At 41.4% G+C, this 60363-nt stretch overlaps 2 protein-coding genes across 4 annotated transcripts; both read left to right on the top strand.

Moving 5' to 3' along the window:
- Positions 1–6795: 6795 nt before the first annotated feature.
- NAP1L1 (nucleosome assembly protein 1 like 1) lies at positions 6796–34885 on the top strand. Of its 3 annotated transcripts, none has more exons than XM_014248906.2 (15): positions 6796–6906; positions 20969–21003; positions 21681–21769; positions 22872–22974; positions 23997–24138; positions 24596–24676; positions 24916–25041; positions 25542–25613; positions 26239–26378; positions 27305–27450; positions 27536–27555; positions 28489–28611; positions 29824–29856; positions 30275–30325; positions 32050–34885. In XM_014248906.2, the coding sequence occupies exons 2-15, from the start codon at positions 20987–20989 to the stop codon at positions 32083–32085; spliced, it is 1179 nt and encodes a 392-aa protein (XP_014104381.2). In that variant the 5' UTR covers positions 6796–6906; positions 20969–20986; the 3' UTR covers positions 32086–34885. The 3 variants fall into 3 exon arrangements, with proteins under 3 accessions (XP_014104381.2, XP_087911033.1, XP_005519433.2); XM_005519376.3 differs by having other exon boundaries at positions 6808–6906; positions 24913–25041; XM_088054907.1 differs by lacking the exon at positions 30275–30325 and having other exon boundaries at positions 24913–25041.
- Positions 34886–39705: 4820 nt separating this feature from the next.
- On the top strand, positions 39706–45840 carry PHLDA1 (pleckstrin homology like domain family A member 1). Its single transcript, XM_005519537.3, has 2 exons — positions 39706–40351; positions 40465–45840. The coding sequence occupies exon 1, from the start codon at positions 39885–39887 to the stop codon at positions 40344–40346; it is 462 nt and encodes a 153-aa protein (XP_005519594.3). The 5' UTR covers positions 39706–39884; the 3' UTR covers positions 40347–40351; positions 40465–45840.
- Positions 45841–60363: the final 14523 nt, after the last annotated feature.

A 60363-nucleotide genomic window follows, 5' to 3' on the forward strand; every position in this document is an offset into this window, starting at 1 on the left:
AGCCCCATGTCAAAGCTACAGAGGATGCAGCACAGGAGCAAAGAGAGAAAACAAGCCTTGCACAGAAGTTTTAAATATGCACCATTTCTTAGAAATTTACTTAATAAAGCTTGTTCATATCCCTACGTTGACATGCTTCAGGCAGCTTTGTCATGCAGCTGATCAGCCTTTGAATGGCATCTGCTGTGTTCTGAACTGTAATTTTGAGGCATCCCTTAATTTTTTTTGTTGACTGGAGAAGGTGCAGTTCTTTCCACTTGTATTCTGTACTGCAAGGGGTGCTAAGGCAAAAAAAAAAAAAAAAATAAAGGTTTGTTCATGTTGCTGAAGAAAACAACGATTTAGAAAAATGCACTGAGAAAAGCAAGCAGTGTCTGTCTGTACGCATTGAAGGTTCATCATCTTCTGAGAAATCAGCTACAAGAGGGGAAGGAAGTAGCTTTCCTGTGCCAGGTCATACTCTGACTAGAGCTGCTGAGAATTTTTATTTTAAAGGTCAAGGTCATAGATTAAATTTGTAAGTGTCAATTCATTGAAAATAATTTGCTTATCCAAAAAAATATTTCAACTTGAGGTGTGTATGGGACAAAAATGCTAAAATTGTCAAAGTTTTATTTTGCTATTTTTAAATTATGAAGTGTAAGATTTGGCTTTATTATGATTTTTAATTGCAAGTGTTGGACTTAAGGCTAATAAAGTGAAATAGTAATAATAAAGCTAACCAATTGAAGCTGATCTGAATGGAATGTTTCTAAATGCTCCATCTGTGAATTTTTTAGAGGGAATAAAGCAGGGAGAGAATTCTTCCTACAAGAACATGTTATTGTTTTTCCCCCTTCATTTGGGATACTATATTTTTTTTTCATATGGCTCCAAACCATTTCCTGCCTCACTGTGGGGCTGAGTACATATCCAGGGGTGCTACTGTGGGCACTTTAACAACAGAGAGTTCTAGCATGGCTAGTATACTCTCTTGCCATGAAAAAGCCAAACCAATCAAACCCAGCTTCAAACTGTTAAACCTGGGAAGGTCAAAGAACCAGAGCAGTTTAAGAGAATGGGCTTCCTCCTTTTATATGTGAGGTACTGGACACCCTTTAAGCAATATATTACTTCCATCTTTATGAGACCAAAGCAAACCCCTTGAGTATAACTATCCATTTTCATGGCATTTATTTTATCAGGTGAAGTGACCAATAATACTAGAAACAAGAACCCCTCCAGACATAGTTTTACTGTTAGTGTTAGATACATTAGTATTAGATACTGTCTTAGTGTCAGATACACTAGCACTACAAGAGATGCATCTTCTTTCCCTCTTATTGCTTAACTAATTTACATGCATTATAAAAAGTTTTTTTCTAATGTAGTGATATAATAATTCATCAGTTTACACATACAGCTTCTTTAAAAAGTCTATTCTACACTGATGTTTCAGTTAGGACTGTTGATTTTTTTCCCAATAAAATTATTTCACAGTAAGTATAGTATTTAAAAATAAACAAACCTGCAGTGAGTGCTAGCCCCTAGCAATGACCCTAAAAACGGCAAGTGTGCCATAAATGTGATTTTAACTTCTGTACTACCTCTGAAGTAATGGTACATAGATTTTTTTCATTGTTTTCAATACACCTGATTAATTTACTTTTTTTGCCCCAGCTCATAACTACACACCATATCTCTGTTTTCTCTATCTCTCCTCTAGGTCTTGGGTTTTAGGTTTTTTCTTTCTGTTAGTTTTCATTTATACCTTCTGTATCCATGTGCAATCCCTCTAATGTAAGGAAGAGTCATGATTTAGTCCCTGGACAATAAAATATATTGAAAAATTAAAGATATTTAAAGTTTACTGCATCAAATACAATGAGTATGAGTATATATCAAAAAGTATATGGTCTTATTTCAGCATTTCACTTTTTTTCAAGCCATGAATTTTTCTTTGTCTTTTATTACAGTATGTCAAAGGTTACACACACTGTATTTTTTAAATTTGCTGCTGCCCCTGTGTTCCCCCGAGGGAAAATTTGCACTCATTTCACAAGAGCAGAAGTGCAAACCAGAAACCTATGAGAGTTGTTCACTCAGCTCTGCAGGGGGATTTGCATGATTTGCCATGTGTTAGTTCAGCAGAACTTTCTACGCTGCCTGTGGCATTTTTCTAGACTATGACTTGCTTACTGGGATGATGTGTTTTCCTTTATAAAACAAGTAGCTCCTCAAAAAGTAAATAATACATGGAAAAACTAACCTGTGCTGTGTCATTCATTGTCTAGCTATGTAATCTGGAATAATCGTCCCGTATGAGTTGAAAGAATTGCTTTTAGCCACAAGAAAGCAATCTAGTCTTTTTAAAGGAATACTCTGTATTCTCTCTTTTCACTGTGTACTGATAAACCTCATAGTCCTGCACAGAGTTTCAATGTTGTTTGAAATTGTACCGAGGAAAAGGCATCTCTTTGTGACACTTGGAGTTTTTGCTCCATAAATAGTTCAGTGAGTGTTCTTATTTCTAGTGACTGATGATAACTTCCATGGCGATTGTAGCTCAGCCAGCTACCAGAGACACAAGTAGACAAGGAGTGCTCATATCACCCATTGCTGTAACTCAGTGTTCACATCTGCCAACAGATTTCAGGAGAGGGCAACCTTGGGCAGTTGGTCCTTTGGAAAACAATCAGGGCAAGCTGTTCTGAAATCAGCCATGATCAGAAGAGAATGTGTAATCAGAGCTGTTCATACATTGCAGGTTTGCAGTGCTGAGCAAAACACAAATCCTGTGAAACTGAGCCTTTGTTAGGTGCCAAACCTGTGCCTAGTAGTCTGAAGGGGTGTCTAGGTGTTCAGGTAATCACATCCAGGTTCATACTAAGGACCTTCTGCGTTCCTCTAGTAGTACAAAAGAGAATTAAGGCAGCTTTAAAGTTCAATGAATCACCTGCCACAGTGGAGTTCCTGATCCAAAGTAAGAATACTAAGTTTCATGACCAACACATTTTTCTTAGTAAGGCAGTGCTGCTTTAGCTTGGCTGTAGCCTGAATTCAGCACAAGAGCGCTGGATGCTGTGCATAGCAAGACTGAGCCTGGATCTCAGTGCCAAACTCATCTGTTGCAACAGGTTGTTACAGAAATACTGGTTTAGCCTCCTGCAACAGCACCAATGCTTGACCTTCTTCAGGGTCCTCCACATACAAACCCAGAACTGTGCTCCAACCCGGAGTGCCCTCCAGGCTTCTGGAGACAGCCTCTGCTTGAGCCCCCCTCCACAAGCAACAAGTGAGTCAGTGATGCAAGCTCTGGGGGCAGGATGCAAAAGGGAGCATTCCTGATAAGTGCTAGGCACTGAGGGGGAGGTCAAATTCCCTGGTATTACATAGCTCCATGTGTAAGACACTCAACTAGCATGTGAGGGACCTGATTCAAACTGTTCTGCTGATTTGGAGCAGCAATTCAACCTCAAGTCACTGTCCCCAGAAGATATATCCCAGCTTCTATGCCATAGGGAAGTTCTCCTAATGTCTCTTATCAAGGTTCTTTGTGCCAGGTGGGAGAAATGGGTTTGTCTCTGTGCACTCAGTGACCACACCCCAACATTCTTACACACGTTCTGAGTCTTTTAAAAAAGCTGCAGTATATAATATTAAAAAAAAATAAAAATAACATGTTTACAAGGAAAATGTATCTATGTCAATATCTAAGGTATTCTCAGGTGATTTCATTCCCATTATTCAAAAAATGATGTTAGTTTGACATTCTGTGCAATTCCAAGGCAGTGCTTCAACTATCCAGACAGACTGAAACTACAATTTACAGACCATGCTCATGGGAAACACACAAAAAGCAAGGAAAAATAGATCAGCCATTAAAACTCAGGTTTAACTAAAGTTTCTCTATATAATTTTCATGACTGTTCAAATGTCAGGATAAGCTGAACCAATTGACAGCAAAACAACTCAAACTATAAAGTTTGCATGTGTATACAATTCAGGTAAGAAGTTTGTCTTTTCCTCTTTCCACACATCTGTGATGGCAGGTGCCATGTGGAAGCAGGAGCTGTGTCTTTATATCCTGTCACTTGTCCCTTTCTAGCTGTTCACAGAAACTGCTTCTTATTGAAAAATGTTTCCATAACTGTTCTTCAAAAACTGCTAAAAAGCCTTTGGTTAAGGATTTTGGTTTTATTCTGTTTATGAGAAGGGGCTGACTTATTTGACTAATTCAAACCCCCAAAAGACATTTCTGAATTCTGGTTGAAAAGGCATTTCCCTCCAACCCAGAGGTACGATTCCAGCTTAGACATGCTTAGACCTGTGCCCAGTCTTTAACTGTGGCTGTTGATTACCTTATGCTCTCTACTCTGCCCTGCTGGCTGCTGCACGTCTCATTTCTTCTCTACCCCTTCGCAGGGGTCACTGGGTGTCACCTCAGGGTGAGGTGGCATGTCACAAGGTGGTAGATGTCAGAAAGACAAGCAAGGAGAGCCACTGCCTTGTGAATCACTTGTTTACAGTCGATTGCCACTTTAGCTGACTGAATAAAGGGAACGCCTGCAATGGCATGTAATTGTTGTTGCAATAATAGCAATCGACTGCTCATTTTTACCAAATGCCCTCTGTACCTCTCTGCCCTCTTCATATTCCCAAGCACCAGACACCTTAGATAAACAAGACATTAGTATCCAGTACAATTTTAAAAGGGTTTCAAGTAGGGGTACAGGTATTTGAATTTTAGAATCATGTGGCATGCATCTCCATCTCTGTTTCTCCCTAATTCCTATCACTTGGACTATGCTGCGCAACCCCTGTCCTGGATCCTTCTTTTTCCTCCTTACAGCTTTGTGGTTTCAAACAATTTAAAATGGCATGATATAAAGAAGCCCACTTTCAAAAATTCAGTGTGCTGGGGAATAGGAGGGCATCCTTAAGTTCTTTAAATTAACTTCTGTCTTGCAGATGGGGTTTATTTGCCACAAAGACATCGCTTTTGGGGGCCGAGGTTTTACTGCCAAACATTGTGTCTTAGGTAGCAATGTAAGATGTAAAAACATGTATTCTATTACCATCTGTTAAAACCAGGTGTGGCAGTGTTCTTTATCTCTTCCACAACCCATCCTCCCTCCAGGAGGATCTCTTCTGCTCATGGGCCATTGAGTCTCACAGCATGACTGATAAGATTACATCATCCCACTGGGAGATGTTCCACTCTGGGGAGGAGCCAACCATTCCTACCTGGATGGAATCTGAGACTTGGAACACCGCAGCTAGCCTTTTTCCACTGGATTCCCAGAGGAAAACCAGATCATTTCACATCACTACTGGACCTTCAGAGGAAAACTACACCCTTCTACAGGATTACTGTTTCAACAGAACCACGTCTGTCACTCCAGGAGGGCTTCAGCCACCATTTAATCAGAATGCTACCAACACCCTGACCAGCAGGGTGTCAGGTTGTTTTCTGACTCTGTCAGTGGTTTTTTGTACTACTGCACTTTATTTTAATTTTCTTATTAAGTTGTAGGTTTTTATTTATACATACTAGTAAAGAACTGCTATTCCTGCTCCCATATCTTTGCCTGAGAGCCCTTTAATTTCAAAATTATGATTTGGAGGGAGGGGGTTTACATTTTTCATTTCAAGGGAGGCTCCTGTCTTCCTTAGCAGACACTTGTCCTTTCAAATCAAGACACGCTGGAACAAAGCTGGTGTGGCACCATACAGAATAGAATCCTTTATAGTTTCCTTGTTCTTAATATAGAATGTGTTGCAGATACTTGGCAGATCCACCGCGTTTTCTTCTTCTTTTGCTTTCTGTTGTCATTTTCATTATTTAAATAGATACATTTAGGCTGCAGATTGCTTAGACAAGTAGATGGAAGAATTTGGTAAATTCCAAAGAATACACATTAAGTATTTGGCAATATAGCCTGAGCAAACAGCTCTTGTGCCATCACACCGTGCGTCTGACCATCCCACCTAATTATATTTGGGATCATTGGCTCATTCCAGCCAAGGGGAGCTAGAAGTCTCGAAGACATTTAAATTTCCTTAAGTTTAGTGTAGATCACAGATGTCTTCTCCAAGTGTGCTCCATGCTATTGCTCAAGACCATGAGCATGGGGGAGAAACCCTAGAAAGAAATCCGTTTTAGGAACGACTTTGTTTGAAGCTTAAAGTCAGGCATGACAGGCATTTGCAGGAAACCAAGTCTCTGGCAGGCAAATACGACAAGCCAAAATAGGAGGGTTGAAGCTGTTGCTGCCTCTGGCTGTTCACCCCAGCCAAAGCAGAAATTGTCGAAACTGCGATGAACCACCACGATGCTCAGCTTGGTCTTTCAAGGTAAGCTAGTACTGACTGTGGTTTTGTGGTACCTGTGGCCCGTGTGAATGGAGTTTACCTGCCCGAGTAACTTCTGTTTACGCTCAGGTGCCTTCAGAAACCCCCGAGTTCGGGCTTGAGGCAGCACCGAAGCAGTCGGGGTAGCATCACACCCTGGCTGGCTGCCGGGTCAGCCCTCGCGCCCTCCTGCCGGGGCAGCGCCCGGCGGCTTGGGGCTGACGGGGCGAGGGGCACGCTCCCCTGGGCGCGCGGGTACGGGAGCGGGCAGGGGTCCCGGGGGGGTGACACGGGCTCGAGTCCCGGGGGTGGCACGGGGGGCGGCCCCGCGCGCGCCTCCGCTCGGGCCCAACCGCCCTCGGCCAACGGCCGGCGCGCGCTCCCGGGGCGGGCGGGCGGCGCGAGGGCGCGCGCACGCGTTGCCAAGAGACGCGGGCGGCGGGGGAGGGGGGTTACGTGGTGACGTTAATTCTATATGAGCGCGAGCGGCGGGGGCGCGGGTCCTTTCACCGCCGGCCGCGCGGCGCCTCCGCCTCGCTGCTCCTGAGTCACCGCCGCCCGCGGGCCGCGCAGGTACTGCCGGAGCGCGGCCGCAGCCGCCGCCGCCCCGGGCCGCGGGTGTGGGGGGCACGGGGGGCGGGCGAGGGGGCGGCGGCCCCCCGCTCCTTCGCGGGGAGGCGGTGGATGCCGGCCCGGCCTAGCGGGGCCCCGCGGCTGGCGGGACGCGGGGGGCCGGCGGTGCCCGTGCCACACCGAGTACCCCCACCCCCGCGCGGCCCGTGGGGCGGCGGCGCCGCTGCTCGCCCCCGGGCCCGCAGCGGGCAGCGCTGCTCGCCGCCTCCCGAGCGTCCCTCCGCCGCGCCCCGCGGAGCGCCCGGGCCGCGCTAGGCCGGGGCCCGTGGCGTGGCCGGCGCTGGGGGGAGGCGGGTGGGCCCCGCAACACGTGGGCGCCCGAGCGGGGCCGCGCCCGGCGCGGCCGGGGAGCGGGAGGGCAGCGGGGCCGGAGAGCGGCGCGGGGAGGAGCGGGTGAGTGTCCGGCCGGGCGCGGGGAGGGCGCGGGAGGGGCTCGGTGCCGGTCCGGCGCGGGGGCCCGCGCCGTGTGTGCGCACATGGGGAGCGGCGGATGGTAGCGCGCCGTGGCCTTGTGCCGCCTCCCGCGCCTTGTTCCCGCTCCCGTGCGGAGCCGCGGCGCGGGTGTGTTGTGCTGTGCTGCTGGCAGGGGGACCCAGAGATTCGGGCAGGAGACGGGCAGCTCCCGCGCCCTGCCTTAGGGTAAAGTGGTGTCCGGGAGTTCAACATGTCGCTTCTCCGGGTGCCTGTTAGTTGGTATCACCCAAATTAGTGGCCCCAAGGAAGGCTGAGAAACTACCTGGAAGATTTTGTAACTACAAGTGGAAGTATTACCTTTTGTTCAGCATTTAGCTAGATCTGTATACGTGTAAAGCATACTCTGTTCCGTATTGAATGTTTAGGGGTCTTATACTGCCAATACTTGTGAGGCTTTCAATATTGAATAAAAAACCTACCTCATTTGCTTGCAGAAAAAAACACAAACCTTTTTTCAAGCAACTGGTATAGTAATGCTACAGCAGCACCTTCCACAGTTTATCTCCAAGCTCAATGCAATTAGGTATATGTTTGATGCCCTGTTGAGATACACTTAACATTTCATTTTGTAACTCATTTGTGGAGGGTAAGAGAAGTGGGCACGGTGTCTGAAAGATATGACGAATACTCTTCTCTGCTCGGCCCCTCTTGGGATTTTAACATCTGCTGGTAGATGCTACATTAATCAGGCAGGAGATAGTGCCTGATAATTTTAATTACAGTCATAACATGAAACTTGAGAGAATACTTAAGGCCTAAGGCTGTGAACTGCTGAAGGTGGTTTTTGACAAAAACGTTAGTAGCATTTTAGCAGCCTTCCTGCTGTGCCCATTTTACAATGGTACTCTTTAAAGAATGAGAGAGGCACTGTACTTTGAAGCAGGCTGAGTGGTTTCCAGAAATTATATTAATCCCTAGTAGGACTATAGCATTTAAAATATACATACATGTAAATTTAAGTGACTTGCATGCTTCTGTACCAGACAAAAGTTGAGGCCTCTCAGGCTTTGGGTGCCTGACACACTGATTAAGTGCTTAGAACAGACCACTGACACCTGAGCTTGTGTGTGTGTCCCCCACTTAGTCCTGTGAGAGTGATACATATTAGCAGTCTTACTGCCCTCCACTTTTTCTGTGCTTTGTGACAAATCTTGGATATAATGAACTCTTGGTTTCTGAGGACAGAGTATTGTAGAATGTTGGTCCTGTGCACAGATAGTAGATAGGTGTTTTTCAGACTCCTGGTCTTTCTCTGACTTTGACAAGACTAGGAGGTGAGTGTTGGAAGCATGCAGAAGTACCGTGCTGCATCTGCGCTGCCAGCCCAGTGTTGCAAGAAGTGTTGAAAGTGCCAGATCTGCTGCAGCCCTGTTTACATATACACAGTAATGCTCCCACCATCATTGTGCATCATCTAGCCCCTGCTTCACTCAGAAACTAGTCCTGGAATCAGGTGGGGGACTTGTTATGGTGACATGCTTACTGAACACTCTGGAAAGGGGTGGTGTGGTTTTTTGCTTAGCTTTGAGCATGTGTGCACAAGCGAAACTGAAACCAAGGCGCTGTGGGTATGGTGTTATGAACCTTTGTTAACAGAGTTTTCACAGCCCTGAGTGAGACCTGGATCTTCCAGGCTGAGGCCATGACCTCTAATACAGAACTCTACATCCATGTGGAAACTTTGGCTTACCCTGTACATTTGATAAAAACCTGTTTAGTCACTAGACTCCTAAAAGTTAAAGCTCTTGTAAGACAAAGAACTCGACTCATCATGGCAGAAATTGTACTTCTTCAGGGAGTAAAATAGCTTGAGGATATTAATTTCAATAGTGAAAAATCTTAGGGGGGAATAAGTCAAGAATATTCTGTTTTGAATTTTGGTTCAATCCTTTAGTGAAAGCCAGTTTATTCCAGTAGAATAACAGGTATAATGAGCATGTCTCTGGTATCTTCACCTTTTTCCGAATGTAGTTGTAATGCAGTTCATCTTCAGGTTGCTGTGCAACACCTGCAAACATGGCATATCTCTAACTAAGGGTCTGACTCTAAAGGAAACTGCAGGAATTGGATAGGTTACAGAGGATGGAGATGCAGGTGTTCTTTCAATGCCTGTTTATTTTTCTGCATCTGTATATACATTCAGTGGAACTTCAGCTCTGTGATTTTCCATGAGCTGGAGTGCTTTGGTATTTGTGGGGTACTAATAGCCATTTAGACAGAAGACAGAACTTTGCAGACAGAAACAAGACTTCTAATGCTGGTTTTATTTTAGTACAGCTGAAGGAAGGGTCTTCACAACTGGTCTGGGAAACTGCATTCCATCGAGCTTCTCCTTAGAGAAGCGGGTACTAAATGATGGAGTGGAACTTCATAGTATGTGTTTAATCCGAGGAAGGGTTCTGATGATGGGTTTAATGCTTATAGGTCAGTTTTCATTTGTAAATAATGTAGTGTTCAAAAGTGATTATAATTAAAGCTAATTCAATCTATCTGTTTCTCACTCAGCTCAGAGGTTAGTGCATTTTCTCATCACCCAACGTTGTTAATCTGGAGAGCAGGTCTGGTGTCATAATGTATTTGTCTAGAAAACCAGACATGCCCGGAAGGCATCACAGAAGTTGCTTGGGGATTCATTTGATGACCTTCTGAAAAATTAAGCTATTTAGAAGCAACGTGTGAGGGCTTTGAGGGCTTCCTACACTAAATGATTCTGTTATTTTCTGAATCAGCAAAGTAAATGCAGGCGGAAAAATCCTAATTAGTGATGTGGCCTTGTGTATTTAGTCATAACTTTTGACCTTAAGTTTACCAGGACCATATATTGCAGATTAAAACTAAAGTTGCATTAAAAAAAAAAAGTTTGCTAATTTACCTTTGATACTCTAGAATTGCTTAAAGATATAAATAATGTAAGATATGAAGGAACTTGTGTTTTCCCAAAAGATTAATCTTTTAAATGAACTACTTCTCAAAGGTTAAACTTCACATCTTTCCTAGATGGAAAGCTGTTTAGATTTTAGTACAGGAATATAGAGATGCATTTGGGGGCTGTGTGCTTAAATGTACATCTGCACAGACATGATTTGCAACGGTGATATCTCAATTTAAATCTTAACTTGCCATAATGAATAGGCAGTTTGCTCATCAACTGTTTCACCTGGTCTTTGAGAACTATAGAACAAAGTACTACCAGTTTCTTCTTGGTAGGTTTTTATGTTCAAAAGGTGAAAGCAAGTTTTAGATACAAAAATTGTGTGGTTTTGGATATACCTGTAGCTTTTAACGTAATGACAATTTTACATTTATTCTTTAAAAAACCATCACTACCACCACCCAAATATCAAACAATGAAGAAACCTTCACCCGAAACACGAGAGATACTAGAATGAGCCAAGTATTGGAGATTCTTGTTAAGATACTTAACTAAGAAGGTGCCTGAAATCTGGAATGAACAAACCCCTAGACTTCTAAGACCCAGGTTTGAAACGTAAGTGCTTGTTATCTTTTCTGACCATCTGCACTATGGTTGGTTCAATCCACTAGTTTATTTAGGTATTGTTTATTATGCAGTGTTTCAAAGTAAGCGGAAGCAGTTCTTTCAGATTTCTTGTGGGATGACTTGCCCATGAGGGAAAGTTTTGGTTTAGTTCAGGCCCTAATTAAAAACCTGACATTTTGAAAAGTCGAGTTGAGGAACACAGGGAGGGTACATGGAAAAAAAATAGTTCCTATTGAAACCAAGTTTGAATCAGTTCTTTTAATGTATGTATTTTTTTGTCATTTCTTGTTGCTGTCCTGTCAAATATTATTAATATAAAATGTGAACTGCTTCTGTTCAGGTATTCATGTTGCTGGGTCCTTAGCTGAGCTAGTTCCTCTCTTCAGTGTTGAGCAGTGAATACAGTATTTTCATTAAGGATACATTGCTGAAGTGCACATGATCATATTTTGTATTGTGTGTTTTAGTCACCATACATTTCAGATCTTGTCACTTCTGCATGTTGAGTAGAAGTCTTCGGTGGGCTGCATGCCATTATATATGTCTTTACATAGCAGGTTTTTGACCCTTTGAATTCTAAAGTAGTTGGAATTGCATCTTTTTATTTGTTACTTTAGAATTCAATACTATTTATTTTACCTCACTTGGGTCAGCCTTTTATGCAGTTGTTAATTTGTGATACTACTGTTTTGGAAATTACTCATCTTTGAATGTTTAAGTGTAAGCTGGTATGGTGCTTTATGCTGTTTATTGTGTGTGCAAGGTGGCTTTTTCAAAACATGCTTGCTATGTTGTAACTGGTGAGATCTTCATGACACAGCCTATTAATTCTTTTACCACCATCTTCAGTGTTTTGGAGGTATCACTACTGGTGCCAAAGGCAACCAGGAGTGAAATTTACACGAGAGTATTTCTGAAGACAACTTTGTAAACAGTGCTCAAGTTCGATGGTTCAAGTTCTCTGTAGCCCTACTATATGTTTGCAATTGCTTTTTAAATGGCACCTGTATTTATTTGAAGGTGACTGGCTGAAACCATAACCATGGGCATTTTTCTGTTGGGTCTTTAGTGGCAGTTGTAACATCTCATCCCAACAGCCTCCAAAATGTGTTAAAGTTGTGGTTGTATTGTATTTTTGTAGTGCACACTAACTTTTTAGTTGAAAACTGGGTGTTTTAAAGTTGGTAGTTCAGTAGTGGCCTGATTTCCATGGAAAAAATACTGATCAGAAGCTAACAAAGAAGTTGCTAAATACATTTTAGGAATTTCAGTGGCTTCTTGGTTAGTAAATGAATTTAAAATTGCATTCCAGATGTTCTAGCAAAAAGCGCACTTCTGAAACCTGTACTTATTTTTCAGTGTTTTTAAACTTTCTTTTCACGTAAGCATGCTTAGAAGTTTTTGAAGTCAAATTGGATAAAAACTTGAATGCTTCAGCCTGTGAGTTTTGCAGATAGCAATGTAATTGCCAGTACAGTTGTGTTTGATTATGTGGTGATCTTGGCAGCCAATTAATGCTCTTTCCCACTGTTTGATGTTGTGGCATGCACAAGTTGTTTTTTGGATTTTTTTAAGCTGTTATGAGTGTACCCTGCTACCTGAAGAACTTTGTTAAAACACAATTATTTTTTTATTACTTTGCCACTTTTTAACAAACTCAGTACTTGTACCAACATGAACTGCGTTGAGAAAGACTGTCTTTGGGAAATTTCAATTCAATTGCTTTATACATAAAGACTTAGATTTCAACCCTCTAGGATGGCTGCTGTTCTTCCCGTTATCCATGATGGAAAGTAAAAGCATTAAAAGCTATACTGAATAGCTTGTTTTAAAAAAAAAATAAAAAAAAAACCTTGTTATTTTTTTCCAGGTTTGGTTTTAAACTTGTTACTTTTCTAATAATGAAAGATTGTTCTATGTAGAAGTTGTTAGGTTTTCTGATACAGAATCTTGGCATTCAGAACAAAGGCAACATTGCGTGCTAATTACTCTATTTTTAGAACATGATCAGGGAGCTCAGGTCAGTAGCATAGACAAGCATGCAGATATAATTTTGTCATGATTTTAATTTGTGATTTTGTAGTTGATCTCCTTGGTATGGAGGCTTTTTTCTGCTGAAAGAGTAAACAGAGACTATCCAAAATGGAGTAAAAATACTACAAAGAGAAGAGTTCAATATTTGTTGATTGAATATTCATTTCCTGATTGAAAAATTAGTTTAGAGGAGAGCTTAGAATGGGTTTTCACATGAACGAAAACAAATACTGCAGTTACTAATAGCTGAGTAATAATACTACTTATATATATTATCCCTCTGATTTGTTTTGCAGAATTAGACTTTTCCCCATCAACTGGCATTCTCATACAAGTGTAGAGCACTTTTAAGTTGAAATGTGGAAAATGTTTTCATGCTGTAACATGTATACTTGTATTGTTCAGAGGTCTACAAGCACTCGTGAAATAGTTGCATTGGCAAATGGCTGAAATTGATGCTTTTACCTCAGGAGTTATTAGGGAATGCAAAAATACCACTTGAAGGGGAGAGAGCAGTTTCAATTGTATTGTGTTACTTGGTGTTCAGCATTATCATGTTTTAGTGTTCTTTTGTTCTCTGCAGCCAGATTCTGAATTTTGCTGTATTACTGTAAGCAAGATGTAGCAGTACAGTTTCACAGTAACTTCAAACTTGCTTTTTACCCTTTTCCCGAGTTGTTCTGAAAGGTACTAGCGTGTGACAGGCTGTCTCTTGACCCTGCTGTTACTATTGTAACTGAAGATTTAACACTGTACAAAGAAATGCTTTGAACATTTTTTAACTTTGCTGTCATTTAGACATTGATGAAAGGAAGGGGGTATGAGGTTATGCATAGCTAAGGAAGAACTACAATAAGATTTTCCAACAGGGTTTACTTTTTCTGATTTGAAGATCATTCAGAAGAGAAACTGGGTATTCCCTTTATGAAAGGAATGTATCTCACGTGGTGATATGAATGCTTCCCATCTTGGATATATAAGCTCATGTATGTAGCTAGAAGTTCTGAGTGTGTTTCGTGAAACGCTGCTTCTTGTCTGAATTTCTTGCCCTTTTCTGCTTTGTCAGTTCACCTTACTTCAGCTTCTGCTAAAGGTTCCCATATATTGCCATGCCAGTTAGCATTTCTGCTGTTAACTGTGCATGTCTTTTGCCCGAGGTGGATGAGTTAGTGCTAGCAAAGTAAGTTGTGTCAAAATGAAGGGATTTGAGTTACTGCAAGGGTCCAGTGTCACTTTTCTGTTACTGTATTGAGACACCCGGATTCCTTGCTTCCACTGACCATTAGCTCCTTAATCTCTTTATGCAGAACTTAATAGCTTTTATATTAGTATTGTGTTCTTTATTATATCATACTCATGTTTTCTGTGCATGTATTTGGGCAGACAGTTTTAATTATCTATTCTAGATTTGAAAATTTAAATAAATGTTGTCAATTTTTGTTCCTACATTAACAGTTAGAAATCTTTTGTTAACAGAATAGCTTTGAGGCACTAATCAAGGAATTTTCTCTGGAGAGTTCAGTGGTGATAATGTCTTTCATCACATAGATGTGGTATCTTGATGTTCTAGGACTGCACTACTCTGCTCATTTGATTGAGATGGAGGTTTTGTTTTTTGGACCTTCAGCTTTGCTAAGAAGGCCTATTTTTTTCCCTAAGATGAATGATATAATCTGTTTAACATGTTTAGCTGTTGTGTTAATCATGGAAACATAGAATTGTTTAGGTTGAAAAGGCCGCCTCTAAGATTGAGTCCAGCTGTTAGCTCAGCACTGCTGTGTTCACTGCTTAACTGGGTCCCCAAGTGCCACATCAACACATCTTTTGAGTTCTTCCAGGGGTGGTGATTGCAGCACTTCCCTAGGCTACTTGTTTCAATGCTTGGAAACCTTTTCAGTGAAGAAAGTTTTCCTCATACGCAATCTGAACATGCCCTGGCATAACTTGAGGCCATTTCCTCTCATCCTGATGCTTGTTAACCTGGGAGAAGAGACCACTCCCTCCGCAACTAAAGTCTCTTTTTGGGTTGTGGTAGGGAGTGATGAGGTCTCCCCTCAGGATGATAACAGATACAATATCCCCTTGTTTGATGACCAGTTTTCATGCTAGTGGTAATGGATGCATGAATTTGGTCTCACAAGTAAAAAGGAAACACTCTGTCTTCTGCTTTTTTTCCCCCTTTTAAAATGATATTTTAACCAATACATTATTCAATTGCTTCTTTTTGAAGAAGAGCTAAATGTTCTCCTAATTCCTACAGAACTGTATGATCTTTTCTCTCATAACAATTTTCCTACCCAGTGATTGCTACCATAGCTTCTGCTAACACATTTGGAATGAGTGATGCATTTTTTGGGTTGTAGTACCAAGGCATTTGAAGTGTGAAACTATATACCATGTACTATGCACTTTTTAAACAGTTCACTCAGTTCTCACAGAATTGTTTAGGTTGGAAAAGACCTTTAAGATCACTATGCAGAGCATCTGAGCTCTTTAAAGTTACAAACTTCTGTTAGAGGTTTTGAGCAAACTACCTCAGACAATTACTTGGAACATCTGCAGTAAAGAGTGTTTTCTAATGGATCTCTACACTATTTTAATTTTTGTTTTCTGTATTTAATGATTGTGTAAGGAGAATTCTTAAGTTGTTCTTAAATTCTAGGCAAGAACATTGCAGTGAATGTATCGCTCTTGAGTTTCCCAGTCTTTAGTGAGAGTTGAACTTGTATGATGTCATTTGTCTGACACCTTTGGTTTCTGCACACATTGCAAATAGTTTACCAGACTTAATCCTGATGATGTTTTAAATACAACTAGCTGTCTGCCAGGCAGACCTGTCTTTCCTTCACTGACATCTGACTTAGTCCACCACTTAGTTTGTTACCTTATGTTGTAGCTTCTGAGTCCCACATAGGGCTCATTTGTTTTAAGTATTTTCTGTTAATGTATTGCTTTCGGTTGCTCAAGGCTTGCCAGGGATAGGAAGAGCCTGATATGCTATTCTGTGGACAAGTTGACTTGTATTTGTAGTGCACTCAATTACTGACTTCTGAGGAAATCAGTTTGGACAAAAGAATAGTTTCTTTTAAAAATGTGACATAATAAGCCTTGGCTGTAGTTTGGGTCTGATAGACTTAAAAAAAATATTTGTGACTCCTAAACAACTTGAAAAATTTCTTTTAATTTGTAGAGGTAATTGTGTGATCAATTTGTCTAGAGAAGGAGCAGAGGTGTTTCCTGAAGGGGAGGGTATGGGTACTCTTTGTGGCATGGTATGCTCGGAGATGCTGAACATCTGAGATGTGTTGTCAGCTTGCCAGCCTTGGGGCTTGTGCAGAAATGCCGTTGTTTTGCTGGAGGAACTGTGTCTCAGGAATGTTTCGCTGCCTCAGCTGTCTTGTAGTTCACCTCGCTGTGACCTGTCTTCCTGAGGGTGAGCGGATGTCCGGGTAATCTAATAGCAGTGTGCTTACTTGGGACATGGAAAGCTGATCTGAAAAAGAAAAGGCTTCTCACTAAAGCCTGCATCCTAGCTGTAACATGGCTGGTGCCTCTGTGCAAATTCAGACTAGTTTCTGGGTGGATAAAGGAAAGATCAGGAAGTGCTGAACATTTAAGAATGTATTTCTATCTTCACTTATGCAAAATCACTTAGTGAGGAAATGATAACCCTTGAAAACTGAAAGCTCACTAATGACTAACTTGAGGATGAACACATGAGTGTTCTGCATGTATCAAACTCTGTTTCTTGGGAAACATGACAGTTTAACAAGACCAAGTGTCCTTTAAGCCTAATGAAAATAGCAAAATGTCACGACTTTGATAAGTTTTAAATTTTAGTGGATTTTTGCTAATTTTTAGTAATTCTGCTGGATTCAAAACTGAGGGTAAGCTGGTGCCTGGATTAAGTCTTCTAACCTTCCCATTTTGATAGAGAACATGCTTTCTTGTGATGGCAGGCAGGCTTAAGGTACGTCTATGAAAGAGGTTTTAAATTTGAACCTTTAGGAAACTTGCAGTATAGCTTGCTTTTCTGTATTTTTCCTTTTTTTTTTTTTTTGTAGCACGAACTTCCTACACATTCTCTTTCAAGCCTTGAAAAGATAACTGTTGCTTTTCTTCTGCATATTTTTACAATGAGCAGCAAAACATTTTAAGTGAAGCCTGTGGGCACCTACAGCCATGGTCACCTGTATTTGACCATAATGCAGTCTACTGCATTCAAACAGTTAGTGGCTGTAGCAGTTCAAGTAATAGGGAAAAAAAATATTTTACTAGTAAGGTTTTTTGCATGCTGGTTTTATACAGGGATGTCAACTACCCTTTATTTGTTCTCATAAACCTCTTCATGCAGTCAGGAGGCCCAGATTCCAAGCAGTATGTTAGTCCAAAACAATCACCTAGACAGTGAGGCCTGAAGTAATACACCAGATGTATCCACGTTTGTTATAATCCTGCATTGATAACTGTTGAACTGGTATCTCCCTGGCATTACTTCAGGGAGTGACGCTAGTGATTTTGTTGCTCACATGCCAAGATGCAGCTGCTGTTGATGAACCTAAATGCACCTATGAGTGAGAACTGGGAAGGACAGCTGTGTCTTATGGAAGGTGGAGTGATATGAGTTTTATATTTGAATATTTAGTGTTGGGGAGATACTGCAGTGATGTATTCTAATGGTATTTATTGATTGTAGTATATAGCGTATTTGAAACTCTGAAGACTAGACCAGGACCTTGAGCTGGGCATTGAGCAGAGATAGTGGAGGTTGTTTGCCCTTAAGTAATGCATTTTCTCAGTGCTTTTCTGCAGTGTTTTTGTTTCTGTTTGGGTTTTTTTTTTTTTGCCAGTAGAGCTGTGTTTGCAGAGAAGCTTATGGTTATTTAAGTAAATGACAGTAAACAAAATGTGATGCAACTACATCTTTTTCATGCTAGTGGGTTGCACAGATTAGCTTAAATGTCTGCCAGCATAGTTTTCTTGGCAGTGCCTTGTAGTCTCCTTACTCAAGAACAGTTGTCTAGAGCTGGCAGATAATTGTCGTGACAGACACTAGTATCTTCTCAGTTTGCAGAAGAACTCTTCCAACTGTGTATATTCTGATACTGAGTTGTGTAAAAAGGTGGAGGGAAGATTAAAGGATGGGACATGAAAAAGGCTGCTGCAAGGAGAAGAGGAAAAAAAATACACTAGAGGGATGCTCTGAACTTGACAGCTGCTTTATACAGTCTATTTTAATTAAAAAAAAAAAAAAATCCTTGAAGAATGTTATTCAAAGTCTTTGAGTAAACTGGGCCATAATTTGAAAACATACAGTGCTTGCATGGATTGTTTAAGAGCCAGAAAACAGAGGGAGATAACTGCCCGTTGCAGTGAGGAGAGAGAGGCAGACCCTGGAGTCCCACGGGGTGCTGCAGTGAGATGAATGCCTTTAGCATGGTCAGAAGTGATCTTGGAAAGAGGATGAACAGCGAAAGAATGGATGAAAGTTCGAGATGACAAGTAGTTATTCAGAGGTGAAAACAAGGGCCCAGTGAGGAATTCAGTAACACAAGACTGCTGGTGAAACTTCTGCTACACAGTTGAATCGTGTAGAAAAATCTTAGATCTGATCTCTGAGCTGAATATTGCATCTCAGAAGCTTGAGTGATATCGTCAGCTTGCCTGCATGGTCTTGGGGAAAACGAGGACTAGCTTCTGAAATAAATAATTGTTATGACATTGTCAAATACCTGCGCTACTGAGCCAGTGTTTTTTCTGAATGTAATAGTAAGGCAGAAGTGTTTCTGAGGGAATTCTTACTGTATCATTGCTTTTTTTCTGAGGCATTGGAAATGTTGGAGATGGGCTGGATGCTTCTTAAAAGTTTTTAGGCATAATTTGTTTATAGCCAATCTTATCTTCATTTAGGAAAAAAGTGTTTAAATGAGCTGTGGAGGTTGGTCTCTTTCAGAAAACCTCTAAGGTGTTTCAGCTGCTGTTTCATCTAGCCCACTGACTTGGAGAGACCACAGGGTTTGTGCTGTCACTGGTCACACTTTGTTGAAAGAACTACCTTTTGTTTTATGGAAATTGAAGCTTTTTTTGATAGGGAGAACAGAGAAAGGAAATGCTGGTCTCTAAAAGAAGCATCACTGTGTTGTATATGCAGAAAAATTATGAAAGGCGGGTGAGCTGTGCATCTTGTGTTCTTTTGCACAGCAATGCTATCAGTCTCCTTGAAATGGTCCTGCATTAAAAAAAAGTTAAGAGGAAGTGTGTAAGGAAAAAGTTACCTATTTTTCATGGATACAGTGTTGTGTACATCAAAAATAATGCTGTTACATTGCTCAAGTAAAACAGGGACCTCTGGGAGTTGTAATTGTAGCATGCTTTCAGTTTCTGTAGGTCTTCAGTCCATGCTATCTTTGAGAATGGTATTCAAAGGAGAGTCTTTGGAATTGTTATAGGGAATTGTTACACGTGTAAAACTGAAATTACGAGACATGCAAATACAATCTGAATGAGTTAAGGATATTGCTGCAATTCTTCTTACTGAATTGTTAGATGTTCTTTGGTTTATAGCACTGCTGTCTTCTAGTTATTAGCAAATACTGTATTATTTTTCTGAAACAGACGGACAAGTACTTGGTTCTCAGGTTTTTCTAAGTATTAGGGAATTGAATCTTATTGATTATGTCCTAGATCTTAATTTAGCACCATAAAATTGTGGTCCTAAGTGAGGACATCAGATACTTCCTTTCCATGTAATTGTTGGGAAGTAGTTATGATACCAGAAAAAATATATTTAGATTATATTGACATAAAATGTAGGTGTTTAGTTTTGAAGTTTAGATTCTAACATGTTTCTTCATATTGACTGTTAATATCCTGATCTTACTGGGATTGTGTTTTTGTGCTACACTTTGGACAGATCAAATGCAGTTTTCACTTCTTCTGGAAAACATTCATCCAACACTTTGCTAAAATTACTATTGAAGGCATTGCATTGTAAGGAGTTGAAATTCCTGAAGGAAACTCGAATTTGTTCAGCTTACAGGACAGCAGGTAGAATGGAGACTCTAAAGCATTGGTTTCCTTGCTTTCTTGGCCAACAGATTATTCCTGGTAGTTGGAGCTTGCTGAATTACTGGCATATGGTAGTAACGGGACAGTGTTTTCTTGTGCATGGTATTGTCTTAGACTCCAAGTTTTCTAAAACATCTTTTTTTTAGACTAGACTCCCAAATACTGTTTTGCTGGTAGAAAATGTTACTCATTTTATAATATGTTTGAGAACATAGGTTCTCCATGGTATGCAGGATTTGCAGTAGTCCCAATATTAAATGTTTCTAGTTACTGTGTATGGAATATGTTTATGATTATACTGAGAGATTTAAGAAATTTATGACCATTCAGGACATGAGAATTATTCATGTTAAATGGCCTGGAACCAATGATTTTGTAAAATGTTGTAATATTGTGGATATTCTGAGGAACTACTTGGATTAGTTTTGCAAAGTTGGGATTGAAAGTAAAGCCACAAAAAGGCCTCTTCATTCTTAAACTGATTTAGCTGTAAGTATGCTCTGTCTGCAGTCATATGCTGGAAATGAATAAGCAGTTACCTGCACCCTTTTTGCTTCAGTTTTTCTCAGGTTATATTCCAATTTTATATTTAGGACTAATTTTCAGTCAGTGATATTGGTACAGTCCTAAAATCCAAAACTCAACATGGCGTTTTGCTGTTACTTGGGACTTTTAATTTACTTGAGTAGATCTAGAGGTTCTCAACAAGAACAAAGTTTTTCAGTATTTCTGTATGTTTTAGACTGAGAGCTCAAAATGTTCAAGGGAGATGTGCCACTCTTCAGACTGTAATATGTATTTATCTTGCTTCATAAAGTTGACATGGTTTGTGTTTCTTTTAGTGTTATGGCATGTGACCATAAAGTTTGTAACTGAAATCTAGTGCTGCATTTCTTATGTGTTTTGTTTGGTTTTTTTTCCCTCTAGTGTTTGAAATCTAGCAGAATGGCTGACATAGACAAGTAAGTAACATTTGTACCTTAATGAGGCTCTTAAGTGTGTCCTGTGCTGTACTTGACGTGGCTGGGCTCTTCAGTTACTGGATAGGCAGGGTCTAGATACTGACCTTGAGCACTGTGGCAAGGCCTGAGGTTTATAGCATGTGGAAGAAAAACTTACGTTGCTCATGATAAATGGGTTTGTGATCTTGATTATAAGTAAATATAAAAGTGGAAGAAGGCACAAGTCAACTTCCTATGTTAGTTGGAATTCTGGAGGGGAAAAACAGATGATACTGCCCATTTCTATTGTTTTCACTGTAGGGTTTTTTCTATACTTTGAGTGCTCTTATTTTGCAGCATTTGAAGTGTAGTTTAGGTGATCCTTCCCACAGTTTTTAAGGCCTGCACATCTTAAGGAAGATATGTGGGGCAGAAGGAGGCTTTGACTGGTTGGTAAGAACAGGAGATAAAGGAATTCTTTCTACAAAAGGAAACTTTGTAATTCTGTGAGTTTGCTAATTCTTTAAACTGTTCTGGGATTGTCAAAAGTGAAACTTCTGTGAAGACAAATTTGTCTTTGTTTGGCTTTTAAGACTTGTTTGTCATAGATCAAAAGATGCAACATAATCTCTAGCTTAAGCTAAGCTCGTATATTATAAAATTAACTTATTTATGCTGTTATTGAATATTTCTAATAGCAAAGAACAGTCTGAACTTGATCAGCAGGATATGGAAGATGTTGAAGAAGTAGAAGAAGAAGAAACTGGTGAAGATGCCAACAGCAAAGGTAATGTTGAAACCAAGAGTTTCTAAACCTCTAAGCATATGTACTTTCTAGTTAGTCTGTTAAAAATATTTTACTGCAAAAAATAATAGGAAATGAGAAAACAATTTAAGGTGTACAGTTGTATTTAAGTTCTGAAGCAAGGACTTTTTTTTCAAATCGTGTGATTTTTATTAGTTGTCTGTACTTACTCATTTTAGGTATGGTTAATGCCAGGTTCAGGCAGTGCTGATCACTTGTATAATTGGAAAAGATGAGATTATTGTGGATATGTGACTGGACTATTTCAAAACTGGAAACAGTTAAAAACTTGACAAATGTAAAGCTTTGGGTATAAAAATTATTGTGCATATACATGTGTGTGTATCTCTTCTTAATTAGTTGTTTAGTAATTTGCTGATCAACTGACACAACAAATCATGCTTAGTCTTACCACTCTTGAAGTTAATAAATGCTTTTTTATTCCCCCCTCCACAAAAAACACAAGTACATATCAAAATACTTGTTTTGTCAGTGCTGAACGGTCTTAATCATGCTTTTTATTTCAAGTGTGGGGCACAGATGGAATCCAAAGAGCAATTAGCAAAAAGAGAAATAACTAATAATCTCTGCAATAAAATTACTTGGACTGCTAATAGTGCCACATTACATGTTTTCTTGAACGGAAGAATTACAGTAAAATAGAACATTTTGCTCAAGATGTTATGCTTTGCTAATCTGTTGGAAGAAGTATTTTCAAAACTGGATTGCAGAGTTTTGGGGAGCACATTCATTAGCTGAAGTAATTAAATGGCATGCAGTAACTAAATGGTATGCATTTAAGTGTCCCACAAGAACGTAGAGATGAATAATTTGTATTTTCAGTCATTTTCCGTCTATTATAGGTGAGAGTGAGAGGGGAAATTATACTGTAGGAATCCTGGAGGGAAATTGGATTTCATAAATCAGAAACAAATTTTGGTAGTAGGGAAACTTGACACAGTTGTAAACAGTTCTTCTGCATCTGTCATTCTTGCTTATCTAATTTTTTTATGCACAATTCTTTCTTACAAGATTGGTCCAAAAGATGCACTTTGTGCTTACATAACTTTCTTTATTAACTTAGCTCGGCAGTTGACTGTGCAGATGATGCAGAATCCTCAGATCCTTGCAGCCCTTCAGGAAAGACTTGATGGTCTGGTAGGAACATCTGCAGGATATATAGAAAGGTACAGCATTTGTTTAGCTTTAGCAGAGTGTTAAAATGGTTCTTTTGCTTTCTGAATGGTGTTGTCTATGGTATTAGTGGTCATAAACCACTGTGCTGCTCAGATAGCAGAAAAACTAATATAGTCTGTCTGTAGTGCATCTCAAAATGGAAGAGATGTTGTTTAGGTTTCATGAAGAAAAGAATGCTAATATTTACAGTGGTTGATGTTTTCCTCTGCAGTTACAGAATGGCACACTTCATAGGATACTTTTCTGCTCCTTGGAATCTCTTTTGTAGCTTTGCCTTGTCATGAAACATCAGTTATTTAAACTATAGCCAGCTACTTGAAGGCCTGATGCCTCTAATACAGTCTCTTTATTCTGTTCGTAGCAGTACTTCATGTGGTTTTATCATGTATCAAAATTTGCTATAGATTCTTGCCAAAATTTTCCTTAGTTGATCTTCATTTATGAGGCATGTGGTAATTGCTTTCCTTTTACACATTTGTAGTACAGCGGCTCATTTAGCAAACCAGTTCTGGCTTACTTGGGGTCAGACAGTGTGTTTGAAAGTGTTACCAGCTGCTGTCCTCAGTGAAACAAAGCAGCAAATTTTGAAGATTATATTTCTTAACAAAGAATAACTCAATTGTCTTGAACTTCTTCATAAAGCCAAGCAAACTAACGGTGAGATCGCTCTTAATTGTATTCAGTACTATGATTTTACTTTGTTACTCATTGATAATGTAGAACTTGTTTTTAGTATGAAGATTTATTGCATGTTTCTCTCATGATTTACCCAGGTGTTTGGAATACTCTAGTTCTAACTGTGGTTGAGCCTCAGTTTAAGAGATTGTGCTAAGGATTTCAATCTTGTTGATGAAGTTGGTTGCAGCTTTTATTTAAACTTTCTGAAGCTTAAAATAGAGTGTAAAATGTGTTGCAGTACAAGTTGGTTAACTTGCAAAGGGTCTGTTTAAGGAGAGATCAATATGTGTTTAAAATGCAGTGTTAGTAACAGTTCTGTCACTGAATTTTTCAGCTTGCCTAAAGTTGTTAAAAGACGTGTGAATGCTCTCAAGAACCTTCAAGTTCAGTGTGCACAGATAGAAGCAAAGTTCTATGAGGAAGTACATGAGCTGGAAAGAAAGTATGCTGCTCTCTATCAGCCCTTATTTGACAAGGTAATGCTACTCTGATTTGTACCTTAAAGCTTCATCTAAAATACAAGGGAATATAAAAAACAGAAAACTTAACTCATGCTCTGAATTACTTTGGTCTCATATGTGCTCCTTCAATTCGATTGATACAATTTTGCCATCCAAGTGAATGTCAACTAAGATTTAGAGCGAAAAGTTGAGTCTGTTCCATAGTTACCAAAATGCCTTCAGTATATCAGACTTCATTTTAATTGAGCAGATGTCAGGTGATACTGTAACTTTTTTGGGACTTTGGTGTTTATTTTAGTGTGTTGAAAACCTCCTAACTGCTGAATCTATGCTCTAGAGCCAGCAGAAAAGGTTTTGATAAGTAGTTAATGTATTACTAGTTGTGTAATTTAGGGTTAGGAATTTATTGTTTAGGGCGTTGCTGATTGCAATGACTAGGAAATTTGAAAATATTTTTGGTTTAATCTTCCAGCGAAGTGAAATCATCAATGCCATTTATGAACCCACAGAGGAAGAATGTGAATGGAAAGCAGATGCTGATGAAGAAATTTCAGTAAGTATCTTAATTGGTTCTCTTCAATATCACAAGCTTGTTTAGAATGAAACAAGATTCAATAAGCTGAAGTTTAAAAAAAAAAGGTTTGTAATTACTGTTAATAATGATGCTAATTATTAATGATTGCTTAAAGCATCCACATGACACTTAATCATACTGGTATCAGCAAAGAATTGATGAACCTTCTGGGCACTCTTAAAATGAAGGAACCCAAATATTTTTATTTTCTCAAGGAGGAGATGAAAGAGAAAGCTAAGCTCGAGGAAGAAAAAAAAGATGAAGAAAAAGAAGACCCTAAAGGAATCCCTGAGTTTTGGCTGACAGTGTTCAAGAATGTGGACTTGCTCAGTGATATGGTTCAGGTAGGTGATGGTCTAGCCTTGTTTAAAGTTGCATTGGTAATTAATCCAAGTGTCTTTGAGAAAGCAGTGGAAACACTACAATACTTGATATGTCTGTTGGGGAGCAATAATGGAACTGTTACTTGGATGTTGTCTAGTAACTTTTCGAGTGAGAGTAGAGAGCACTGAAATACCTCCCGGCTGTTGTATTTTCTGAACCTATTCTACAATATTAGTAAATTTGCCACACTTATAAAGTGTGTGTGAAAAGTGTATTAGACATTACTAAGAACTGAATGTGGTGTTCGTGTGGGTTTTGGTTGTGTACTGTATTGGGGGCTCTGTACACAGCCATTGTTGCCATCTGCTGGTCATCATGTTCATGGAAATATTTCAGTGTTGTAACAGGGTTTTTTTCTAAGGAAAACTTGTTCTAAACATGACTTTTTATCTCTGCGAGGCCTTAAATCTGTGTATAATTGAATGTTATGAAAATTAAATACATTGTGTTTTCTCTACAGGAACATGATGAACCTATTCTGAAATACTTAAAAGATATAAAAGTGACATTTTCAGAAGTTGGACAGCCTATGGTTAGTTTGACTTATTTATTAATAAGATTACTGTTGTGTTATCTTAAGAATTATTTGAGTTTTAGCAACGTGGTTTGTGATAGCTAGTTTTCTTGTGGAAATCATGAGAAAATACACAGCTGCTGCTTCTGAAAAAGCAGTGCAAGGCCTAGTGCTAGTCTTGCACCACCCTGTGAATGAATGTTTACTAAATTTAACCTTCAATTTCTGATGAGATTTGCCTTAATATCTGATCAGTTAAGTCTCACCATTGCATTTTGATACCTTTGGGTACCCTTTGTGTTACTGCTGTAATTTCAGATATTTCCCTGGCAGAAATCAGACAGTTTTCTAAGTTCTCATATTTCTAAATGTAGAAATTCTCCCTATACATTAGTACCAGGAAAGCTGTGTGCTGGGAGACATGTCATTGTTGCAAGCAGTATAATAACTAGAAAGTGCAAGATCAGGTAAATGAAAAGATTTGAAGATTTATTGTACAACTTGGGTAGCAAATTCTAGAGTAAGTTATGGATGTATTGGAGAAAGATGTATTCTGTTGCATGTGTATTGTTGGGATTTAGGTGTTAATAAGTGAAAGGTGTTTGTGAATAACTAAAATTACTGTTCTGCAATTCTTTTTAAGAGTTTCACATTAGAATTTCATTTCGAACCAAATGACTACTTCACAAATGAAGTGTTGACAAAGACGTATAGAATGAGGTCAGAGCCAGATGATTCTGATCCCTTTTCCTTTGATGGACCAGAAATCATGGGTTGTACAGGGTAAGTGATAATAGATAGCTTTAAGGGGATATAAGTTTTTTCCTTATTGTCCAGTCACTTAACATATTTTGCAAAATCCTGGAACATATAGTTTTAAGTGCTTGTGTACCTTTGATTAAACTGTTTTGTCTTCCCCAGTTTGGACTGATTTGAAAATCATGAATCTTGGCAAAGTTTGGTGTGAGATGCCACTGCTCCTGTAAAAATGATTTCACTCCTAATCCTTATTTTCTCTTTTAGCTAAGGCAGCCCCCTCTTGTCCCAAAGCAACTAATTCCATTTCTTTGAGTCTGTAATAGAATCTAATCAGAAACTTCTACAAATGCAGTTAGTTTCGCTGATGGGACTTGTTCATTTATGTGTCGCTAGAATGATTTGACTGTTAGAGAAGCTGTAGGCATGATCCTGCTCTGTAAGCAGGATAGAATTAAAAAAAACCCCAAAAAACAAATGAGGCGCAAGAAGACAAAACCCTCCAAACTCAGAATCAGCCAAAAGCGATATTCTTGCTTGATGCATTGTTTTAAGGACTTGCTGGTTATGATAGATGTGGTGAACTTTGGCATATTATTAATATGCCCAAATACGACATTACTTTATAATGGATGGGTGGCTCAAAAAATGGTGCAATACTAGTTGTTGGTAGAAAACTAGGCAGTACTTGGTAGCTAATGAAAATTAGCATTTTAGAGATTGAGTTGAGAAGGAAAAACTTCTGGATGGAAATAACCTGAAAATAAACCTGTTATTCTTGTTCTTAACCTATAAACTAATGAAAAGATAGCACTGAATAAATACCATCTTTCTTCCCTGTGTCTCTTGCAGTTGTGATAGTCTCAGTAGGTACTTGCAACAAGGGGAATGGTTTTAAGGTGCAGGTGGTTGTAGGTTTTTTTAGTGTTATTTGTTTATTGTTGACTCTTTAGTTGCCAAATAGACTGGAAAAAAGGAAAGAATGTTACTTTGAAAACCATTAAGAAGAAGCAAAAACATAAGGGCCGTGGAACAGTCAGGACGGTGATGAAAACTGTTTCCAATGACTCATTCTTCAACTTTTTTAGTCCTCCTGAAGGTAAGCTGAGCACTAGTTTAATTGTATTAATCTTCAATATAAAATATATCTCACTCACTTGTTTCTTCTGTTCTTTTTTCTACAGTTCCTGAAAGTGGAGACCTGGTAAGTTGGCTTATTTTAAAAATTGAGTGTTTATGGAATTTTAGAGTTTTTTAAATAGCCTCAGCTTTGACTGCTCCTGTCATTAACTGAGAATACTTACGAAGACTAGTGTGTATTAGTTTTCTTTTTTAGGAGTGTTTGAGTTGGATGGTAGCATTTAGTATAGTCAGTTTTAACAGTTTATGCTTCCTGAAAGCTACCTTGTGAATTCTTAACAGTTGTAGAAATGTAGTGATCTACATTATTAGTCTAAGTCCCTCCCTTCAGGAGAATCTTTCTTTCTTGAAGTGATTTAACCTTTCTTTGAATGATTTTATCTACTGGCTGAGTATATCCAGTTTGTGGTTTATTCTCTTAAAAATTTCTCAAGCTAACTCTCAAAGAAAGTAATGAAACAAGAATAGAAAACTGCAAGAGCCTGCTTTTCTTTGTGGTCACAATGATAATAAGCCATATTTTTCTAAGGAGAAAAACTACCAAAAATACTTTACAGTAGGGAATATATTATGCAGTTTGAGTGAGAAATATGAAACTAAAGCTTCCAGAAGCATGCTGTAATCAGAAGTAGTTTGTAAAATCTTTCATGTGATAGGCTTACCTGGCTATTGTTCAGTTCTTTAAGAGTATTGTGCATACGAACTGAAAGTCTGTGGGAAATATTAAATAATCTTTATACTTGGAAAAGAAGAAATTCCAGAATTGTATATAATTAGGTTTACTGAAGCAGCAGCTCCTCACTGTATAATGTAGGTGGGTTGTTGAAATTGTCAAACTTGGCCCCTCAGTTTCAGTTCTGTAAAGCAGCTCCTGGAATGAAGAAAATCAATAATGGGATTCGTGTAAATCTGGCTACATCAAAATCCATGTAGCTTGTGTGTATATGCCAAAAGTAGTTACCACCTTACAGTTTAGGAAATATATTGTTTTATGCAGGATGATGATTCCGAGGCAATCCTTGCTGCAGACTTTGAAATAGGTCATTTCTTGCGTGAACGTATAGTCCCCCGGTCAGTATTGTACTTCACTGGAGAAGCTATTGAAGATGATGATGATGACGTAAGTAAAATGTTTTTTCAGAGCACTAAGTCTTGAAATAATGCTGTTTAAAGACCTTGGGTAATTTCTTAAATTGTTATCTTTAGAATGGGATGTACCAGCATTAGTTGCAACAGAGCTTTCTAGATTGTTCAGGAAAGAGCAACATAAAAATCATATTTGAAGTAGTGACTTCAGAGTTTAGTGGCAAAAGCAGTGGTAGAAACTGATCATCTAGAGGATGTCATAGTAGTATTTTGTGTATAAGGCATTCCTAGAGAAGTATACCCAATACTTTGTGGAACTGTAATGAGCTGCCAGAGAACAAATAAGACTGTTTATCTGTCTGCTCAGCCTGTTCTTTGTGCTTAGGGTGATATTGGGCTGTGAAGTTTTAGGCGATTCAAGCTACATGCTTTCAAGAGTACTCTCTTACTAAAAAAGCTAGATAAGCACATTCAAAGCATGCCAAAATAATCAAAGGAAGTTCTGCAGAAGCTTACGTGTTTTAAAACAGCTAAGCTTGAAATTGACAAACCATGAAGCCTCAGAACTTTATACAAGTGTAAAACATTTTTCTTTTGCTGCCTCTGCTCAAACAAGGACTGTTTGACTGTTAAGATGGCTTAGATACATCCTGTCTTTAAAAGAATTTTTAGAATCTAAACTGTTGGCCCTTGTTGCAAAGGCTTGGCCGGGGCTGTGGAGAAGGGAGGTACTGACAGGACGGGTTGCCTTGGGCTCCAATGCTGTCCCCTGCCGTGCCCAAGTGGTACCGCAGTGTAATCAGCTCGTCCCGCGGGGGCTGTGTGGAACAGGCACCGTCTGCTCTGCCACAGCTCACCAGGGGGAGTTGAACATTGCTTGTGCTGATGCAAAAACTCTTTTTAAATCTGACAGACACAGGAGCTTCTGGGTTGAAACTGAAAGAGAGTAGGTTTAGATTAGGTATCAGGAAGAATTTCCTTACTGTGAGGGTTGTTAGACACTGGAACAGGTGGTGGATGTCCCATCCCTGAAGATGCTCAAGGCCAGGTTGGAGAATCTGAGCAACCTGGTCTAGTGGAAGGTTTCCCTTCCCATGGCAGGGTGGTTGAAGCTAGATGACCCTCAAGGGCCATTCCAGCCCAAACCATACTATGATTCTCTTAAGATGGCAATATGGTGTAGTCTCTGATATCTATTTGAGCTATAAATGGCTACATTTATTTATTTATTTATTTTCTCTTCTAGTATGATGAAGAAGGTGAAGAGGCAGATGATGAGGTAAGATGACAGATGCCCTTGATTCAAATAGTTTCCCTGTTGTAGTTTATCTGGAATAGGAGTTCTTTCAGGTTTTGAGTGCTCTGGACACTAAGTTTAAGAATTACTGCAGAAATAAGATTGAACATTGTTTTTTGGATCTCTGGTGAATAATTAACAAAACAACAAAACAAACAACCAGCAAGACAACAACAACAAAAAACCCAAACCAAGCTAAGACAACCCTTAAGGTATCTTAAAAATTAAGCTGCCATTGATGTCAAAAGATATGCTTTATGGAGGATAAACTAGTACAATATGTATAACATAAAGTGGTAATTAATGTATTTCTGAGTACAATTTAATCTTAATTTTCCTGAAGATGGCTCAGGAAGCTGAATGTGGATAAGCTAGAGAAATATTAAGTGTTTTCTTTCAGGAGGGAGAAGAAGAAGCAGATGAAGAAAATGATCCTGATTATGACCCAAAAGTAAGGAATTAAAATAAATGTTTAAATTTTGTGTATGTGTACAGACATTTAAAGTTTCATGTATGTTGAATCTTGATTTTAGTTTAAGTATTAAGCCAATAGTTCCTATGGGTGAGCATGTTTTGTTTTGGGGCTGTTTCAGGCCTGATTCTGACAGACTAGAATTGGTAGAGAAACTTTAACAAAATTCTTTCTCCAGGAGTCATTTTGTAAAAGTAACTTTTGGCTTTGAGCCCTGAGGTTAGTCAGGCTTGGTTTTCTATAAACTTGTCTTGCACCAAATTGCTGCCTAATGATGAAAATTGCAGAATGGTTGTAAGGACATGGAGAGAACTGTGTCATCCAGCTTCAGTTTTTGGGAACCAGCTACAAAAGCTGGCTCTAGCACAGCAGAATACAAAACAGGTTCTTTCATGCTAGGTAAATGGCAAGTCTTTCATTGTTTGAGGCAGCAGAAGTCAAGGTTCAGGAATGCATCTACAGCCAAGTCCTGAAATATGAACAGCCAAGAGCAACTGGGAGCTTTCTTATTCCGTGGGAAGTGAAAATCACTAATCAGGCTGGAAAAACAATTGTGAGCCACTCAATTAATAGTTTTTTAATAGCTGAGGGAAAGGTACATCTGGCCACCTGAAAACATTTGATGTGGTAGGTGAAAGTTGCAGTCATGAAGTCTGTGAAGTGCTTCAAAATGCCTGCTGTTAAAAGGGCTTGTAATTTCAAATGAGTGTTTTTCAGTACAAATGGTTTGAGCTATTATCAAAATAACTGTTAAGAAAATTACATAATCTTAGCATAGTACATAGGCTGAGTACAAAGTTGTAGTCAAAATATACAGTCTTGGTGATGTTTGATCTGCTATATTTTATTCAAAATGCTTCCTAGCCAAGAAAGTTTTGGAATCCAGATAAAACAGCTGCAAGCTGGACTTACTTCCACCATTTCAGATAGCTTTTCTCAGCGAAACAGAACTGCAAAGGGGCAAGACTCTGCTCAGTTTCACAGAGCTGCTCAAAAGCTACTGATAATAGTGGTACTACAGTGTTGGAAGCTGATCTCAGGCTGTAAGTCAGCTGAGTGTATTAAAGCACTGTGGTCCTAGAATAGCTGTCCAGACCAAGGAAGATAGTGGAGTAAAACCTGCAACTGAACTCTGCCCCTTCAAAAACTTCCTTGAATTCCCATATTACTGTGACATATTACTAGCTGTCTGTTTCAAGAACAGAAGAAATTTCCCATGTTAAAATGTTTTAACAACTGGAATTTATTGCAAAAGTTGCTTCCAGAGCATTAGGAACTGTGATTTGGCATTTCATTGCTTTGCTCTGCAGTGTCTTCTGGCCTAAGGCCATGGTCTTGTAACTGTTTGTAGTAAGTTTCTTTTGTCTCAAACTGTGAAGAAGGTCTGCATGCTGCTTCTGAGCTGTTTGTTACTGCACATCACTATTCTCCTTTCTCCAGTTACAGTGTCTTTTAGAGTACTTCACCACACATAGTTCTGAACAGGTTTTTGTTCTGGATTGTATCCTGATGTGCTAACAAAGCCAAAGTAAACATAGTGTGGATTTTGCTGCGTCCAAAGACAGTAGTGTTACTAATGCTAGACAATTATTGCAAGGGAGAAGAACTTGGATATTGCAGCTTGAGAAAGCATGCTTAGCAATATTGATAGTTCTTTCAAAATACTGATTTCTGTAAACCGGTATTTCCTTTTTTCTCAACAGAAGGATCAAAACCCAGCAGAATGCAAGCAGCAGTGAAGCAGTGTGTCTGTGGCCTTGAGGATTACCTGCACTGTAATAGCCTAAACACAACTATTAGTTACTTACAGCCTTATGTTTTGTATCTTGGTAGAATTAAGTAACCAATTTGTTAAAAAAAGAAATCAAACACTTAAGAACCAGTTTAAAATGTAGGTTCAATCTACCTAGCATTTTAACAGTATAATTTTCTGCCAATATGTAGAATGCAGTAAATGCCCTAAAGCATGAATGTTAATTCATTGCTACATAGTTTGGTTCTTGTGAAGTCTTTGTCATGTAGCTATTAGACTGCAGCTGTGAAGATGATCAGAACTGTTAACTGAGACCAATATTTGTTTAGAGAAAACTCTCTCCTGAAGAACCAACCAAAGTATTTTTTCAGCCCAGTAGTCTGAACGGGTTTAAGTCTGCTTGCACTAGCTGTGCCTTCATTACTTTGTTATAGAAATGGCAGTGACTTGTACTAACTAGGAGATGATGCATTTTGAATTTGACTACTTGAGAAGACTAGTATAACTTGTTTAATTTCCCAACGAGACCACATTAAACATTCATAACTGTCAGCTTGTTTATGCTATGGGTTTTGTATTTTATGTGACATAGTGATCTACAAAAGAAACCTAGTCATCATATTAAGGTTATTGTTTACCACAGGGGTGTGAATAAAACCTAGTATTTTCAGAAGCTAGTCTTGTTTTATTACTTGTGTATCTGCATGTGTAAACTGGTAATGCATATCTTACATGCTGCAGTTCATGTTTTACTAGAAACAAAAACTGATAATTACTGAAAAGTAAATTATATAGGATTTGAAAAACACAAACACAATAGTTTGGAAAGTTTGATCCATAGTTTGCACTTGCAGTGTGATACTTGTGAATCTGAGCTCAGTGTTTCAGTGATTGGTCCACACTGCCATTTTAGAGAAGACAAGTTCTTAGAAGTGGGGCTAGATCTGATAAAGGACTTCGGTATTGCTGTGCCTGACTCTAAGGCATTGCCTATTAGTATGAAATCTGGAGCAAAGTGCCTTGGATTTTCAGTCTGTGTAGATGGAGCTAGGTGGTCCTGAACAAAACATGCCCTGCAGCTGAAGGGGGTGCTGGAAACACATGGCTCTATTCTAGCTTGTCCTCATTGTATCAAGCATCTACGAGGAAACAAACCCAAAGAAATTCTGCTTTCTTCACCTAATGTTCTGTTCACTGTGCTTGTTGTTTGCACATTCTGGTTCATACTTTGTCCATATTGGATATTTTTGTCAGTTGAAAAACTAGTCATGGGCTATAGAAGATCTTTCTCGTCTTGTTCTGACCTTGCTTCTAGCCTAGCAATGGAGGTGCTTGATGAGATGTGGATTTATACATACTGAGCTGAAAAGAGGCTGTGAACTGATGTATTCTGAGTTTTTCCAGTCAGTAGCATGCTACTTTACTTTGTGCTGTCTTGTCCTTCACATAACTATATATATATATATATATTCTGATCTTCTAAGCAAGTAGATAGCGTTTTTCAGGGATGGAAGGGTCCTTGTAGTGTTGGAAAGAAATGTCCAGCTAACCATGGATCTATTTCTGCAGTAGCTACTTTTTTTTTTGTGCCACTTACACACTTAGGCATAAAGGTTTGAAAAGAGCAGGGCAAGCAGAAGGCAATGACCACATGAGGATAGGGCTGTGGAAGAGTTTCTGTAGCATGTCTCTTGCCTGGAGGGTAAGTAATACAGAATGAAGCTTATCCCAAGTGCCCTTTTAAATCCTCAGCCCCCCTCAAGAAGATGTGGGTCTAGTGTCCTCTGACTAACCTGTTTTAGTTTTGTTATTGATTTTTCTTTTCACTTCCTTGAAGACTTAAAAAATACCACACTGCTTCATTTCAGAATCCATGTAAGGCTTCATCTGTCTCCTCTCCAGGTACCTGTGAATCTGGGAGACTGAGCTCGTTATCTATAGCTGTATATAAAGCAGGACCATTGAAGCTGTGATTGCGTGTGGTTTTTAGGTAACAGATCATAGCATAGAAAAAGCAGTTATAAAAGGTTGACAACCATTAGTGTTAACTAATGTTTAAAGTAGATGTGCGCTATGTGTTAAAGTAGATGTGGTTGTGTTTTTGTGGTATCAAAATATGCTTATTCTTTGAGGCACTGACCCTGCCAGGTGTTTGAGTTTCACATGGTCTCTTCTCTAAGCATCTCCCAGGATTAAGTTTAAACTTGAGGACATACAGAGACCAAACTGTTATGGTATGTTCTGAGCTTGAGAAGTCATTAAGATGGGGCTTTGGGGTTCATACTTCTGGACATGGGAAGTCTCTGAAGTCCTTACTTAGATCTAGCCCATTTTTGCTAACAGCATCTGGTAATGATGTTTTAAAAAGAAAATGAACTGTTAAAAAGTTGTAAGTTTTGAAACTCACTGCTTAACAAATTTGGCTTGCTCTTTCATTACTTTCTTGTTTAACACTTTCACAACATAAAATTAGATACAATATTTGAAAAGTGGAGTTGTTAGATGTTAAAGCACACCTGCAGCCTGCAAGATCCAGGGTCATGAATACATACTATTGACAGATTTTGGTAAGCTTCTTTCCAGATTGATATGCTAGTTCTAAATCAGCAGTTCTTGTGCTCTCCAGACTGCAGCAAAAAGAAGAATATAAACGAGGTGCCAGTTCTTATGGCATTGGTTAAATTAAAACTGTTCTGGTGCTTACTGTAGTTTTGTTATTAATGACACTCTTGTTTAGCAGTTCTGAAAGGCAGTATGTAGCAGGAACATTAAACTTTAAACATTGATTGGAGTGTTGTGACTCATTCTTTTCACTTTTCATTTATACCAGGTGTAGAGAATCTCATTTAGTATTTGAGGAGGGTAACTTGTTAGCAGGCTGGGAAAATGTGTCACTGAAACTTGCTGTCTTTGGCAGCAGTTGCAGAAATGCACTATAATTTAACACCTGTGTAAAAGGTGTCTTCTGTCCAGTTTTGTTTGCCGTATTGAAGGGAGAATTATTTTGGGGGGAAAAGTGGAAGGTTGGTGAGGAAAGAGAAGCATTAAATGAGACTCCGGATGACAGGGAAGGGTATTCAGGGCTTATGCTTGATTGAGAGGGAGGCTTCTTTGCAATTCTTTCATAATTGCTTTTAGCAATCTAGGATAGCTTAGCACTGAAGGGTTTGCCTGTTTGATATAACTTTGTTCATGTTAAAAAAAATATATATAAATTACAGCATCCTGGAACAAAGGAGCCCACCTTTTAGCTTAGCATTCTAAAGTTTTACTTTTTGGAGAAGAGTGATGTCAGGGGCAGTTAGAAGTATTACCTTGGATTATTTAAACACTAAACACAGCAACACTGCTTACCAGCGTCTCTTAGCTTCATAAGCTTAGATTATGTTCTGGGTTCTTGAAATTGATGTTTCTGAAACTAATAGCAGATACAGTAATTCTGACATGTTTTGCCAGCAGAATATAGAAAGATGCAGAAAATTAATGTGTTCATCTTTGTCTTCAAGCTGGTACTCAAAACTTTCCCTGTGTTTCAGCACCTATTTTTGTCAGTCCAATTTGGAAATTGATAGGAAACTTAATGTGCAGATGAATGATTAAACTTTCTGCTAAAGGTTTCCTATTTCCAAAGGTGTCTATGCAGCAGTTTATCAAATGCCTTCTGTTGGGCAGAGAGGATTTTGCTGTGACATTCTCAGCAGCTTAAGGAAGCAAAATGCTACACCAGTCTGTACAAAAGGGACAGCCTGATAATGAGAACATGAACAGCCTTGATGGTCTGCTAGGTTGGGTCTAGAGCCACATGGATGTTGGAGTAGGTATACTCACCTGTACAGTGCTTTCTCCTTTTTTCCTGTACAGATGTGGTCTTCTCAAGACTTGTACAGGTCAGAGAAATTGCAACCACATCTCCACTTTTAATTTCTCAACAGCTACTCAGTAACCTGTTTGAAGTTCCCCACAAAACTTCAAGAGGATGTTGAAATAATTTATGTTTAATTGCTAATGCTTGCCTAAATTGAGCATAAATTATCTACTGAAAATAATAAAGTCTTCTATACACTAGCAAGAGGAGCTAGAAATTTGTCCACATGGCGTTTGTCTCATTGTTCTTAAAATCCTCTTGTCAGACCTTTGCTCAGGCCTGGTAGTCTTCCACGTGTGGCCTGTGTCTCAGCTTTTGTAGGAAAATCAGTGAGTAAAGCAGACAAGACAGGGTGCACCAAGCACTGATAAGCTATGCCATGTTTGTCTGTGCCTGGTGTATACCAGGGATGGGCACACAAGGCTTGAGGGGCTGTGGCAGAGGGGCTCTCATGTTTGCAGGTGTCTGACTAAAGGCTGAATTGAATCGACAGCACAAGTGGCTCTGCAGCTGCAGGAGGGATGAGTCCTGAACTTGCTGTTCTGAGCTTTGCTTCTGTATGCTCAAGTGTTGGCAAGTAATTGCTCAGATTCACATTTTCCCTCTAGTGGAGAAACTGTTCTGAACTCATAGCATGTTTTATTTAGTGCAGTGTCAAGTCTGAGAAGCTTAAAAGCTCTTTTCCAGCCTAGTTTTTCTCTACATGTGCTTCAGTTGGAATACTTTTGGAAAACTACTGCCTTGGAAGTGAAAACTACCTTTTGGAAAAAGCCAGGCTGGGGAAGCTGCTATAACAATAGCTGGTGAATTGCCCACAGTTTCTTTATTTGGTACTGCCACGGGTTTTAGGGAGTGCTGAGGCCTGGGGCAGTATGGTTGTTAGTTACGGTAAATGTTTCATTTATGCTTCATTCACTGAGGGATATATACATGTATCTGTGAGATGGAGCTCCTGAAAAGTCCATGTGACCCGAGGTCACATTTTCAGACTGTAGTATTTCAGGTTTGACAGTAGGAGGCATCTTCACATCAGCTATTTCTGGAGGAAAGGCTGCAGAAGCTGCCTAAGTATTTCCTGAAACTTCAATAACGGTAGCAGATGTGAAGAATTTAATAGAAATGGTTTAAATATATATTTCAAGAAAAGTACAGTAAAATCTCAGTGGGATGTTGTAGGATGCCTAACTGTTGAATATGGTTTTTCAAAATAGTAATGTAAGCAACATTTACAGAAGTTCAGTTTTGACTTGCATCTGGGAAAACAAAGTTTGTTATCCTTTTCTGGCAAATTCTGCACAATATTTTGTTCTTTTATCATGGAACTGTCAGTATTTCATCTTGCACTAGTCTTGTAGCTTTTGACTGATCTGTTTTTTGGTCAACCAGTGTTTTAAAATGGCTGTTAATATTTGTTGGCTTTATAGAGTACAATTTAAGTGGATGTTTTGCATGTTTGCTTCTGACCACATGCTTAGGTGAATTTCACCAGGAATAAAGAATGCTGTGAGTCTGTATATTAGCAGAGTATGTCCATCAGTGTTTGGAGTTGGATTAAAAATCTGATATTCAATGCTTTGTCATGGAAGGGTGAAGTAGAATAAATTTAGTCTCTCTCCTGTATGTTTGATGAAAATATTTGGCCTTCCACACTAGTCTCCATTTTTTCATTTGATTAATTGCAGTTTACTGTCAGTACTGAGAACAAGAGAAGTTCTCATTAAATTATATAGATACAAGTTGTATGTTAATGTCCTTAAGTGTTACAGTGCTTGTTGTGGGGTGGGGTGAGAGTTTTTTGAATGCTGTTAAGTGTAACATGGCACACTCAAACCTAATGTGAGTTTCCACACTACTGATGAGTGCATTTACCTGGAATCAAATGGCTGTTTGCTTACAGCCGTGGAGCAGCAACCAAAACTGAACAGGTGAATTGCTAGAAATTGGTCTTCTGTAGGTTTCGTCTACTGTCCTATGCCCTACATAAACTCGGTATTTTATTAAGCTGCCACATATAGGTGAATGCATTTTAACCAGTTTGCTTTAGTAGGAAAGAATTGTGTCACATGAGCAGAGACCTTATCAGGAGCAAAGAAATAAGTGCAGAACACAGGTGAAAAGGACGGAATTCTCTTATATTGCTCAAGCTGTTTTTGAGACATCTTGTATTTGCACAATCAGCTGGAGATGCAGATAATTCTGTGAAGAAATTTAGGTTCAAGTGGCAGTGAACTGCTGGTGGAGGCAATTGGTGAATGGTGTTCAGATCTTTTGAAAATCAGTGTGTGCCTCTTAAAATAGGCATAAGATGGTTGTGAGAATGACCTGTATCTTACAGCATATCTATTCAGCTCTAAGGAGAGGGACTATTCTTTATAGAAATGGATGTTTTAAGATACTGATTTTCTTTTTCATCTAATTTATAGCTAGTCAAGTTGCCTTTGTTTACTGGGTGTTTTCCAATTACCTCAGGAAGGGTAAACCAGCTAAATTTTAATTGCTTTTATTGCCTTAAATAGTTTATCCCTCAACAATTTATCAAAATTAACTTTGAACCTCAAAAGGAAAATACTATAAAAGGAAATCCTTTTTAAAATGTTATCAGAGATAAACTGCATTGAAGCTATCATTACTGTTGATTTTTTTCCTCTAATCTGTTACAACACATCACATGCTGCAGCATGAGCTGCGTCCTAGCTGCCAAGACTGATGTGAGGAGGCCATGATAAACGTATGTTTAAAACAGTGCTCTCAGACATAGTATGAAACCTCTAGCATTCAGTTTACATTGGCTTTGTTGGCTAAATTCAGCTGTGTGGGATTTTGATTTACATGTAATACACCAGGGGATTAAGAATTAAATAGTTTCATATTAGCTTAGGTCACTTTACTTCTCTACTCAAATGTATTCAAAAGCTAACCTCGGGGGAGAATCCAAACAATAAGCAAATGTGTGGCAGCAAAGCAGAATGATAAAAACGCTCCTAGCTGCTTGCCAGTTTGGTTTTGTTTGGTTTTTTTCTGTTTTTTTTCTTTTCCCTAATCTGCTTTTGCAATTTCCATGTACTAAGGTTCTACTGTTTCCTTAGGGGAGTGGTACCGGATGTCTTTCTTTAGACATTACTCAAACTGCTGCAGAAAGTAAAGGTTTATTTTATATATACAGTCGAAGTTGCTTCTCCCCAGGCCAGCATAGGGATCAAGCTCTAGTAACAGGTTCTTTCAAGCTTTCTTTTGTTTAGTGGAGCGATGATCTCTTAAATATCAGGTTTCCTTTGAAAACCGGCACCGTTTTACTGGGCATGAATCAAAACCACGCAGAAGACAGCCCCTTACCGCTCTTGCCCAAGGAGGCAGGCTGAGGAAATACATTTCGACTAAATAGTGCGGGAACACCCCGAGGAAGGCAAAGGAGCGCTGTCGGGCATTTGCCGTGTCCTGGTAGTATCTCCGTTAACAGCCTAGCGCCGGATAACTCCGGCGGGGTGCCCTTCCCTCCACAGCCCTGGGCGAGGGGCGGGGAGCCGGGCCGGGCCCGCTGCCGCCGGGGAGCGCAGCCCCCGCCCCGCCCGGCTGCCGGCCCCGCCGCGCCTCCCGGCTCCGCTGCTCTCGGCGCTGGGCTTCCCCGCGGCCCGCGGGCGGGAGGAGCCGCTGTTTCCGCTGGGTGTCACTCTGGGCTGGGAGAGGCGCGTTCAAAAGCGGAGGGGAGGGAAAAGCCCGCCGACAACCCGGGCCGCCCGCACCGGCAGCGCCCGCCGCTCGCCACGCCGCGGTACGGGCGGCAGCCGCTCCGCTTCCTGCGGGCCGGGGCGCTCCCGGCCCTCCGCCTCGGAGCCGGAGCCCGGCGGAGAGTGTTCGGCTGGTGCCGCCTGCGCCCCGAGCCCAGCCCCTGCGGGCGGAGGCCGTCTAACCCTGCCAGAAGGATGCTGGAGAGCGGCTGCAAGGCGGTGAAGGAGGGCATGCTGGAGAAGAGGAGCGACGGGCTGCTGCAGCTCTGGAAGAAGAAGCGCTGTATCCTCACCGAGGAGGGGCTGCTCCTCATCCCCCCCAAGCACCCCCCGCAGCAGCAGCAGCAGCAGCAGCAGCCGGCTCCGCCGGCCGAGCCGACGGCCAAGATCAAGGAGCTTCACTTCTCCAACATGAAGACGGTGGACTGCGTGGAGCGGAAGGGCAAGTACGTGTACTTCACGGTGGTGATGGCCGAGGGGAAAGAGATCGACTTTCGGTGCGCCCAGGAGCAGGGCTGGAACGCGGCGATCACGCTGCAGATGGTGCAGTACAAGAACCGCCAGGCCATCCTGGCCGTGCGCTCCACCCGGCAGAAGCAGCAGCACCTGGCGGCTCCCCACGGGCCGCGCCTCCGCGGCGCCTCCAACTCCGCCTAGCGCAGGTACGGAGCCGGCACCGCGCCCGCAGCACCGGCACCCGCGGGGCTGCCGGCCCCGGCCGCCGCCGCTGCCCCTGACGGGCTGCCTGCCCTCTGTGCTCTCTGTCTCACTGCAGGTTGCGTTCACGGAGCGCTTCGGAGAAGAGGGACAGAGCGCGTTCGTGGCGGACCTGCTCCTGGGGCTCAGAAACTGGGCAACCGCCGGAGGTGCAGGTAGAGCGGAGAGAAGCGGCTCAATAGCCTGAACCTCAGCCAGCTGCTGCTGCTGCTGCTTTGCCGCCCTCGGTGCCGAGAAGCATTTCAAATCCATTATTTATGAACCTTGGAAAGGATCCTTTGGTGCGATGGGACTTCTAGGAGACATGATGTACTGTAACTTTATTTTAATGTATTTTATTTTATTTATTAGGTTTGTTTTCTTTTGGTTTTGTTTTCCTCTTTATTTTTTTTTAAGGCTTATTTGCAAGACATTTCTGAATGTAGGCCATATCAAAAAAGTAAAGGTAAAAACAATATGCACGTTAGCTCCCTAAAAGTACGGAAAAGTTCTGGGTATTTTGACTGTGTGCAATTTGACAAAAAAATTTTTCATTTTTACCCAAAATACACTGTATTCCATCAGAATGGAAAATGTGATGTGTGTTTCAAAATTTGGCTGAAACCCATACTGCATATGAAACCTATTTTCTCTAATGAGAACAACAATTAGAGTCTGGGGCTTAAATGATTTTTTTTTATTTTTTTTTTTTAGTATTAAACGTGGTGGAAGATGATAAGAAGTGATTCATGCTTGGCTATTCAAAAAAGCAATGCCGCTTGTCGTTCTGAGATTAAAATCAATCTGTTTAGTGTATGAGCGGAAGGAATCTGACCAACTTCTTTTGTGGTACAGGAATCTGAGTTGGATTCCAGCTGTCTTTGTGGTGTGCTTGCTCCTAGGCTGGTGGGCCAGAGCTGGGAAGTGTTCATGAATGTTTCTTAGCGTTCAGGATCAGGGCTCCCTCTGCACGCTCAGTTTTTAAGTGATCTGAACTCTCAACTTGTGTTGCATTTTCATGGCATTTTTTAATGTCTTGCATTAAAGTAGTTTGTAGTTTAAAAATCCATTTTATGTATGTCTTAGTGTGCAAATGGATTATTTTGGTCACAGTTTTCATAAGCTAAAAGTTGCTCTCTAGCTGAGATGAACTAGATTAATTTTGGTGTTTAGCGCTGTCAGATGTTGAGAGAGGCGTGCCATCTTGCCTCTAAAAACGTTGATGAAGCCATGAAGTTGGAAAACAAAGGGCTAATTGCACAGCTGGTGTGTGTTTCTGTGCCTCTTAAAAGTCAGTGGGAGTTTGGCTGCCGATGCTGGCGGGAGCGGGTCGGAGCTCCTCGCCCAGCGCAGAGGACAGAGTCGGGCGTGGGCGGTGAGCTTTCTAGGACAGGGCCCTTCTGACGATGGGTGCTGCTACTGCCCAGGTTCTCTGGTTTAAATGAAATGGGGAGGCTGCAAGTGGGATAGAGAAATATGGCCCATAATCTCTGGTCCAAGCTAAAAATGTCAAAGCCATGGAGATATTTATTTTAACTAGTGTGGTGAGGAAAATGGCTTTTGGTCCCTTTGCAATTTACACTAATATAGACAAAATCTTTTAAAGCTACACATTCAAGACTTTTCTTTCTGTGTAAATGAGGTAACGTGACATCAAGAGCCTTACATTCTCGGTGCAAGCTTATTTCTGTAAGTGTTTAAAGCAAAAAGCTGGTGTGCTACTCAAAGGAAGATTTTAGAATTCACTACTGTGAACGGTGTTGATCTCTTCCTCTGCACTCCAAGATTAAGCTCAGTCCTGTAAGGAGTAAGCTGAGGTGTGTGTTAGCCCTTGGCTTTTGTTCCTTCCCCCAGGTGTCAGGGTCACATACCTAGATTGGCAAAATCCATGTCATGGTGCGGAATCAAAGCCCTGACGATCCTGTGTAGTTACTCCTGAGCGCTGCTTCTCGACCTGGCTCTTGACAAGGCTGTGTGATGAACTTGGGGTGGTAGATTACAGCTGTCCTAACAAAGTCATTATTTTGCGATTAATTGAAGTCCAAGGTGCCCCACATCTTCTAGGATTAAGTTCGCTGGCTTGGCAATTGTAATACTCAGTTTCCATGTCTCTGTACATCTGCCATTATCATTTTGCTAGTGCTTGGATGTTAGAGCTGCAAGGGGATTCTCTAATGAGCTAGTCAAAGACTCACAAAATAGACTGTAATTTGTAATTTGGCTCCACTATTTGGAGTGATTAATTACAGTTTACTGAGAAACTAATCCACCTTTTCAGGTATACAGATGTATTGCTGATCTCACCTACTAAAACGCATTTTAGCCTAGTCAAGGATAAATGTAACTGATGAGAATTAATTCCTATTTGATCAGAGACACATTTCCCTGAAAGAGGCAGTTATTCTTGACCTCAGTGAATGCAAGCCTCTGAAAGCTACAAGTCTATGGATGTAGTCTAAAGCTGAAATTTTACTGTTCTTCTGTAAGTACTTTTACATTGAAAGCTAAAGATGATAATTTTAGTGAGAAAATTGACTTGAAGGTATGAAGAAATTTCTTTTTGAATTTGCTGTTTCTTTTCACTGATTCAAGGTCAATACCCCACTTTCATGTTTCTTGCTTTAAGTTGGTCTGAAGGATGATCTGGAAATCTTTTGGACTGATGTAGTTCAACAAACTTTTGTTGCTTGTCATTGCCTACTGTGTTACCTGTTTAAAAATTTTGGTGTCAGCCATCCTCTTAGTGTGAGAGGTGGTCACATCACAAAATATACCTTGACACCTCCAGCCTGAGTGAGTGGGATGAGTGTAAGGATCAAACTTTTTCCTTGTGTCTCTGAACTGTCTCCTGGAAACTGAATGGGAACAAATTGGCTGGGGTCCCCTGGGGACAGTCGGACTGTGGTGCTCATGCCCTGTCTGTATAAATAAAGCTAAATTGTCTGATGGGGACAGTCTGACAGCTTTCTCACACTCTCAATTCCACAGCGTGTGGTGTTTTTCGAGTTTTGGGTTTGTTTGGGTTTTTGTTGGTTTTTTTTTCCTTGGCTGATAGTAATTTTGGACCAAGAAATCATTCTATATTGTAAAAGGTACTTCTGGGTTTTTTTTCATCTTGCCCCTCTATAACATAGTCTTTGTTTGAATGTCTGGATTTAATACTGTCTGTTACTGCCTTGTAAGCAATGGCTATGAAAATAGGTTCAGCACATCGTGCTCCATCTTATTGTAGCTTTGCAAGTAAATAAATGAAGTTGTCCTTTCTCTTCCAAAAAAAAAGAAAAAGAAATCTTACAGCACATGGCTGAAGTAAACTCATTAAACAAAAAACACACATGGCAAATGCTTGGTATGGATAGAGAAAGTGGGAACATTCTGTCCATAAACAGGTCAAAATTACTTGTTTTAATTAAAAAAAAAAAAAAAAAAGTAATCAAGGGGCAGATTCAGCAAGAAAATCCAAGCTGTGGTGACCAAGACAATTTAAGAACTGGGGGGAAAAGGAAGATCAAGTGGATGTTGTTTCTGTGACATCCTGAAGTAATTCCTCTTTTTTAAGGTTCATGATATTCAAATGCCAGCTTCTGAATTATAGCTGCAGTGATGTACGAAATGTTTTCTAGCATATCCTCTTGTGAGCAGAAATACCAGTGTCGTCAAAAAAAATTTGTGTGTAAATATGACTCATAAATGATTTCTGAGAGATGTGATTTATTTTTCATATTTTTCAAGATACATTCCATTTCAAATAAAGAGGTATCTATTGAAAGAGCTCTCCATATGTTGGAAGAATGGTTGTTTGGTGAGCTATTTGTGATGATTAAAGCCTGGTCTAAGCTTTTCCAATGTCTTAAGCTCAGTCTAAGTGCCTAAGAGAAACACTTTGAACCTGGCTACGTACTCTCTGAAGACCCACTCAGATGCTCCAATTAATCTTTAAATATATAGCACAATTATGAGGCTCATTAGACTTTAGGAATCTAAACTGAAGAATTTCATATGCCTTGTTTCTCTTTTTCATATATCTTGAACACCATGATTGAATTTCAAGTAACCTGAAATTAATCCAGGAAAAACCACTTCCATAACACTGGCATAAACTCAGACCTTTTCTAGCTTCATGGGAAAAGAAATGAGGTATGACAAGAAAAATGTGCTGCTTTGGGCTCTCCATAGAGCTGCATCTGCTCAGATGTCTCGAACTCCCCTGATATGTATTTGTATTGCAGCAGGTCCTCATTTTCAAGCATCTCCTGAGGGTGTATTACTTTCAGTGACACGGTGTGCATTGACCTAGACGTGTTGGTGCTGTTTGCCTTCACTGGGGAGGTGTCAGTAATCTCTTCCAGAAGAAGGCTTTTGCTGTAACAAATACAAGTTCTCTTTTCAATAGTAAACACCCCAAATACAGGCATTTGAACTTAATATTGATATACAAATTATTGCTTAAAGATCTTATCTCTCAGCAGCCTTGAAAAGTCAGTTATGCATCTCTAAATTTATTGTCTATTCAAGGACCCACTGTTGCTTACAGCTGTTAGAGGTACCCCTTGTAAGCTTTTAATAACAGTCATAAGTGTCTCTGTAAGGACATAAATATAGTAGAACAGGAGTTTTATAATTTGTGGTTGTTTCTGCTCCAGCATCAATGGTGATACCTTTACAAAAGTGCATCAATTCATGCTTCTCTGCTTTAACTTTTGAGTAAGACGATGTGAAATAAGACTGCTTACATTATTTATGGTACATATGAAACGGTTCTAGAAATAGGACCAATATTTTCATATTTTCCTAATGGGGAATATTGTCTTGCTAGTGTTTTCTCTTAAGTTTTCTCTCATCTGAAGTACAATGTGGGGTACAGAGAGAAAATCAAAGTTCATTGAAATCAACCAGAATTTTTCCAGACTGGGACAGATGTTGACCTTTTACACAAAAGGTGGCTGCTTCTCTTTTGATTTAGAAAACCCAGGAATGAAACCCCAGAAGCAAGACCTTTGCCTATGATCTGTGTCAGTATTGATGGTGTGTGATTAGGATAACACTGACATTCTGGCCTTTCATATTTCCCAATTAAATGACGGGGAGAGGAAGATGAAATAATTCCTATTTGCTTTTTGAGCAAAACAAAGGAAGACCAGTCTAAATGTGTGTGTGTCCCCCTTCCCACAAATGAAATCTAGACCAGAATGAAATTTCACTGAATTCACAACACAGCTGAAACTGAACTATCTTCTTTGTGGTTGAACCCAAACCAGAATTAAATTAAAGTCTTTACTCCTCTGACTGTTTGTTTCTAGCAGGAACATCTCAGTCCTTTTTAGGAAGTGCAAAATTACTTCCCACACCTATCCATATTTTTTTTTAATAAAATCAACCATTGTAAAGACTTGCAACTTAAGTCTTTTATAAATTTAAAATAAGCTTTAAAGAAAAACAAACATTATAAACAGTACCATGGGTGTTTGTTTTTTTCTGTCTTTCCAGTGTGGGGTTTTTGGTGTGTCAGGTAAGGAGCCTGGCACACACTTTCACACAGTGTTGCTCTGTGCCTTCTGTGCTGAAGATGAGCAGAGCTTTGGGCCTGCTAAGTGCTGAACATCCTTAAGGTGTCCTGGTACCCAAAGGACCTGGGAGCTGCTTGGGACCTCAGCATGGGGCTCAATTTCTTGTGGAGTCTTGGCCTAATGGTACACACTGAATTTATGAGGAAAGGGACACATCAGCTCCTGCATGAAGCACTGGGAAGAGAGGCTGTACTGCCAGCTGGCATCTGCATGAGGCTTCTGCTCTGCCTCAACAGCCTGGCTGGGTTGCAGCACCTACAAGTTTTCCTTAGGAGACTTGTAGAAAAGCCAGAGTTGAGGTTTCTGTGTGTTTGGGGTTTTTTTGGTTTTGATTGGGCTTTTAGAAAAACATCAACGCAGAGATGCGTATCCCAGTATGGACTCATCTTGAGAACTTTAAATTAGTGACTTTTAAAGCCTTTCCTTGTCTTCTTCTAGATGTCTCTGGCTATGCCAGCCACCAGTGCAGGGGAAATGATTGTTCAAATGGAGTTTTGATTTACCTTTTGTGTTGTACTGTGCTATGACCACAGTGGATTTCGCATAAACAAAATTTCTAATGACCCTGCTTCCTAATCTTTGCCCTGCAATAGCTGTGAACAGCCGTAGTAGATTAAGTGAACCAGTAAATATGTATAGAATGACTAACCATTACAATGAAGCATACAGCCCTCTGTGGTCAGCAGAATATTTTAATTTTCCCCATGTTTTGTAAGACTTCCAGTGAGATGAAGAAATCACTGCTTTTGTTTTTAAGATCTTGTCTGTGTTTTGTAAATATTTCTGATATTTATGACTGTACGTATGGCTTTGATTGTAACTCGCAGGAGGCTCAAGAGCTGGGTCATATTCCATCTAGGAGGAGATTAGTTCATTTTTGGTATTTTTTTGTTGGGTTTTGAGGCTCAGCCTTTAGGATCTTTTGTACCTACCGCCATTTACAAAGGTAAAAGCATAGCAGTGAACCTGCAGCTCAGAGAACACACGCAGCCTGTTCTTGGGTTGGATGCTAGAGCCAAGGTCCTTTGAGGGAAATGCTCTCCATGTTGCTGTATGCTTTGGACCTGGGCCTGGGATGATAATTCCCTGTACCAGCGATAGCACCTCTCTGCAAGGCTCTCAGCCCACTTGGATATCATATCTCTGTTTTGGAGGAGAGGAAACTCGGGACCGGAGAGCCCATGCTGCCTGCCCAAGGTCATGCCTTGGGAGCCAGAGAGCAGCGTTCCATCCATAGCCAGGGTCCCTGGTGCTGTTGGAGAAGTGCTGCCTCTTACAGCAGAGGCTGATTCATTTTCTGTGCCTGGTGGAGACCTTCCTTACAGCCACCTGCATGTGCAGTGTCCAATCCCGCTGCCAGTGCCACGGCTCCTTGGATGGAGACCTAAAATGAGTTACTGCCTTGCCACTTAGGTTCCAGCCTTAAAGATTCGTCATGTTGCAGTTACTTGTTTCTTGGAGACAAGAGCAAGGCAGAAACACTTAGGCTTCACTTGGGATTTAGCAGTGTCTTAGATGATTTCAGATTATTAAATCAGCTTCTGGCTATTCCCAGCACTAGGCATTGTGCAAACAGCATACTAGGAACAAAGGGATCTGTGAATTGTTCCCTATTTCCTGAGTGATTAAGCTCTTCTATTTACTGTGGATTACAAGGACAAAGAGAGGCTATCAGCCCCATAATAACTTGAAAGTACTCTGTAGATATGAATCCAGTGTTAACGCAGCTTTTCCAGCCTGATACCTGCTTTGGCTAAAACACAAGAAGGAAAATAAAGGGAAGGGGGGATGATAAGTTTCTGCTCTCTACTATTCTGCTGTCATTTAACCATTTCACTCTGAAACAAGGAGCTTTCAGAGAAGTCCTTTTAGTCAGAAACACTTACCCCAATCTTGTTTTTCTAGCAGAAAAAACCAAAACTGACTGGTGGACAAAGCTGTAGTAGCCAACCCACTTACCCTAACTTGCTGCTGGAGCGTGATGGGGCTGTGTCTGTCTTTGTGGGCTTTCACAACAGCTCCTTCAGCCATCTGTGGAGCTGAAAACTCCATGTCCTTTCCTGTGCCAGCACCTACTGCAATATACAGATGACTTTGCTTAGGGGCTTTTCTTGTACACAGATGAACACATGAAATATTACTGTTTTTTTAAAAGTCAGCTTTGAACTGGAGAATTTTCTTTATTATTTTTTTCAGGGGCTGCTGCTACTCTCAGCCAGTCATAGAGCTGTGCCTCCAGCTGAGTTAAATGTGTACTGGCTGCTTTTTTAATTTTTATCACAGATTGTTAATATTTCCTGTTCCACTAAGCCACGTTTCCCTGGTACTCTTTCCTGGTGCTTGGCTCCTAAACAAAGTCACAGCTCTTGTCACAAGGCAGTGGGCTGCATACTTACCCTTTATGTGAGTGATGACTGAAGGCTCAGCAGTAGGGAAGTAACGCTGACAGCTCTGCTTCAGGACAGCAGATAGTCAGCATTCCTCACCAGGGCACCCAGCTGGCCTGGGAAAAGGCTGCTGTTTTGGGGGTGGGGGTTGGGCCTCTAAAATAAACTGACTGTCCTTCTAGAACAGAGGAAGATGGAGAGGGATGGTTGGATGACCTCTTTCTGCTCAGAGGGAGAGTCAGACCTATGCAGAACCCAAAGCAAACACCGCGATTCTGCAGGTACGAGCCGAGTTGTTGGGCACAAAGAGAGAGCGAGCGGTATCTGATGGCTGAGATGGCACTAAGACATCATAACACAGTGATAATTATGAACAATTTGCCATTTCCCCCTTCCACCTCCCCTCCTCATTAAGAGAAAAGCATAGCTTGTGTAAGTTGAGAGGATGACAGGTGGGCCCGTTCTTGTGCCGAAGATTTAGCCCGGAAAGTTGAGAGCAGCAGCTGCAAAGGAGCACTTCGCTTCTGCTGCCGCGGGGAAGCTGCTACAATCACTCCCAAGCAATTTGGAAAGTGTTCCTATGTGTTTTCCTGAGGGCTTAAGAAGCTTGCAGTCCTGGCCCACAGCTGGCTAGGGTTGTGAAATTGCAGCCATGGGGCAATCAGCTGCCTGCCACCCTCACCGTCACCCTTAGTCATCGGGGAGAGGCTCTCCAGACAGGAGCTGCCCCCCGGAGTGACTCGGGGCAGCCAGGTGCCTGTGCCCTGGGCTCACCTCTGTCCTTCTGCCAGCTACATCTGGCCAGAGAAGTCATCCTGGGCCACACTCACTCCAAAGGCTTCTGCCCCACACAGGAGAAACAAGCTTTGTCATAAAGGACATTGAAGGCACTCACTAGCCCCCCTGGGCTATGTCATGCCACTGCCTTGCTGGCAGCTCCACCAGTGCTGCCATTCCTCACCAGGGTTCTGTGAGCTCTAACACTGCAATGAGCAGCTGAATCAGGTCTGAAAGCTTCACAGAACACCTTTAACCCTGCAGTTCTGCTGATAATAAGCTCAGAAACAGCTCCAGTGGCGTGTCTTGAATTGGGCTGTGGGAAATTGGTGCTCTGAGCTGAAGATGTGAGGTAAACATACCTTGAGGACATACCTCTCCTAGCCCAGGGGGCTGGGGCTGTAGCATCCATGCTTGGTGGCACCTCCACTTGCAGGGTTGAGGTCTTCCTATTTTTTCTATAATTCTGCTGGTCTCATCCATAGAGCCATCTGCCAAAGGGTATTTTCTTCTCAAAGGTAATTCTAAATAACTTGGTCAATTTTCCTGATGGTAGAAAATCCTCAGAAATCTCCTTTGCTGTTGAAACACGGTGCAAAAGAGTGAATGCTCATGCAGGTAACCTTAATGTAATATTTAATTTTTGTCCTGGGCAGTGGCAGAGATCTAACACAATGCAAAGCTTGCATAAAAATAAAGATTATATATATTTGAAAATCTGTCATGGCTACAAAGAACATTTTGCTGCCTTTGATTTCTTAATGTTTTAATGTAACTGAATCTAAGCGGATTTAATGGTTAATTTTCAGAATATTCGCTTAAAGATTTTTTTCACTCAAAGTTGAAACCTTAAATCAAGCTGAATTTGGGAGAAGTAATTTGCTTTTGCTGAGCTCTGGCTCTGCTTTGTCTTTCTTCTGCCCCCTTTTTCCTTTTCCTCATCTCTGAGTTGAACACGCAGCATTTAGTGGGACCTGCGGTGACAGCAGCTGCTCCCCCACCCACTCTGTGTGTCTCCTAAAGGTATGGTAGCCTTGGAGCAGCCACAGCTACGTCCTCTGCTCAGTCTGTATGCAGCCATAATCTATTAGATTTGCCCTTGTAGAATGAAATTCCAGCCTAGCTGGAGCTTGCTCTTAATTCAGCTGTCACAGTCTGCGCTGAACTGGCCCAGGGGTACTTGGTAGGCAAAGCTCTACAATAGCACTGCTGCACAGTGTCCTTCAGGAAGGTCTTTTTTATTACCACACCTTTGATGCAGTCACTGAAAGGCATTCACAGACATTAAGGAGATGGGATGTTGCTGCCCCTCTCTCAGCTGCTAACATTGCTTTCCACATGTGATTGATTAAGGTGAAAGCTGGTTTGCCTTTGCCACCATCACTGCTTCCCTTCTGCTGCAGCCAAGAGTTAAGATGCATTGAAAGGCAGGAATGGTCTAAAAGCACAGGATATTTATGTGATACTCTTAACAGGTCTCCCAATACTGTGTGTGTGGCCTTTCTTTAGCCTAGACCTCACAGAACTGCTGTAAAATCCGGTATCTCCCTGACCTGTAGCCTGGGAGAGGTCAGGGTGGCAAGATTTGTATGTACCGCTTGGAAAATAAAAATGCTTTTATAACATAGAATTCCCTGTTTGTGATGCAATGTGAGCCAGGTCTTGTTCAGTATGATTCTTATGCAGGTGTCTAATTCCTAATAGCACAGCATTCTCTGGAGCTGGCAGGGTTAGCCCAGATTTAGGGCCACTCATGAGGGCCACCCCTATTCCTGTGCACAAAGGCATACCAGGATACAGCTGTTTCCAGCTCCCAGATGTTGACTACATGACACTGGAAAGCTGTATCTGAAATTTACTATTGCTGGTCTATTTAGCAGCGTTGATATAGATGTTACAATGTCAATGAGCTAAATAGCTCAGAACTGCAGTGAGCTATATTAATTGCTGCCCATTCTCAACCCCTAAAATCCTCAGCTTTTATAAACTCTGTCTCTTTTTCTCCAGCCCTTTACATCTGTTACCAGCTTTTTTAAGAGGAAAGCTCAGTTTTGTATAATTCGCCTCCCTTCTCCAAAAAACCTTAAGTTTGTACACTTCACCTCCCCTCTCCGAGAAACCTTGCTCTTAAGTTTGTCAGCAGCTTCAAAGAGATCTTCAGCCCCCAGGTTTGCACACAGCCTACTCAGGGTGTTCAGTTCCTTCACGTTCACAGAACGTGCAAGTGCAGTGCTGGGCATGAGGAAGAATTAATCTATTCAGCAGCCAGGGATGTTCAGTAACTGGTCACCCTTGACAAGCTGCCGTATATCTACATCTTGCAGCTCAGGACACAGGATGTGTTTGAATTTCTTATATTGGATGATTTCAAAGCTCTTGGTTCTAGTCTGCTGGAGAAATTAGCACCTGTACTTCAGTGCGCATGGAGGCGTGCACAGGAGTGGAAATGTGTGCACCCCTGGGTCCCTCATGGGCGAGATGGGACACAGAGGGCTCCATGGCAGGTGCCAGAGCCCAGCTGCCCCAAAGGAGGTGAGTCCCTGATAGACACATCGAGATTCCTCCTCTCTGGTCCCCTGTAGCCCTGCAGGGCCCTTCTGCAGAGGATGGATTTGTTGCTGGCATGTTGATGGAAAGTGGATGGTGGGGAGAGCTGCATAACCACACCCCTTCCTCTGACTTACAGCTTGGCCTCTGTGGCAATGTGATCTCAGGCTGGCCCAGAGGGAAAGACACACCATACTTTAACATTTGCCCTTCAGCCTAAGCACTACCCAGGGGAGCAGGGAGAGCCTCTGTCCTCTGGTGGGAGCGACACGTTTGTGAAATGGCTCAAGAAACAGTGACCTCCAACACAGCAGCTCCATGAAAGGCCTCAAGGATATGGGACACCAAGGCCTCTCCCTGCCCCTCCCTGGCCTCGTAATCAGATAGTGCCCATATCTGAGGGGGTCTTTCTAAGAGACTTCAAAACATGCTGGTGGAAACTTCAGTGAAGACCAGCCCTGCCTTTCCTCAAATAGGCACCAAGATCCCTTCGACTCCAGGTGAACATGTTTCCAGTGCAGCCACCTTTGTTGTGCTAACAGCAGTGATTAAACCTTTCCAAAGATTTAGAACAGCTAAAGTGAATGGGACATTCAGGAAAATAAAGACTAAACCTCTAAAGATGTAATTATGGCACTGCTGAAATCTGTGACAGAATTTCACTGACTTCACTGAAGGACTTGCCGCTTTAGGAAATCTGTGATCAAAATGGGAAACTTGGGATCCTATTCAATTTATATTTGATATGAAAAAGACTTTAAAAAAAACCAACCAGTTGCATTTGTCATAGCTTGCTTTAGGAACTCAGTTGCTGGATGGAGATGTAGGCACCAAAATGAAAAAGGGAAAAGTATCAGATATTTGGCTATTCACCCTCTGATAGGATGATTTCTGAGAAATGAGTCCTGTTGGTCCCAGAAGAAGCTCCAGTGCTTGTTTGGATAATGGAGAAAGAGCTTCATTAGCACAGGGTAGCCAGTTGTGCATCCTTGAAGAGACAACTGGCCTGGGTCCAAGATTTTAGCAGCCATTGCAACACAGTTCCACTTTCTCAGTTGTCTCTGGGAATTCAAAATTTATGAGTAGCAACAAAAGAGGTATTGTTCAGTAATGATGAAAGTTTACTATCTTTACTTAAATTTCTCTGCAGGATGCTGCAGTTGAGAATGTGCTTTGAGGACATCAGAGAGGAAGGTAAACTCTGTCATACTGGCAGAGATGGGTCTATATGGCACCAAGTGGCTGAAATGCTGCTCTGGGTCACTGGTTCTCCAGAACTCTTAAACCATGAATCCTGGCTTATCTCAGTACTTCTGCCTGCTTGCTAACAGCTGCCTAATAATTCTTTTCTCTGTGCAGCATAAATAATTACTGAGCTGTCTCCTCCTCTGTTGCTCACCCTGCTTCTGAGCCAGCCCTTGCAACCACAGTTGTATTTATGCTATCTCTGAGTGTGCCTGCAAGCCCTGACACGCCGTCCCACGCAGCCTGTGAGGAGAGCTGTGCTTGCCACGGAGGAGGTGGCACCATCCCACCTGCATGGCTGCCTGAGGGTGCTCTGCCAGGCAGCTGTCTGCTCCTGGGCAGCCAGCACCTTGTGCACCCCACACGTGGGCTGGATTCACAGCTGCTGCCTCCTTTGCAAAAACATTGCCACTGCTGGGGGGAAAAACATGGAAGTCCAAATTCATCACAGGCTGCTGGGGGCAGGAGCAGGTCCTTAATCTGCCTTTGCGTGGTCCTACAGGCTCTACCCTGGCTGCAAATCCATGCCCTCATGCTGTCACCTGCAGGACTGGCTGCTCAGGGAGCTGGCTGCCCTAGGGCAAGCCAAGGCAATGCTGGGGCTGCCGCCCCAAACTGCGGCACAGCAGTGCCCATGGCAGCCTGCCACACCAGGGACTGGCTGCCAACCCCACTGCAGGCTGGCCACAGCTGTGTGCTGCAGCTGGGGCCACCCTAATGCTTCAACTTGAAGAAAAGTCCCACCTCTAAAGACTGCAGCTTTTCCTGAGTACACACTGGCTGTTACACCCTCTGTCCACACTCACTGTGTCCAAAGGTGGAGGTGCTGTTATAGCTGGTACATGAAAAGCAGCTTGTACCTACATGCCACATCATTAGGGGCAGCCCTCACTGAAGGAGAGTGAAGTTTGCCATTCCTGTCTTCCTCTCTGGCAACCCCTCACACAAGTATGGACACAAAACTAAGGAGCAAGTCTCTTTTGCCAGGTCCTGGTGATATTCCTACTAGTTTAATTAGGCATTTCTGGTGCTAGCTGTATGAGGCATGCTGCAAGACCTGGGAATACTGCTCTGCTGAACAGAGTTGAAGCCCAAAATGATGTGATAAAGAAATTAAAATCCTTGGTCCTTTTGGCTGTCCTTGTATTTGGGCTGAAATAAATTCTGGGATGCTTAAACTGGGAAGTTTCAATGAGAGGTCTGCCTAGAAGTGGGGAGGACCTCCTAGGTCATGAGGATTGTTCACAAAGGAGACAAGGAGGTATCTATCCTTCCCTCTTGCATTTGCCTCCCATCTGCAGTACCCACTCCTGAGACAGGACTTTGAGCTTAGAGTGTTTTGGGTCCCAACCCCTCATCACCTCATGATTGTGCAGCATGTAGATGACAAGCTGCAAACACATGGCTGGGCATCCTGTGTCCTGAGGAAGTTGCAAATAATAACAAAGTAATATTATTCTTTAATGACTGCTGACCTGACACTGAATCCTGTAAACTGTGTGTGGTATGGAGGATACCAGTTTTATTAACTTCAAATATGTCTATTTTTTCTATGAGACATTGACTGCACATATCTGCAAGGAGGAGACCAAGGGATTTGATCCACCTCTGACCCTTCCTTTTGAACCTCCCCTATTCTGAGTCACCTTCTCCTTGCCTAATTTGTCTGTTTTGCCCCAGTTATGTTCTCCTATGAGTGTGCCTGGCTCACAGCAAACATCTCCACCATTAGCACAGGCAAGGAAGTGGTTGCGTGATGTTGCCGTCAGTGGATGGTTTATCTAGTCGTAATTCCCATGGCTCCAGCTCTGTGAGTGCTTATACACAGACCTCATTTTGCAGGGGTGGCAAGGGGAAAGGTCAGTGTTTATGAATCATTTCCTCCTGGCTGTGGCAATGAGGTTGGTTTGCGGAGTGAGTCATGGAAGAGCAGCTTGGAGAGGCAAGGATCTCCGAGCAAAAGACCGTCAGATCCTTAGTGGCCCTTGAACATTGCAGCCAAGTTACCATCATCATTTCACACCCCCAGTCACTAATATCTTTAGTTACCTAAAACCGTAGGCTATGTAGGCATCATCTACCATGTCTGTGAGAAATCTTGCTTCTTCCAGAAGTTTTGCAAGGACTCAAATATGTGACTGCCCAATGGCTAATCAATTATTACATGGCAAAAAGACAGAGCGATGCCTATCATGCATTCCTCTGTTATGGACTTGTGTTTGAAATTCCTGTTTGTTATGGAGAGAGAGAGGTTTCCCAAAGGGAAGTGACCTGATAAAATAGAGTAGTTGAGGCTGGAATGATTACTCCTTGGAATGAAGTTTCCATGTTAGTGCAGAAGTGATTCTGCTGCAGGGTTTTGTCTTTGTATTAACATTGAGAAGCCAGTGTAGTACTGCTGTGTTATGAGCTGCAAAAATTTGGAACAAGCCCATCCCCACAATGCAGAACATAAAAACTAAATGACTGAGATGCTGAGAAAAGTTGTACGTGATCCACCTCAACACTTTTGAAATAGCATCAGCAAATTACCACCCAAAGGATACATATTCTCACTCAAGAGATACAGTTTTAGTGCAGACTTCCAGGGAAAACATTTAGTTCCCTGTATTAAAATGTTTTCCAGAAGAGCTGCCCAGCTGCAAACTCTAAAATGTTCAGAACTTCCTCCAGAGTAGAGCTATTTATTTTTGCTGCCCTGTTTCCCCCATGCTCTCTATTGCTGCCATTTAGGACTATAAGGAGCTGCAGTGGTGAGTCAGGCTCCTTCTTCCCTGGATCCTTTAGAGGTTTCCAGCATGCCCTGTTGTCTTGGCACATGTGGGGCTGGCAGTGCCAGGACAGGTGGAGAGAGCAGGGCTGAATTTTCTCCCATGTTCATCAAGGTCCAGACACATTTGGTGGAACAGAGCCTGGCCAGTCCTAGAACTGACCCTTCTGCAGATGCCTGGTCCCTCTTAGCTGTCAGGCATCTGAGAGGGAAGCATGTCCATCCCATCTCCACCCTGGTGGGAGTGTTCCTGCAGAAGCTGGAGTCAGTATCTTCCAGCTGGTCCAGAGGGCAGAGCTTTGAGAGGCTAAGAGTAGAAGGGAAGCATGTCAGCTGGTGGTGGTTCCTGGATGAGCCACTTCCAAATAATATTCCCAGCTGTTTCCCTGACAGGGCATCCTTCTGCACATCATCCTGGAGCCACACAGGACTTTCTGCACTGCCTTTTGCACTGCCACCATACGGCCGTGGCCCTACAGCAATAACTGTTAGCTGAAGATGGGAAATCCAATGAAAAGGAAGATGAACTACAAGGGGATAACACATGGTGTACTCCTTCTCCAAAGGCAGAAAAGGCAGGCCAGAGAGGGCTTGGTCTGAGGTGTGGAAGGGCTGGGAGGCTCAGACCTCCTGCCAAGCTGCTTCCATGCACGGTGTTTGCTGCACTGAGCATAAGGGAAACCTCTGGCTGCCTTTGCACTGCATAGGAATACATTCCTTGCAGGAATAACTTACCTTTGGCAAAGGGCTTCTGCTTACAGTGACCTTGAGGGCTCTCAGGCAGGGAGAGGACTCTGGCAGCTGAGGGTCTGCACTGCTGCTGATGGGATGCCATGGGCTGAACCTGTTTGGGCATCCCACCTGCCTTGTCAGCTGGTGATGCTGGAGGCTGCCAGGAAACATTTGTGCTTGTGCATCACGGCCTTCCCACTGCAGCAGGGCTTGGCTGGGCATCTTCTGCAGCACATCCCTGTGCAGGGACAGTGCCCACCGACCCAGCATGGCCACAGGGGGAGCGCGGCAGTCTCTAGTCTGGGCCAGGTGATGGGCTGTTAGCACTGCAACCCTACCTGTGGCATCCTCCAGAGAGTCTGACCACACAGTGGGAAAGGAGGCTGTATTTAAGAACAGAAAGCACAGAATGAAGTACCCATCTGTGGCCTCCTGCAAGTGATGCCACTGTGGCTCGAGTAGCTGAGCTGGTCTTGCTGCCACCATGCTGGTTGTGACTGATACTGGCAGCATGAAGTCTCAGCATTTCACACATCTGAACATAAAGTTTGTCTTAACAATGCAACGTGCAGTGCTGAATGCTTTTGGTGCTGATGGCTGCACCGTGATTAGCAAAGAGGCACAGTAATTGTCCATTGTCAATCCCAAATTGCAACAGTAATTGTCACATATGCAGGCAGGTATTGTTCATCCTCAGGGATTCAGGGCACTCTGGAAGAGTATTAACAAATATAATCCCTCCATTCAGTTTAGGACTTGAAATCTTTCTCATGTATCTTCAGTACTCTCAGAACAGCTAGCTAATTCACAGGAAAAGCCTGAATGTGAAACACATGTTTCAGCACAGTTTTAAATCCTCACAGTCAACATTTGGCTGGCTCTTTTTATTTCCCTCAGGAGCTTATTGATACTGTTGTTCAGGTACACAGTAACCCTTGAAGGTTTTTGCTTCCTTTGTGCCTACTGAAAGGCAGCAGGTTTGTCTTACTGACTGATCAGCTGTAATTGAGGAAGGGATATGAGATAATTTTGAAGTTGCACAGTATTTTTCCAGGTTGGACTGTGCTCAGTGTCTTGGCACTACAGTCTTTTATTGGGTATCCACAAGACAGTAACATGAAGTGCCTGGACTCCTTCCTCCATTTTTGCCCGAGTCACAGCTTTGGCACATTTTTCTTTACATACCTTGAATCCTCTGATTTAAACAAAATATTCAAGACTTTGTACTTCAGATATGTTACTAGCATTGAGGAAACACGTGTATGGTCAGCATTGTCTTATCCTGTATCATCACTGTTTGGATCAGCCATGAGTGTAAGCCAATGATAGAGGCTTTTTTCACCTTTCTTTTTGTCTTATCTTCTTTGTTTGCTTGAAGTTTCTCATTATAAACCTATTTAGAGAAGGCTCCATGTGTCTTTAAGGCTACAGAGCTCTCAGGTGTGTGTGGTCTTACTCCTGAGTATGAATTAAGGCCATTCAATCACTTGGCACTGGCCTTAGAGAGAGGCAGGAGATGGGTAGAGGTGCCCAGACTGAAAGTCCTCTTTGCAAAGAGTTTTGAGCTATCAAATCTGTCTTTCTTTTAGGTGTGAAGAGCAGGATCCCACTCCCAGGTCTCAAGTGCCATTTTCTGTACTGTGTATTTCCCCTGTGAAATTTTCTTGCTGTCCCCACTTTCTGCCTCCCAATGCATTGTCAGAAGAAAGCACGCAGATAAGTGCTCAAGCATTTCCTGAGCTCATAACTCTGTCTCCTGAGGGACACTTAATCTGATCCATTCCAAAGCTTCAGTACCAAGTGTCATTCTGTCTCTTACATACACACTGAATGAAATGCTGAATGCTTCTTTACAGCACTGAATAAAACAATTAAAGTTCCCCTCTCTCTGCAACCACCTGGCAGCAGGGGCATTTTTTATATAAGATTTTGTATCACAAGTCTAAATATAATGACATTCTACATTATATATACATATATTGTACACACGCAGCATATTTTTTAAAACTATTAGTAACTGTTTTCAGCTTTTTGGGGATGTGAGGAGCTTCTATCAGCCACAAGGCTTGTTTGACTCAAGCAATAATTTTAAACTCTGTGGGTAACTGAAGGATCTGAAAAATGGGACTACAAGAAAAAGAAAAAGGCAGTAGACTTAAAAGCTTCTTCTCAGGGTTCTACATATCATGGACTGGAAAAATATTATGGGACTGAAAGTGCAAGAGGTTGAAATGCATTGGTCTGTGGCCTTGTTTCTGTTGCTTGGTAAGTGTCCCCAGACTGTTCAATTTAGTGGCACTGGGGCAACTGATGCATATATTTAAAAAAAGATTATTCCCAGTTATCCTCCTGCTACTAAGCCTTTTCCCATGGTTGTCAATCCTTTACTTATATTCTACCTACCTATTTTCACCCACCTACTTATATAGAAGCTGTTTAGGTTTCCTGTGAGACAAAAAAGAAAAACTCAGCTCTTAAGCTGTAGTTGTGCCAAGTCTTATTTCCAGCCAGCAAATATCTTCTTCTTTTATTTTGATTTATTTTTTTATCCCAGCCCAGTATATTGTTTCATTGCATGAAGAAAATGTTATCACAGTGGGTTGGTAGAACACCTGTTGAATAAAGCTTGGTGATTTTTAGAATGTGAACTCCTGCTGGCAGAGACAGCTGTGTCTCACATTAAACACAGAGTATAAGGTATCCAACGAGGAAGGAGAGAAAAAAAAGGCTTAGGGTAAGAAAACAGTACATCAGTGGCCAGGATCTGTTGTCAAGATTTATAAGCTAAATGAGTTACAGTTGAAGGGGATATTAAAAGAAAACGATTCTATTCCTAGAAGACAAAATGTGTTTTCTCAGAGGGATTCCCAGAGGACTTTTCATTTCTGACAGCAGACAGAGCAGACAGCTGGTCCACATAAAAATGTACGTGGTAATTAACCTATCCCTTGCATCACACCCAGAAAATATTTAGCAAGCAGAGACATTGCTGAGGAATACTGGCAAAATTTGAATTTCCTTGCACGGTGCCAAATTCTTCTAACTTGCTGCTCAAGGTCCGAAGTCTTGTTGATTCAGCAGCAAGTCCCTGGAACAAGGAAGGAATGCAAGGACTGTTGTCTTCATCAGCAGAACTTTGCAAATCTTGGGGTATGTTTCTTTTCCATGCAGTTCAGTCTCCTCCTCCTGCTCTTCTCCAGCACAAATTCCACTGCCTGGTGACAGGAGTAGGGCCACCAAGTCATGTGGCTGCTAGCCCTCCAGACAGCCCCGTTCTGTGTGAGTTATTTCCCTGCAGGAGGGTGCCCAACCCCTGGCTGTGGTGGCTTGGAGATGCCAGCATTGGCAGAAGGGAGATGTAAAGGCTCCGTCCACCCACATTTTGGTTCATACCTTGCAAGGCCATGGAGCTGCCCCTCACCTGGGCTCTGGGTTGGAGGTAAGGACAAGATTCCCTAGCCCTGACAAGGAGTTGGTATTTTCAGCACCATCCACAGCAGTATGGTGTGATCCCCATGGGGCACCTAAAACCGAGGAACCAAATTTAAGTTGAAAGAGTTAACTCAGCCCAAGGAGCTGCTGTCAGAAACAAACACATTGTAGTACAAAACAGCTCTCAGAGGAGGCAGTGGAAATTTTGTCTACGCACAAGGGGGAATTAGGTCTTCAGGGAACAGCCTTAGAAGCAAATTAGAATAACACTGTAGGAAGGATGATGGTATGAGAGAGGTCAATTTTTGCAACCAGATCAGAGTGGACTTTTTCCTTCAGTATTTTATTATTTGTCCTATTACTTAGATCACGTCAAGTTTACTCAAGCATAGTTGTATAGTGTTCTCCAAAAGCTTATTCCAAATATTTTAATTCACTTATTTCTCTCATCCGCTTCCCTTTCCTCTTCCACTTCACTATTACAGATGTCAGATCAACAAATAAAGTATGTGGGTAGAACA

This window comes from Pseudopodoces humilis, chromosome 5 (genome assembly GCF_049639895.1).
Source record: "Pseudopodoces humilis isolate 2021_Gansu_Grassland_sample_001 chromosome 5, ASM4963989v1, whole genome shotgun sequence".
NCBI classification, from domain to species: Eukaryota; Metazoa; Chordata; class Aves; order Passeriformes; family Paridae; genus Pseudopodoces; species Pseudopodoces humilis.

Coding starts and splice junctions, on each gene's coding strand:
- NAP1L1 (XM_005519376.3), top strand. Junction 25,042..25,541: donor TGCTCAGTGATATGGTTCAG/GTAGGTGATGGT, acceptor TTTTCTCTACAG/GAACATGATGAACCTATTCT. Junction 28,612..29,823: donor TTGAAGATGATGATGATGAC/GTAAGTAAAATG, acceptor TTTCTCTTCTAG/TATGATGAAGAAGGTGAAGA.
- PHLDA1 (XM_005519537.3), top strand. CDS start 39,885: ATGCTGGAGAGCGGCTGCAAGGCGGTGAAGGAGGGCATGCTGGAGAAG.